General features: G+C 37.6%; 3 protein-coding genes across 6 annotated transcripts; all 3 read right to left on the bottom strand.

Annotated features, from left to right (window-relative positions):
• Positions 1–20940: 20940 nt before the first annotated feature.
• Positions 20941–41898, bottom strand: LOC113064004 (glutamine--fructose-6-phosphate aminotransferase [isomerizing] 2-like). The gene is made up of 19 exons (XM_026234487.1): positions 41753–41898; positions 40288–40395; positions 39906–40001; positions 39689–39814; positions 38495–38553; positions 36693–36827; positions 33409–33470; positions 29746–29825; positions 29138–29255; positions 28729–28892; positions 27275–27370; positions 26785–26882; positions 26323–26443; positions 25761–25918; positions 24669–24783; positions 24441–24568; positions 24181–24348; positions 23541–23702; positions 20941–21995 (listed from the first exon to the last, which is right to left on the bottom strand). Exons 1-19 carry the CDS (start codon positions 41757–41759, stop codon positions 21951–21953), a joined length of 2046 nt encoding a protein of 681 aa, XP_026090272.1. The 5' UTR covers positions 41760–41898; the 3' UTR covers positions 20941–21950.
• Positions 41899–47703: 5805 nt separating this feature from the next.
• Positions 47704–56145, bottom strand: kiaa1191 (KIAA1191 ortholog). 3 transcript variants are annotated; one of them, XM_026234484.1, is made up of 9 exons: positions 55951–56145; positions 55306–55438; positions 54571–54680; positions 54227–54420; positions 52644–52755; positions 52419–52543; positions 52198–52301; positions 51935–52116; positions 47704–48695 (listed from the first exon to the last, which is right to left on the bottom strand). In XM_026234484.1, the coding sequence occupies exons 3-9, from the start codon at positions 54596–54598 to the stop codon at positions 48484–48486; spliced, it is 957 nt and encodes a 318-aa protein (XP_026090269.1). In that variant the 5' UTR covers positions 54599–54680; positions 55306–55438; positions 55951–56145; the 3' UTR covers positions 47704–48483. The 3 variants fall into 3 exon arrangements, with proteins under 3 accessions (XP_026090269.1, XP_026090271.1, XP_026090270.1); XM_026234486.1 differs by having other exon boundaries at positions 51956–52116; XM_026234485.1 differs by having other exon boundaries at positions 56066–56128.
• Positions 56146–58606: 2461 nt separating this feature from the next.
• Positions 58607–63668, bottom strand: LOC113064001 (uncharacterized). 2 transcript variants are annotated; one of them, XM_026234482.1, is made up of 3 exons: positions 63437–63668; positions 62381–62504; positions 58607–59653 (listed from the first exon to the last, which is right to left on the bottom strand). In XM_026234482.1, exon 3 carries the CDS (start codon positions 59649–59651, stop codon positions 58830–58832), a length of 822 nt encoding a protein of 273 aa, XP_026090267.1. In that variant the 5' UTR covers positions 59652–59653; positions 62381–62504; positions 63437–63668; the 3' UTR covers positions 58607–58829. The 2 variants fall into 2 exon arrangements, with proteins under 2 accessions (XP_026090267.1, XP_026090268.1); XM_026234483.1 differs by lacking the exons at positions 62381–62504; positions 63437–63668 and adding an exon at positions 61713–61894.
• Positions 63669–70764: the final 7096 nt, after the last annotated feature.

The raw sequence follows: 70764 nt of genomic DNA, 5'->3' as shown, positions 1-70764 counted from the left end.
GATGGGTATAATGGAGAGGAATTACTATCCAACTGCAGTTCTGCCTAGCTGTACCTCCTTGGTTTTTACCACAGCCAGAGATAGAGTTTAGCCTCCTTGAATTGATGAGATATTAATATTATAAGAGGAAATTATTATGGTTATTTACATATTTATACCGATGGTTCTAAAGATCCTAAAACAGGTAGAACAGCAGCAGCAGTAGTAATCCCTGAGTTTAATGTTGAGTGTGGAAAGAGACTTACCGATGATATATCTGTATATGCATGTGAAATGATGGCCATGATTATTGCTTTGTAATAGGTAGAGGAGGTCAGGCCAGAGAGTGGTAATTGCATAAGATTCATGTGCAGCATTAATGAGTTTAAAATTTTGCAACTCCAGGAGTAGAGAGGACTTATTGTATGAAATACTACAATCGTTATTCAGAATTCACCAAATACATTTGTCTGTAAGGTTTGTTTGGGTCCCTGCACATGTTGGAATTGATGGGAATGACGAGGCAGATAAAGCAGCTAAATGTGCTTTGAAGAATGGAAATAAGCACATAAATATAAGCAATTCAGAAACTAAGGTGGGGACAGATCAAAAAGATGTGACAAAATCAATGGAACGAAGAAAGCAAAGGGAGATTTTTTTTTTTAAATAGTCCATTAGTTGGAAAGATGTGAACTGGAGGACAAAATAGAAAATGGGGAAGGTTATTACAAGAATAACGAATGGTCACACGGGTCTAAACAAGTCTCTATACATGATTGGGAAGCATAATAATGGAAGGTTTGAATATTGTGGAGAGGAAGAAACAGTAGAGTTTTATTGCATTGCCAGAAGTATGATTCAGTGAGAGAAATTTTAAAGAATACACTAGGAGAGAATGGAGTGCAAAATATAAACGATATTTGTAAAGAATCTGCAGATGATAAGGGTTGGAGTCTACTTCTAGAGTATTTACGATCAACGAGATTAATACATAGAATCTGAGAAATAGAAGTCTATTGATTTGATTTAAGTAGAGGTTTTATTATTTTGGTTTTCCCCTTTTGTTTGTGTGTGTGTGTGTGTGTGTGGTGATTTAGATCCTTAGTCCACACTACGAATCAGTGGGTGGCAGTTATGCACTCGAAAGTTGTTTGCCAGTCGCCAATAAAAACAAAAGAAGAAGAAGATGAAATTATCTAAATCACTTTACATAAAGCTCCTCCTAATTTGGCCATTTATGCTCAGTCACTGCACAGTCAGGCCTCAGCTTGTGTTGTAAGATGTTATTGTTCTGTTATGTTTTAATGTTAAACAGAGCAGTGCATTTTTTCCCTTAAAATATACACTTTCTGTTGGCATTGCTTTCTTCTCTTTAATCATTGACAATAATGTAGCTTTGAGCAGAGTCTAGAGTGTTGGAGAACATTTGTATGCATGAGTGCTATGAAAGTATTTTTGGTGCAAAACAACTGAGCGTCCGTGACAGTGGAATTTGTAGTTGTACAGAAGTAGTACGTGTAGTAGCCACATGTGTACCAGTAAATTTGAAGTCACAGACAAAAGTTGCAAAGTTGTAGATTTTTTTTCCTCTTCCACAAACACAACACAATAGTTACACCTTCTTGAACCCTTTACTGCAGGTGCACAAATCCTATTCTACAAATCACAAATCAAGAAACTCACTTTTGCTACTATTCCTGCAGTGAATAAGGTGCAAAACACATTCACACACCTAAAAAATGTGAAGTCATGGATGAATTTTGTACATCCGCAAATCAGTATGTGAATTCTTGCAATGAGATTTGCACACTTGTAGAATGTTGTCTTATATATATGTAGTTAATATATTAAACTAATTAATTTCAACATTTACTAATACATTATTAAGAACAAAAATTGTGCTTGTTGACATTATTTAATGGATCAGAGCTAACATGAACTAACAAAGAACAGTTTTTTTTAACAGTATCAAAGATGAATGCATATTGTAACAAATGTATTGCTCATTGTTATTTAATGTAAATTTCAACGTTTACTAATGTTAACTAATGATACCTTATTGTAAAGAGAGACCAAAACTTAAATAGCGTATACCTAACATACCTGACAATCTTCTTGGTTTTGATTACCAGCATTCTTCAAAGTATCTTCTTTTGAGATAAAAGTCAGAGGTTACATTTAGCAGCTGTAAAAGCAAGACAGAGATATTGCAGATGATCTCAGACATACTGATACATATATGACTGCAGTACATTCTCCTCATAAAAATAACTGAAACTAGCTTATGTATTTAGTTGTGGTTATACACACTTAAACAAATCTTCACTTCTACATACTTTAAGAAACATGGGAGACAAAAAAAACTATGTTTGCTTATTGCAACTACATTTACAAAAATAAGATTGTGAAAGAATATTATCAAGACAAATGCTAATGAGTTATTGTGATTATGTGGTTGGGGTTGTAAAAAAATATGGTTTACAGTGCTGTATTGCAATTATATTGTTTTATACAGGAAAAATACAAATACACAAAAACTGAACTGTACTAACACTGACAATACAGTAATAATACTTTAAATGAAAATACAATAATAATACATCGATCTACTGTAAAATTTACAGCAATCTCTACAATGCTACAGGTGAGTTTTATCAGGGTTGGAGCTAAACTCATTTAATATTTAAACTATAAACAAATGTACAGTATAATGGTGATATCAGAAAAAGATACTATCTGCTTTGGAAGATTCTAGCAGCTCACAAAGTGTTTTTTTTTTTTCTTTTATTTCTGCTGATAGGTGCCAAAACTAGCTCTTCTGATTGGCCAAAACTCTCTGGTCTCTGAACAGTGCCCACTGTTTCCCCTGCAGATGCACAAATCAAAAAAACTTGTCATTTGCAAGTGAAAAACAGCTTTGATGCTCGTAGCAGCTGATTCACACCGTTGTCGTTATGCACTTGAGTTTGTGCTAGAAAAAGCATCCAAGAAAAAAAATATACAAGTGCATCTCAATAAATTAGAATGTCATGGAAAAGTTCCTTTATTTCACTAATTCAACTCAAATTGTGAAACTTGTGTATTAAATAAAATTAGTGCACACAGACTGAAGTAGTTTAAGTCCTTGGTTCTTTTAATTGTGATGATTTTGGCTCTCATTTAACAAAAATAAATAAATAAAATAAAAACATTTAGTGAATTGTTGACCTTCTCGAAAGTATATATGTTCATTTACTTTACATTTACTCAGTACTTGGTATGGGCTCCTTTTGCTTCAATTACTTCCTCAATTCGGCATGGCATGGAGATTATCTGTTTTTAGCACTGCTGAGATGGTATGGAAGCCCAGGTTTCTTTGACAGTGGCCTTCAGCTCATCTGCATTGTTTCGTCTTTTGTTTCTCATTTTCCTCTCTATGGGGTTCAGGTCTGGTGAGTTTGCTGGCCAGTCAAGCACACCAACACTATGGCCATTTAACCTAATTTTGGTGCTTTTGACAGTGTGGGCAGGTGCCAAATCCTGCTGGAATATAAAATAAGCATATTCAAAAAGCTGGTCAGCTGAAGGAAGCATGAAGTGCTCCAAAATTTCTTGGTAAATGGGTGCAGTGACTCTGGTTTTAAAAAAACAGTGGACCAAAACCAGCAGATGACATTGCAGCCCAAATCATCACAGACTGTGTAAACTTCAAGCAACTATGAGCTTCTCCACCCTTTCTCCAGACTCTAGGACCTTGGATTCCAAATGAAATACAAAACTTGCTCTCATCTGAAAAGAGGACTTTGGAGCACTGGGCAACAGTCCAGTTCTTTTTCTCATTAGCCCAGGTAAGAGGCCTCTGACGTTGTCTGTGGTTCAGCAAATTCCTTGATACATCTGTGTGTGGTGGCTGTTGATGCCTTGACCCCAGCTTCAGTCCATTCCTTGTGAAGTTCACTCAAATTCTTGAATCGATTTTGCTTAACAATCTTCATAAAGCTGCGGTTCTCTTGGTTGGTTGTGCATCTTTTTCTTCCACACCTTTTCCTTCCACTAAACTTTATATTAACATGCTTGGATACAGCACTTTGTGAACAGCCAGCTTATTTGGCAATGGATGTTTGTGGCTTACCCTCCTTTTGAAGGGTGCCAATGATTGTCTTCTGGAAAACTGTCAGATCAGCAGTCTTCCCCATGATTGTGTAGCCTAGTGAACCAATCTGAGACCATTTTGAAGGCTCAGGAAACCTTTACAGGTGTTTTGAGTTGATTATCTGATTGGCATGTCACAATATTCTAATTTGTGTAGATAGTGAATTGGTGGGTTTTTTGTGCACTAAATTTATTTAATACACAAGTTTCACAATTTGAGTTGAATTACTGAAATAATTAAACTTTTCCATGACCTTCAAATTTATGGAGATGCACCCCTTTACATGTAAGAAAACATTCTACAAGTGTAAAAATCTCATGCAAGAAATCACATAGTGATTTTGCCGATGTACAAAATTTGTCCTTGACTTGTGAATGTGATGTGTGAATGTGTTTTGCCCCATATTCACTGCAGCAATAGTAGCAACACATGTGAGCATACAAGTTTCTTGATTTTGTGATTTGTAGAATAGGATTTGTGCACCTGCAGTAAAGGATTCAAGAAGATGTAACTATTGTGTTGTGTTTGTGGAAGAGGAAAAATAAAAATGACAAGTTTGCAACTTTTGTCGGTGACGTGTTGCTATTCTCTACAACTACAAATTCCACTGTCACAGACGCTCAGTTGTTTTGCACCAAAAAAACTTCATAGAGTCTGCTCTATCCCTGTTTCTGAGTAAAACATCTGTGTAAAATCAACAAAAACCTAAGTAGAGCTCTTTCCATTTGATAAAGAGAATGAAATATTGCTGAAAACATTGTGTAATAACTGTCATGGTGCATTCCATTAATACCATACACATTGACTTATTTGTTTCTTAACAATTTCGTAACATAGGGATATTTTTTCTATGATATTGCTCAATCTTATGAATTTTATCCTGATTTCAACCTAATCTTGATGTTCTTGACTGCATCTAGCATTAAAAATAAAACACTTTCTAAAAATGTTGTAATACTGTAATTAAAACAGATTATCGGAGTATTTTATCAAAAGTTTTTCAGTAATTCATTACTTGTTTCTTTATGTCCCTCGATCTCCCTGGGATATAAAGCTTGACAGCTTGACTTCACTTATAGCGCAAAAACGGAAAGAGAAAAAAATAATAAAAAAAATAAGTGAAAGAGGCAAAGGGTCGACAGTATGTTACCCAATATTTCACAAGAAAAGGTGGGTTTGTAATTAGGCCTAAATTTTTTAGTGGACCGCCCGTGACAATGATCGAAGCCTACGGCACTTTTCTGTGCGTAACTTACGCACGCTTTGTACATGAGGCCCTATGTCTCCACGGTAGCATTTTTCGATAAGCTAGCACGTTTCGATAGAGCAAGGTGCAGCGGGTGCACAGCTTTGCCTCTAGGGTGACCACCCGTACTGCGTAGCGTGTGCGCGCACAGCGTTTGAAGCCCAATTTATGCATCCCACATATTGAGACTGTGTCACGCATAATCAATGCTTGCTCAAAAAAAGTTGGTCGCTCTATATCGTCGCGCCCCAGGCAGCCAAACGAACATTACTTGACAGTTCAGCACGCTACTGTTGCCACACCCACCCCTCAGTTGAACTGCTGACTAGGTTGATGTGAACCTCTGGAGTTGTGAGTTTAGACTTTTTTTTTCTGTTCTTGTGGTATTGAGCAACTACAAATCATTTTAATCCTATAATTTTATATTATATTTTATTTAAAATGAATAAATTGTAATGAAAAATAAATCAAATTAAATAGCTAAATTAAATCGTAAGTGGAAGTGCATCTGTCAATTCTGTCATGAACATACATCAGCAATAACACGTTTAGGGGAATAGGGCATTATTAATATACCATGTAAGGTGGTATGTACTAGAAATGGGTAAACCACTATCAGTGAGTCTGCCCATGGGGTGGGGGCACCGCTGCGCAATGTGTCCCACATTGTCCCTCAGAAAAATACCCCTTGTCCCCCCAAGACTGCAAAGCCTTTCTTGAGACATTGTAGGCCTCAAGTAGTAATACAACTCCACATCATCTTCAAGAGATGCACTGAAACCTCACAAACCTGCAAGATCGAGCAATCTTGGCAATGTGGCCTTTGAAGGTCAGCTGGTCATCAAATATTACACCAAGATTGCAATGGGGTAATTTTAGAAGAACCTAGCTGGATGGTGAAATCATACTGTAGAGTTGGAGTGGCAGGGAAGACAAGAAGCTCATTCTTTGCCAGGTTGAACTGTAGGTGATACTTTTTCCATCCATGACGAGATGTCCGGCAGGCACCCTGAGATTTGTGCAGCTACCGTTGGATCATCTGGTTGAAATAAGTGATAGAGCTGTGCATCATCAGCATCGCAATGGTATGAGAAGCCATGTGCCTCTATGATGTAGTGTGTATGGAGAAGAGGAGGAGTCCAAGAACTGATCCCTGAGGAACCCCAGAGATTAGTTGATGTGCTTTGGAGGACAGCTCCTCCCCAGGCCACCCCGAAAGACCTACCAGTGAGATAGGATTCAAACCAGTGAAGTGGAATCCCTGTAATGTGTAGTGAAGACAGTACAGACAAGGGGATCTGATGATTGACAGTGTCAAAAGCAGCAGACAGATCCAGCAGAATAAGAACTGATGATTTGGAATCAGCTTTTGACATCTGCAAGGCTTCTGTGACTGGCCACTTCTGAAACCTAACTGGTTAGTGTCCAGTTTGTTGTTCTGTGAAAGAAACAATGATACCTGGTTAAAACAACGCATTCAAGAGTTTTCTCTTTGAATGGAAAGAAAGAGACAGGTCTGTATCTGTAAGTGAAGTGTGTAAATGTAGGTTTTTTGAGCAGTGGGGTTACCCGAGCCTGCTTGAATAAAGGTGGGGAAGTGCCTGTGAGGAGAGATGTGTTGAAGATATGTGTGATTGCTGGTGAGAGTGTAAGAGAGATTGTTTGGAGAAGGTGTGAGGGGATTGGGTCTAGAGGGCATGTTGAAGGACGGCTAGAGAGGAGAAGTTTTGATACTTCTGCCTCAGTGAGGGGGCAGAAGGAGAAAATGGGAGTTTTAGTTTAGTTGATGTGGTTGATTTGAAGTCCTATGTGTTTGGGGCTGAGAATTGACTACTAATTGTTCTAGTTTTGTCTGTGAATAATGTGGCAAAATCATCTGCTGTTATAAAAGTGGTGATAGGTGGTGAAGGGAGACATAGGAGAGAACTGAATGTTTTGAAGAAATTATTCTGGAGCGCTGTTGATCTTGTTTTTATGTAGTATGAAGATTTTGCAGTATGGACTTCAGCAGAGAAAGACTAAAGCAAAATCTGATGGATCTTTTGATTTGTGCCATTTTCTTTCTGATGCCCTGAGTTCAGTCCGATGCTCACAGAGAACATCAGATAACGTCTTGGTTACATATGGTAACCATCGTTCCCTGAAGAAGGGAACGGAGATGTCAAGTCAGTGACTGACGAAATTGTGATATCGCTTCGATAGACCGATCTACTTTGAGTGTAAACTAAATGAGCCAATGCACATTGGCATGCGATTATTGCATCCAGCTGCTGATGATCACAGCGATAAGGCAGCAGATGCAATGCATAACAGGTTTTCTCTGAGGAGCCGAGCTGGAGACCACTGGCTCAGCGGTGGTACAGCAACCGTGGTGACGGGACATAACGTCTCTGTTCCTTTCTTCAGGGAGCAAAGGTTACCATACATAACCGAGACATTCCCTTTCAGTTGGTCACTCTCGACGTCACGTTGGTGACCAATGAAATTGGGATCCCTACAAAGCACCATGGGTGCTGCCCCTTTTAGTGCCCTGTGCGAGCCACCTGCGCCCCTATTAGGTATAGTCCGGGGCTCGGAACAAGTAGTTCCACTCACCATTGTCAAAGCACTACCTCACTGGGTGAGACTGGATAACACTGGGAAAACGTTTCCCATTCCACTTTGAATAGGGACGCTACGGAGGCCCCATCCTTCCTGAAGGAGTTTCTGGGAGCAAATTCACATATAACATCCTTTTAGGTGTATATAGAGAAATTTGAGGTGATTAAAACACTCTTGGGAAGGCAGAAGTCTTCTGGGGAAACATGGGCTCTAAGGCTATACCGTGGACTATACACATATGACTACCGCTTAGGTCTCAATATGGAAGCCTTCCACAGTTCTCGCGGATTCATCATGAAGGCCTGGCACCGGACATTCCGCTGCATCCAGCTGCCTAGGGTGATGGAGGATCTCATCAAGGTCTACAGTACGGGCACTCTGGAGCAGTTTAAGCAAGCCAACACTAACCGGGGTATCTCAGTGCCACTACCCATTTGAGGTGTTAGGGATCGCCCAACCTGCAGCTCTACAAATATCTGTCAGTGAGGTGCCATGAGCCAGCACCCAGGAGGATGCAACACTTCTAGTTGAGTGAGCTTGCAACCTGAACAGGCAGGGCACACCCTGTGACTGATAAGCAAGGGTTATAGCACCCACAATCCAGTGGGCCATCCTCTGCTTAGAGACGGCATTCCCTTTCTGCCGGCCTCCGTAACAGACAAAGAGCTGGTCTGAGGTCCTGAAGCTTTGTGTCCAGTCTACGTAGCATCTCAATGTTCGGACAGGACAGAGCAAAGCCAGGACTGGATCTGCCTCCTCCAGGGGCAATGCTTGCAGGTTCACCATTTGGTCTTTGAAGGGTGTAGTGGGAACCTCCTCAGGATTACCTGGGAGTCAGCCGGCCCACACTCTAGACATGAATCGTCGACTGAAAATGCATGCAGGTCCCCTACTCTTTTAATGGAGGCCAGTGCAAGCAGGTGCAGAATTTTGAATGAAAGAAACTTTAGCTCAACTGAATGCAAAGGCTCAAATGGGCCCTGCTGTAGTGATTTAAGCACTAGAGTCAGGTCCCAAGAGGGTATAGAGGGGGGCCGGAAAGTATTTATCCTCCAGACCCCCCTAAGGAACCTAAACACTTCCCATTCACGGAGTCCTGGTACACAGCAATAGCGGCAACCTGGACTTTGAGGGTGGAGGGAGAAAGCCTTCGCTCCAGAACTTGCAGCAGAAAGGAAAGCATGACCGCACTCGGGCATCTTCGGGGGTCCTGTTGGTGAGAAGAACACCACTCGATGAACAGGTTCCACTTCAAGGCATTATCGTGACTCGTAGACGGTGCTCTTGCTGAAGTGATGTTATTCACTACCTCCCGGGGTAGGTCACCTAAAACCTCCATTTCCCACCCAGGGACCAGACATGGAGTTTTCAAAGGTCTGGACACGTCTGTTCCGAATCCAACTGAATCCAACTCATACCAAGAAAAGAGATCCTCTGCGTCGTTGAGAGTTTGCTCTTTTCTCAGATGACTCGAAGGCCTAACAGGCTGAGGTGCTGGAGCACCTAGTCCCTGTGCTCGCACAACTGATCCAGAGATTGTGGTAGTATCAGCCAATTGTATAGATAATTGAGAGTGCAAAAACCCTGCTCTCTGAGGGCAAGAAGAGCCGCCTCCGCGACTTTCGTGAAGAGACGGGGAGACAGGGTTAGCCTGAAGGGCTGGACCTTGTACTGATATGCCCGTCCTTGGAATGCAAACCGCAGAAAAGCTGGCCACCAGGGCAGGATGTGTCACCAATGAGGTCGGTCTAACTCGACGAATGCCTACAGGCCCGGGAAGGCAGTACTGGGTCTTCATGGCAGGAGGAGGCAGACTTAGGACACAATTGCATCGCTATCGCGCGCTCCACCGTCGAGATCACCAAATACCCTCTCTACACGCACCTGTGAAGTTGGGACAGAGGCATATTTACAACTGTGTCACATCAGCTTTCCTTTTAATTACAGTGTTTATTTGTATACAAACTGTTAAAGTTTTGCAAGCACATTTTTGTCCAGTCTCGCTTGATACAAAACTTCAGATGTCTGTGGAGTCTGTGATCGTTGTTGTCTGATTCTCCTTTTCATGACTGTTCATACATTTTCCATAGGAGACGGATCTGGACTGCAGGCAAGTCTAGTACATACCCTCTGTCTATGAAACCATCCTGTTATAGCACAAGAAGAATGAGAGCTGACATTGTCTTGATCTAATAACCATGGGCTTCCCATGAAAGACTTCATCTTGATAGCAGTATATGTCTCTGAACATCTCAATATATGCCTCCATGTCAATGATATCTTCTCAAATATTCCAGTCTCTCATGCCGTTTGCTCTGCTGCACCCCCATACCAAGACAGATTTGCTTTTGCATCTGTCTCTGATGAAATTCTGGATGGTCTTTGGTCTTTGGATTGAGAAATCGATATCAGTTTTTCTTAGAAAAAAGTTGAAATGCAGATTTATCTGACCACGGCACACATTTCCACAATCTTTTTTGACTATCTGAGATGATCTAGGGCCCAGAGAACCCAGCGGAATCACTGCATTGAATTGAGGTATAGCTTTCTCCTGCACAGACTGAGATTTCTCTGGATTCCCTGAATCTTTTCACAATATGTATAGTAGTTATAGTTGGTGATTTTGCATTGAGAAATGGAAGTTTTGATTTGTGTGACACTTCTCATGAATGTGGCACAAAGTGATGAGCCATAATCCAGCGTTGCTTGCAATGATGCTCCTTTTACACCCAAACATGATACCCTCACCCATTACCAATTCACCTGCTGTGAACTGTGAAGTAATCACTGAATCTACTTGTAAAAACAATTGTAAAAACGCTTGTAAAAACATGATTTTGGCAAATTTGTTGATTTTATCAGATTAGGCTCTGTTATGTGAACTTTCAGGTGGATGTGGTAGTTAAACTAAACATCTTAAATAAACCGAACTTAAGAACATTTAGTGCAATTAAATGTTACACTAAATTAAACAGTTAAAACAGTTTAATTTGGATATTCTATAATATATTAACTTTTATTTTTGCCTGTCTCAACTTTTTTGGAGTGTGTTACAGCTGTCAAAATCTATCTAATATTATATTAGTATTAGTATTAGTATTACAGTTCGCAATTTTTAGGTGTATTTTATGGTCTCCGAGTGCAAAAGGTGGAGATGCCAAATTACCTTTAATTGCTCTGTGACCTTCTGAATGACAATGAACACACTGTTGAATTGGATTTGTAAGTGGCTCTCTGTAGAGAGAGATAAGGGAGATTGGGGAGCTTAACCACCATCCCCAGTGCAGATTCCCTCTGGTAGTTGTAAAACTTTTAAATATACTGAGCTCTTCCAAGTGCTCTTGAATCATAATTGAAACAAGGGTAACTAAGAGAAATATCCATGTATTTGCATGTGCCTTATGTATAGGCTATCCATGTATCACTCTGATCACAAAAGTCTCAAAAGGCTGCAACAGTTTGTTGGATTTGAGACCTGACTGGAGATTTACTCCTCAGGAAAGTGAGAGATCCCACCACCACAACAGGTTAGAGTGAAGATGTTTGACAATTTTATGTTTCTCATGCCATCTAAAGACACTGAAATTAATCTTGCATCATGTAGAATACATCGTGCATTTATCTGATCAAAAATACTGTACAAACATAAAAATTCTGATATTGTCAGTCTCTGCTCCATGTTTTGTGTGTGTTTTGCTCCCTATGTGCTCTTTTACCCATTTTCTGTCTCTTTGTATTGAGTTCATTAGCCCCAGGTGTTTCCTATGTTTATTGTCTCATTAGTTACAGGTGTCAATCATCTTCCCCTCATCAAGTCCTGTGTATTTAAGTGATTTCTGTTTTTAGTTCTTTGTCAGCCTGATGTGGTGAGTCCTGTTATCCCCAGCCTTTGGTAATAAAACCAAAAAATGACTATTAAATGCACCAGTTCATTGCATAGCTTGTTTAGGGGATTCCCTTTGTTGTCATCATTACCAAAAATGGGGCTTCTCGAGGTTGCTGATTAGCTGGAAGTTAAGTAGTCGTTGAAGTGACATCTTGGGAAAAGCTAATGGTTGTACTTATGGCTGAAGATGCGGAGTTGTGGGCAGGTTGAAGTTTTAGACAGTCACTCAAGTCAAGTCACTTTTATTGTCACATCACCACAGCACATGTGCCTTGGTGAGTGAAATTCTTGGGAGCTTGCTCCAGAAATTGCAGAACAGTTAACATATAACCAACAGACTTCAACAGGTGAAAGTGTGCAATATGCCCATACTTATGGTCAGTACACACAGTGTACTATTAGACAAACTTACACTTAACACTATACATTATACACAATATGTATTTACATACAGTTAGCACTACAAATTAAACACTATACACGAAATGTACAATGTACACTACAAACAGAATGTACACATTCTGCATTCTGTAAACATATACACGCATAAAAATATGCTAAGGTGCAACAGAGTGTACGTGAACTGGATACAGAAATGTCATGGATGGTATCCAGTGGTAACGGGTAGGTTATTGTATTAAATGCAGGGTAGCACTTTATTTTACAGTCCTGTTCCTCATGTACATAATATGTACTTATTATAGTAATTACTATGTAATAACTAGGTACTAACCCTGAACCTACCCCTAAACCTGACCTTACGCCATGTAGTTACCTTGTATTACCAGAACTTTCTTAGATAAATACACTGGAAGTACACTATAAGTACATGTTAGTACACGTACTGTAAAATAAAGTGCAACCAAATGCAGTGTGTATGTATAGTCCAGTGTTGAGCTGTAAACGTTAAAGTGCAGTGTGTGGCATATTATATTGTGGGAGTATGCTGTAGGGTGCTGTAGGGTGTATTAGTTCTGACTTGAAGTCAGACTCAGAGACACAGCGATAGACAAACCTTAACTCAGGACATGAAACTCTCAATGGAAAAAAATAACTTAAGTAAAAGATTAAAAGTAAAGTTTGACGAGACTAGATGGCATTTATCCTCGTCACGCCTATAAGATATTAAATTTGTGCATGTCCACACATTTTAGGTATGTGTTTACATGCCTTTATTTATTCCATACATAAATATATTTACATCCAGTCTTTTCTAGTAGTTGAATCATCTTCCTGACTACAAACATGTCAAGTTTCAAAGCTCTCAGAGCTTGTGTGATTGATCTGCATTAGTTTATATGCCTTAACTCCCATACGGACTGGCTATATTTTAGTCCTTTATTGGTTTTGGGGTGTATAACAATATCAGTTAATTTAACAATCTTACCAGTAAAATATTTTTTGCCAAGAATCCATTTCATATATGGGAGACCTTAGAGATGAGGAAAAACATTGTTGGGTTTAGTCTAAAAAATTCAGGGGCATTGTCACTAGCCTATAAGTTGGAGTGGGCATGGAGACAGAAGAACGCTGGAACAGCACTAAAAAAATTCAAAAAGTAATGACAAAAAGCATGCCTAAAAGTGATGACTAAAAGCACGGCTACAAGCCATGACCATGAAGCTAAAGAACCAAAGGGAGCTAAAAGCAGACATGACTAAAAGCAAAAGCTAAAAGCGTGACTACAAGTCATGACCAAAAAGCTAAAGAGCTAAAAGACGAAAAGCTAAAAGCAAAATTTGATGGTGTCCTGAGTATTTAAACCGTGCTATGGGACACCTCCCAAATGGTGTCTTAACCAATTAGATATTGTCTTTGCTCAAGGCGTTGTAAATTTCTCCTCCCCATTCATAAATCAACTTGTGATCTTATTCTATATCGGCTTAGCAAGCTAAGACTGCTACGCTGAGGCTGCACACCGGTTTCACTTGGAGCCACCGCGACGAGGAAGCATCATCGCCAGCGCCGTGACAGAACACGTAAGCGGGGGAAGCGAGGAGGCCTTAGCATTAGGCTAAGGGCTAACCCCTGCAATCCGGCTGTTCCCTCGGTCCTGTTGGTGAATGTTCGTTCATTGGACACTAAAATGGATTACATCAGTCTTTGGAGATCATTACAACGTGGAGTACGGGATTGTTGCGTCTTTGTGTTTAAAGAAACGTGGCTGACGGACAAAATACCAGACTCCGGAATTGAGCTAGCGGGGTTAATACTCCATAGAGTGGATAGAGTGATGTCAATATCGGGTAAGCTCCGAGGAGGAGGCCTGGCAATTTACACAAACAATTTGTGGTGCTATGATGATAGGACGATTTTTAAATACTGTTCTCCTGATGTGGAGCTTATGACGGTGAAATGCAGACCTTTTTATTAACCACGTGAACTGGCAGCAATTTTTATTACTGCAGTGCATGTTCGTCCAAATGCAGATGTAAACCAGGCTATGGAAGAACTTTACAAAACACTGAGTCAGCTATACAGAAAAACCAATCCAGATGCATTTTTCATCGTTGCTGGGGATTTTAACAAGGCTAATCTGAAGTCTGTTTTACCTTATTTATGTGCAAAAAGAGGAAAAAATACACTTGATCATCTATACACAAACATCAATAATGCATATGTTGCAGCACCATTACCTCATATTGGCAGCTCTGATCATTTGACTATTCTGTTGAAACCTGAATACAGACCTAGAGTGAGACAGGAGCCACCATTGGTCAAGGAAATTAGAGTGTGGCCACAGGAGGCTTTCTCATCCTTACAGGGCTGCTTTGAGTGTACACAATGGAACATTTTTAAGGAAGCAGCAACATCGGAGGACTGTACAAACCTAGAGGAATATAGAGAGACTGTGTTGGGATTTATTAGCAAATGCATTGATGACGTGATGTTACAAAAACTGTCAAGCTGCGTCCAAATGATAAGTCTTGGCTTACATCAAAGGTTCGAACATTGCTAAGGCTTCTGGGTGCTGCATTTAGATCCGGTGATACTGAAGCGTACAATTTAGTGAGAAATGATCTAAAGAGACCAATTCAAGAGGCTAAAAGAGAGTATGGAAAAAAGTTGTCAAGTAATTTTAATGATTCCAGGAAAACAAGGCGGTTATGGCAGGGATTTCAGACAGCTATAGGCTATACGCCTACTGTCCGGACAACAGAAAATGATCCCTCTCTACCAGATAATCGTAACACCTTTTTCTCTATGTTTAAGATTACAGATGATAAACTTGCACAAAGGTAGGTGCTGCCTCCCATCAACCAGGCATTCCAGCTGACGTCAGACAGCGGGAAGAGGGTTTTCTCAAAAATTAACCCTCGAAAGGTGTGCTGAAGAAATGTGCAGAACAGCTGAAGGATGTCTTCACAGACATATTTAACATCTCCCTCAGCCAAGCCAGAGTGCCCATCTGTTTCAAGAGTGCAACTATAATACCTCTGCCCAAGACGCCAAATCCAGCCACCATGAATGATTATCGTCCTGTAGCCCTGACCCCAATACACTGTTAGAAATGTCTGTAAATTTAACAGTATTTAACTGTAAAATGAACTGTATTTTACTGTAGGACAGTTATACAGCATATTACTGTATTTTAAAGTAACATTTTGGGGAATACCCTCTTGGCAACACTAAATTACAGTATTTTTAATTTACTGTAAATTTAAATACAGTAAAGAAAAAATGAGCGCGAAACCTGACCAATCACAGATCAAGTTTTATATCCCACTTGGAGAAAGAAGAAAACAAGACACACAGATGCGAAAAGAACCAGTCAGATGCAAAGGTGGGTACAAATATTACTTCTTTTACTTTAAATATATTATATCTTTGGTTTAACTAAAACAAAAATATAAATAAAAAAAACGCTGCTACTGTATGGCGCGCAGTCACCTCACATTTATGCTGTGAAGAGAGCTAGAGAGAGTTGTGGTGACACTGTGCAAACATTCATATTTCTTTCCTTTCTTTCCCTTTTCTGAACGTTTCACCGTCAAAATATGGACATTAACGGGTCTCTGTCTTGGGTTTGACCACTCCAGGAGCTGGTGAGTGTTAATGTGAACTGTTAGCCGAACAACAAAGCTTTCGTGGATTTAGCTTAAAGTCAGTCGGATTTTTTCCCGCTATTATCGCTTGCTGTTAACTGATTACCCCATATAAATGCACGTCATGCTTGTAGTGCTAGAGTAAAACCCGCAATGTTCGTGTCGTGTGCAAACACTGGCGTCTCTGTGGAGACATTATACGCCTTTATTAATCATGCCAAAGGGCATAAAAACACGGCGAACTTAAGGTTTTCGTGTGCAGGTCCTGAATGCTCATACACTTTCCAAAGGCTCTCCGCCCCTCAGTCTCACATTTAACGTTACCGCAAACACATAAAGTTAAGGAAACTAAACAACCAAGAGAAAAATATGTCTACTTCAAATGTAACATTTGTTCTGTACATCAGCATCGGGAGAATAACATAATCTCGTTCGCGAAAATGCGCAGCAAATGGCACAGAACACAATGGAAATGTTTTCAGGGGACCCCAGTAAGTGACGAACCCGACTGTGTACATCCAATGCGCGATCAACGGCTGTCCGAATTCACTCACTCGTTTTCATTCACAGCTTCAAATGAACCGTATTAGTGGACTAATGTAGAAATGAGTGAATGAGTGTTAAGGGGGCGATTTCGGATTTAGCCAACGTAATTTCCTCATTATTTTAACCTGGGATGTTCTCGTGACAAAGCAGCATGGTGTCTATCAGCTTAATAGCTGTACTTAGGACATAAATGTCTTATTATTGCTGTTAACATAACTGTTGCAAATAAATACATTTTAAACAAAAAAAGTTTTCGTAATATGCTTTATTTATCTGTGTGTGTCTCAACTTTAAAATGAGCTGTTTCATCTTTGGACCCTACATTACCTTACATTTCTTACCTATGAAACTTATTTAAACATAACATTAAATTTTTTTTTACAATGTTACTAATGTATAGATTAATATCTCACCCTCATGTTCTTTTTACATTTTTTATATTGTATATAAAGTTGTATGTCATAAATATGTAATCTCTGTATTTTTTGCAAGAAAACAAAAGTAGACATTGAGTACTAAACATGCTCCATCCGGGTTCGTCACATATTGGGTCCCCTGGAAATATTTCCTTTGTGTGCTGTGCCATTTGCAGTGCATTTCTGTATTTGGTTGTGTTGTGAGTATTTGGTTGTTTTGTTAGACATTTTTCACATCAAATGATCTAACTTTTTTTTCTGTTATGTAAAGGTTAAATGATAACCCTGACAACAGCAAGTGCTCCTCAAAGTTCCACGTCATCAGAAGAAGTGGGAAGATGGTGCAAAGGAAGAACTCTGGTCTGAACCCTCATGTATCCTCCTTCATTAAAGGGATAGTTCACCCAAAAAATTAATTCACCCATTAATAACTCACCCTCATGTCGTTCCAAACCCGTGAGACCTCCATTTATCTCCTCTGTCTCTCCAATGAAGCTGTGTGTTCGGTCTGCTGTCCATGTCCAGAAAGGTAAGAAAAACATCATCAAAGCAGTCCATGTGACATCAGAGGGTCAGTTAGAATTTTTTGAAGCATCGAAAATACGTTTTGGTCCAAAAATAGCAAAAACTACGACTTTATTCAGCATTGTCTTCTCTTCCGTGTCTGTTGTGAGAGAGAGTTCAAAACAAAGCAGTTCGTGATATCCGGTTCGCGAACAAATCACTCCATGTAATTGGATCCTTTTGAACCAGTTCACCAAATCGAACTGAATCATTTTAAACGGTTTGCATCTCCAATACGCATTAATCCACAAATTACTTAACGTTAACTTTTTTTAATGTGGCTGACACTTCTGAGTTCAAACAAACCAGTATCCCGGTGAACTCCTGTGAGGAGAGAGCTGAAGATGAACACCGAGCTGAGCCAGATAACGAACAAAATACTGACTAGTTCACGAGTCAGCCACATTAAAAAAAGTTAACAGCTTAAGTAATTTGTGAATTAATGCGTATTGGAGACGCGAACAGTATAAAACGATTCAGTTTGATTTGGTGAACTGGTTCAAAAAGATCCGGTTACATCGAATGATTCATGAACCGGATATCACAAACTGCTTTGATTTGAACTCTCTCACAACAGACCCGGAAGAGAAGACAATGCTGAATAAAGTCGTAGTTTTTGCTATTTTTGGACCAAAATGTATTTTCGACGCTTCAAAAAATTCTAACCGACCCTCTGATGTCACATGGACTACTTTGATGATGTTTTTCTTACGTTTCTGGACATGGGCAGTATACCACACACACAGCTTCAATGGAGGGACTGAGAGCTCTCGGACTAAATCTAAAATATCTTAAACTGTGTTCTGAAGATGAACGGAAGTCTCACGGGTTTGGAACGACATGAGGGTAAGTTATTAATGACCTAATTCAGATTTTTGGGTGAACTATCCCTTTAAGGAGTTTGTGGATTTCAGCTGGCAAAACTATTAAGCTACTAAGAGCAAATACATTCTACACAGGAGTTTTCTGAATTAGTAAATTTTTAAGATTGTTCTTATGACTGAATCTGTTCATGTCTGTTGTTTTAAAATGCTCTTAATATGAAACTTTTATGTATAAATGAAATGTATTCAAGTTTTTGGAAAACTGAAAGTACAATCTGCAAGAATATTAAAATGTTATTTCAAGTATTACAATTTAACTATTAAACCAATAAAAGAAGTTAAACAGTCTTTTGTTTCTTTTTATAGTTTTTACTACTGAGACATGAGACCTGTTGAAATACAATAATTTGTAAAGTTTTACAATACATAATAAAAGTGAACCAATTACAGTAAATTTCACAGTGTAAAGTAATATTTTATTGTATTAAAATATATAAAAGGAGAAAAAAACATAATTGTGTTTTACAGTAAAAAAATATATTACTGCAAATACATTTACAGCAAGTTAAATGGTACTGTAAATATGAATACAGTATTTTTACTGTAAGTTTAATTTACAGTAAGTTACTGGCAAACTGCTGGCAGTAAGTTACTGTAATTTCTACAGGAAATTTTTTACAGTGTAGTTATGAAATGCTTTGAGCAGCTTGTTATGAACCACATCAAATCATGTCTCCCAACCAGTTTGGACCCATTGCAGTTCGCATATAGAGCAAACCGATCAACTGAGGATGCTCTATCTACCCTGCTTCACCTCAGTTTGACACATTTGGAAAACAGGAACACTTACGCAATCATTTTATTTATTGATTTTAGCTCCGCTTTTAATACAATTCTGCCACAACAACTTATTAAAAGTTGCTATTGTTGGGAGTGGATCTTGGCATCTCTAGGTGGATTTTTGACTTTTTGACGGCGATGCGGCAGACAGTCAGAATAGGTAACAAAATATCAAAATATCTATATCAATTACAATGAGCACGGGATCACCAAAAGGGTGTGTACTTAGCCCTTTTACTGTTTACTTTGTTGACACATGACTGTTCTGCTAGTTTTAGCAGAAATCATATTTCACCACAGTTCTTGGCCTCATCACTGACAATGATGAGTCGGCTTACAGAGAGGAGGTGGAAAAGTTGACAGCATGGTGTAAAACACACAATCTTGTCTTTAACACCAATAAAACCAAGGAGGTGGTTGTCGACTTCAGGGGGACTAGTCGTCGGCACCATCTCCCACTGACCATCAGCGGTTCTGAGGTGGATATAGTACACAGTGCAAAGTTCTTGGGTGTCCATCTGACCAATGAGCTAACCTCCAGTGACAACACAACAGCTATAATCAAGAGGGCCCAACAGCGTCTTCATTCTCTCTGTTGACTGAAGAAGGTGGATCTCCCTATTCCAGCCTTGACCATGTTCTATAGAGGCACTATTGAGAGCATTCTCACATATTGCACCTCTTGCTGGTTTGGAAACAGTACGGCAGAGGAGAGACATAAACTGAACAGAATTGTGAGAACTGCTGAAAAAATCATTGGTGCTTCACTGCCACGTATTCAGGACATCTACACAGAGGGCTGTGTGCATAGAGCAAATAGTATTATGAAGGAGTTTACTCATTTCTCACGTGACATGTTCATACTCCTTCAGTCTGGTAAAAGATACAGAAGTATAAGAACTAGCTACTAAACAGCTTTTTCCCCACAGCTGTTAGACTGTTTAACCAGAGAACATGATTTGAACTTTATTATTTATTATTTAAATTTATTTTTGATTTTTTTAAGTGTATTTTAGTATATTTATATTTGAACTGTGCTCTTTTGATTAGTTACTATTGCACTGAATTACTGAGTAGTGGATGTGTGAAACACAATTTCGTTTTTGTGTACACCATGCAAATGGCAAATAAAGGACTCTGTCAGATCAATCTCTATTAAATCACATGGTCCAAATTTTCCCGCTTTTGCAGAGTTTTGGCCATGATTCCTGTAACAAGAATATAATACATTTGACAAAGGATTGATTGGCAGAAACGTATCAAGCAAGAAGATTCAAACACACACATACTAAACATGAATATGAACCCTTAATCTATTCATTAGATTATGATTTTGGCACTCATAATTCTATCATAGAAATGATACAGCACTTCTAACACACCTCATATGTGTAGTTTACATTTATTCAAACTGAACACTATATAAAATTACATCCTGAATGTTATTTGTGCATCTATTTAATTATTATTTTCAGTTAATTAACTGATAAATTATTGCTGATTTGGTCCTTCACTGCCAAATTAAATACACATTGGCAAATGAATTTTAAGTATTAATGTAAGCCAAAAACAAAGGTGTGCAAATCAGTGGCCTGTTCAAAACAGACAACCAATCCGTAATGTTTCTGTCATTGCAAGTGCCTACAGTATATGCCGTCTATACAACAGCTGTGAAAAATATGCTTGTTCTGGCTTTTATCGGTTTAATTCCATACTTTTTTGTGTGTTTACAAATCTTTCAAGGCCACTGCAGATATATGATCAAAATCATAAAACTACAATAACAATAGGGAAATGAATGGATAAATACATAAATGACAATAAAATCATATGGAATGAATAAAGTTACTGACACTGTTGTTGGTTGCATTGCTTTTTATTTACTAGCAATTATTAAGAAATATAAAGCATCTTTTTAGATTTATAGCTGCTCTTTATGGTATAACCCTCAACCCATAACTTTTAAAAAGTATGATTTTAAAACTGATTTTAAAGGATGTATATGACAACTATACCAGGGAAATACGTACCAGGGAAATTATGTTTTAAACCAACCAGGAAAAGTCACAAAGAATTTTGTCCCAGTAAGAAAGAAAAAAAAAGTTATGATGAGGGTTTGAAATCTTATTTCAGCACAAACTATATAGATTACAAAAATTCATCACTAAAATAATTCATTAAAAAAAAAAATTAAATACATGTCCAATAACACGATTTTTCCTACAACAAGTGCTTCACAGTTGAAGTAAACTAACAGTACGGTAAAATTTCCAGTGGAACCCAGTTATTTATATTATAGTTATGCTAAGATAACTGAATGCTAAGTTCATGTGATTTAACACTTGTTTGCTCCAGCTGAATTTTTGGCATAATTTTCTGTAGTACAGAGAAATATGTGCAATGTAATAATAATGACAATTTACAAATAGTGTTTCCTAGCAAACAATGGGTAATAAGACTTCATTTTAAAACCAATTCACTCTTGCACATCCATGTGCTTCCACATCTACACATCACTTCCTTACCCACTTAACATAACTATGATCTTTGGTCCCTATGATTGGTGGCAAGTTTCTTGGACACACAGATTAATGTATTGTACTTTGGTTTTGTCAGAGGTAAACATTTGACTTAGTTGTTATTCTTCAGGATTGTTTAAGAGCTGAGAGAAAAGGGTGTAAGACACAGTTTAGGGTTCCCTTCATTTGCACTTGGATGTTGAGGCACTTGGACTTCAGGGATTTGATCATAATTCATAAATACCCACACTCCCACATTCATACAGACGTAAACACACACACTAGTAATTGCACTTTGGTGGTCAGAATTCTCCTCTTCTACTTTGATTAGTTCACATTTCCTGGGAAGAGTCACTCTACGGTCACAGATTTGGCCAGGTTTCTTGGGCAGTCCACCTGATGAGAATAATAAAAAAAAATTATGATATGTAATAAAAATGAACATGAAAGATTCTGCAAAAAGCTAATCTTTTTTGTATTGATTGTTTATTTAAAATGGTTCTAAAAAAAGTGACAAATGAATATATATATATATATATATATATATATATATATATATATATATATATATATATATATATATATATTACAATAAAATACATAATAAAAATATAATTCATCCAAAATAAATGTTTTTATAATATATTTGATATAGTAATATAAAAGTGTATATATATATATATATATATATATATATATATATATATATATATATATATATATATATAAAATATGAGTATATAATTTGGATGCGATTGACAGCACTAAAAAAAATACAATGTTTTATTTCAAAATTATTCTAATTACAAAAGAATTAGCAAAATACTATTTGAAAAGGTTTATATTTAAGGACTAACTACATTTACTGTCTGAACCTTTATTCTGACGGCACCCATTCACTAAAGCGGATCCATTAGTGAGCAAGTCATGTAATACTACATTTTTCCGGTAACATTTTACAATAAGGTTCCATTAGTTAATGATAGTTAATGTAACTAACATGAACAAACAATGAAAAATACATTACAGTGTTTATTATTCTTTGTTAATGGTAATTAATGAAAATACGGTAGTTCATGTTAGCTCAGTGCATTAACTAATGCTAACAAGCACTACTTTTGATTTTAATAATAAATTAGTAAATGTTGAAATAACAGTAAATGAACAATGTACTTCTCCGTGTGACTTGCATCAAAGTTTAACTGTCAGCAAAAGTCCACTGAATGATAGCTGGATCCGAAATCCCCCCCCCACACATAACTTTACATAAGGCACTATTCAAGTGAACTCATTCAATCCCACAATGCACCGCAAAAACGAGTGTGCAACTGGTGCATGCTCAATGGCTAGAGAATACCCATAATGCACTGTGGGAGTCACGTGCCGAATGAATTTCCGTGTTTCGCCAGAAGATGGCTCCCGAAGCTGAATAATCAATCCGTCCGTATTACAAAGTGCTCAATAAATGGCTTACAGCATAATACAACACAGGTAAAAAAAAATATTGTAAATTGATTCTTCAATTGTTTAATTAGGACTTATACATAATTTCTGTGGCAGAGTTCAAGATAAATCCTTTAATCTAAAAACTACTTGAGCCTCTAGTTTCAAATGATTAATAAACAGCCACGCACAAACTATGCAAAAGCGGGAGTTCTTTCTGTGCACTCAAAAGCGGCTCTTCAATGTGAGGACATCTCACCTTCAAGGACTCGACAGATTAAATGAACCCAGAGAAGAGTTCTGTGTGAAAGAAGGCGGAGCCTCAGCTCAAAAACCTCTTATGATGTAATCATCACGGACATGTTCTAAATTACATCACATCAGTTCGTTTTTCGATTTCGCTTGAAGTACATCAAGGCCCTTAGTGGGACATCACCTTAAGCAGGTTTTTAGATATATAAATCTTTTAATAAATGAATAATGGAAAGGTAAACGTACATCATATCCTCTGAGAACAGCCAGATGGAAGGATATGAGCTGCAGTGGAATGACACTGAGGATGCCCTGCAGACAGTCCACTGTGTGAGGCAGTTCAATGGTCTTGTATGCCATTTTACTGATCTCTGGGTCGTCCTGGCAGCAAAGGATGATGGGGCGGCCCTAAAAGATGAAGTGTTGAATGATTGGACATATTTCCAGACAGGAAATTGATAATTCTATTCAGCAAGAATGCATTAAATCTATCAAAAGTGACAGTAAAGACATAATGCTACAAAAAAAATTATTTCAAATTTCACTTTCTATTCATCAAACAGATAAGAAACCTAAATCACAATTTCCACAGTTTTAAAAATGTAATATATAAGAAATTTTTTTTTTTTTTTTAGCATCAAATCAGAATATTATAGTAAATTGTAAAATATCATGTGACACTGAAGTAAGACTGACGCAATGATGCTGAAAATTCAGCTTTGCCCTCACAGGAATAAATGACTTTTTAAAATATATTAAAATAGAGAACAGCTTCCGATTAAATAAATGCCTTGAGGAATATAAAACACTTCAAAACCATTCAAAAATCTCTTTTATCGGTAGCATGGTTTACTGGTGGACTGCTTTATCACATTATGATTGTTACCTGTCTGGCAGTGACCTGCTGCAAGGCGTTATGGCACTTTTGGTAGCAAGCATCTCTCATGATGATCATGATGACAGGCATATGCTTGTCAATCAACGCCAATGGGCCGTGCTTCAACTCTCCAGCCATAATGCCCTCTGAGTGCATGTAAGTGATCTCTTTTATTTTCTACAGGGCATAAAGACCAAGAAAATGTGATTGACTAAACAACACTTCTCTTTACATGATTATTTACAAGTTATATCCTGCATCATACTCACCAGAGCCCCCTCTAGGCAGGTGGAGTAGTTGTAGCCTCGACCCATGACTAGTAGAGACCTCTGATGGTGGAGCTCATCTGCAATGCTTTTGATTTTGTCATCAAGAGCCAGAACTTCCTTGATCAGCTCTGAATGGAAGGCGATGGCAAGGTTAATCTTATCTCAAAGCACATTTGAACTGCTGCGTAAAATACACAGGTCATTAAGGCAATTATGTCAAATACCCACCTGGCAGTTTCTTGAGGCCATTGATGATCTCCAGTCTTCTCTGCTGCATTGAAAGCCTGTCTTCACTCATCATCAGGGCAAACATGATCAGAGACACAAACTGACTAGTGTAGGCCTGCACATAATCAGAAGACACAATTAATATGGAATTAGTAGCACACAAACACATAAAAAGGACGGGGGAGAAACCAACAATGTACAATATAATATAAGATAATTTTTTTTTTTAATTAATAGCATTATTTAACAAGGATACATTAAACTGACCAAACACGAGTTAAGTCTTTTATATTGTACAAAGGATTTCAATTTCAAATAAATGCTGTTCTTTTGAATTTTTCTTACTAACCAGTGAATCCTGAAAAACTTTATCAGTTTTTTTTTTTTTTTTTTTACTTTACCTGTTTTTGATAATATAATAAGACATTATAACTTAATCATAACTTGGAGCACTAAATCAGCAAATGCAGCATTGCCATCACACAAATAAGATTTAATATAGAAAATATTCATTATAAACTGTAATAATAGTTCACAATATGACTGTTTTTAGACATTACCAACCCTAGCCCAAACTTTTAAACAATAATATAATATAATATAATATAATATAATATAATATAATATAATATAATATAATATAATATAATATAATATAATATATAATTAGTGCTGTTAAATGATTCATCGCGATTAATTGAATCCAAAATAAAAGTTTTTCTTCACATAATAGATGTGTGTGTACTGTGTATATTTATTATGCATATATAAATACAAACAGATGCATGTATATATTTAAGAAAAATATGTAATGTTTATATATTCAATATATTTATATATAACATATAAATTATATGAATAAAATATATATTCTAAATATATACTGTATGCGTGTGTCTTTATACATGCATAATAAATATACACAGTACAAACATATATTGAGTAAACAAAAACTTTTTTTATCTGAATGCAATTAATCTTTTGACAGCACTAAATAAAATAAATATAAAAAAATATGTTTATATATTAATACTTTATTGATATTTGTAATTTTTGGGCCAAAATGTTCATTTTCATTGGGCTCTATAGTACCTTAGTGCTGGCAACTCCAACCTCGGGGCCAGCATTGATGTGAACTCCACAGTCGGTCTCCCTGCAGATGGAGCTGCCAACAGTGTTGGTGACTCCCACAGTCAGTGCCCCGCGCTGCTTACAGTAGCGTAATGCCATCAGAGTGTCTGCCGTCTCACCTGATTGAAAGAAATTATCAATATAAGCAAAGCAAACCACTTTTTCAGCATCACTGATATGCATGAGTGAGTGTCATCAACCAAAAAACCCTGCTGCATCAGTAACAGTATTTTACTCTAATCAATAAAATCAAGTGTTAGGAGTCCTCAAAAAATGTAAGCATTGATATTCAAGTCTGACTTTTAAGCGCAGAATTTGACATCCTGAAAATTTGGAGCGAAGTTTTCTTGAGAAACAACTTGAGATTTTTTTTTTCCTGTCTTGTTGCCATCTAGGTACATGTATCTGGAGATTATATCACCTCATGCACTTACAGTTGTGTAATTCAGTGCCATATCAGTTCAAAGGTTATTATTATCAATGCTTTAATTGCTGAATAAAAGTCATGAGAGCTGCACTTTACCCGACTGGCTGATGAAGAAACAGACATCATCTCTGAAAACGGGTGTGATGCGGTCTAGGAAATCACTGGCCAACTCGACCATAACAGGAAGCTCAGTCAACTCTTCAAGGATCTGACGTGTCTGTGCAGAAAATAATGCTGAAATCATGTGCTCAAGTTAGGAAAAACGTACAGCCAGCTGGTCAGCGATGTCCTTCAATATACGAAATCGGTGTGTTGCCATGGATGACAATCAAATATACAGCTTACCAGTCAATTTACAGTACAAAAAAAAAAAAAAATACAAAAATGACTGTTCAATGTAACACTCCATATATAATGTTTTCAAAGAGCCTTGCAATGTAAATGGATAACACATAGCAAACACACATGCAAAAAAACATTTAATTTTTACATAATTTTCATCTTTAAAGCAAACAATTGTTCTCTGTTATGTTCCAGACAAAAAATGCTAAAACCTACTGCCACTGCTGCATGGTAACTGGTTCCACAGCCAATCAAGATCAAGCGTCTGCATCTCTTGATCTCCTTCAGATGCTCAGACAGGCCACCAAGAATAACTGTGCACACAAATGAAATTAGCCTCAAATGATCTGGTTATAAGATTCTTTTTTACAAATAATGTTCATTTTCTTGCATAGACTGATTGTTTCTCTTCATAAAATGCTAATATATTGTCAGGAGCCATGAGTATTAATTTTGTGTTGACTCTCAAAGTTACGATATCCATGCACTTTTTTTTATCACAAAGGACCATAGTTTAAGTAAACAATCTTCTTTAATGGTTTAATGAAGAAATAAAAGTAATCTAGTAAATTAACCGCAAATGTTCATTTTTGGGGGAGCTATCCCTTTAAGAATGGCTCTAATTTTGCTGCACTTTCAGGGTTTCAGGTTTAATCTAATTTAATTTCACTTGGATGTTCTGGCAAAGTGGAAGGTCATGTTGTACCTGTGTTGGTGTCAAAAAAGATTCTGCCTCTCATGGTGTTGACAACAGATTCAGGCTGCTCAAAGATCTCCTTCTGCATGAAAGCCTTGAAGTTACCTAAAGGTATAAAACAGTGTGAGCACTAAAACAAAACCTACTGAACTACTGTACCAAAGTCAAGGTGACATTTGGCATCAAAAGTCATTACTATCAAACCAAAGAGCTGATGGAGAGATGCCAATATGAACGGAACTTCTCCAAAATTGGCTTTTTGTGTTCCACTGCCAAACTAACAGCAAATGGGTTTGGTGCATTACTTAGTACACAGTGTCAGAATTAATTTTTATCTGAACAAAAAACAATCTGTCAAAACAGTTAAGAAACGTAGTGCATAATGCCTGCAACACCAAGGTCATGGGTTTGATTCCAAGGAAATGCAAAGATTGATATGTACATACTTTAAATGGAATATTTTTTATTGATTTTTTTATTGTATTTTATACTTTATCTAATTCTTCATTTTTCACTTTTTATTATTTACTAATAAAATCTCAGTGGTCAGGTGTTTTTTTTTAAACGGACTGTTCACCAAAAAATTCTGTCATCATTTACTCACCCCCAAGCTGTTTCAAAAGACATTTTGAAGTATGTTTGTAACCAAACAGTTGCTGACAAACATTAATCTCCATAGTATGAATAATAATAAAAAATAATACTAATAAAATTGTATATATATGAGCAACTGTAGCTATTAAAGGGTTACTTCACCCCAAAAAGAAAATAAAAATTTGTCATTAATCTGGGTTATATGAAGCAATGGGAAAACTTTTTGTAAGTGAAGTAAACAAAAATAACAAATGTATTCAATAAATCAGTGTCACTCCATATCACCGTGCTGGGTGTGCTCTTCTGTGTCCTCCGCGCCACAAGGATGCGCTGTTTTATTTCAAATCAAAGCTAAATACATGTAGAAACAGGTGATATGGTGTTATGGAGTGACACAGAGGAGACTGTTGACAAATGAATTATTGAAGAAAGTTGTTATTTTAGTTTTCTTCACTTACAAAAAGTTTTCCCGTTGCTTCATATAACCAAGATTGCACGTCTGATGCCAGATGACAGAGTATTCTGACGATGACTTTTTGGACATTTTATGGACCTTGACACTGTCATTTACTTGGCAGTCTATGGTACCGTCTCAAGCCTCCAGGTTTTAATCCGAAATATCTTTAATTGCGTTCCGAAGATGAACGGAGCTTTTACATGTTTGGAACGACATGGGGGTAAGTGATTAATGACACAATTTTCATTTTGGGGTGGAGTAACCCTTTAACTAACATTCTTCAAAATATCTTTATCTGTGTTCAACAGAAGAAAGAAATTCATACAGGTTTGGAACAACATGAGGGTGAGTAAATGAAATGTTCAATTTTGGGAGAACTGTCCCTTTGGATGTTGTTAGTGTTATCTGGGACCTTTCATGATCTGCTGGAGCTCCATCTGTAGGGTCTGAATGACTCGGACGGAGTCTTCGCCTGCTTTACGCTTAATACGGTGCACATACAACTTCCCCTCATTCACCACAGCGACATCATCATCCTCCAGATAAATCACCTTGTTGGTATGCTCAATGATAGCACTGAGAGAGAAAAATACAAGTAAACACATATTTTAGTTGTACTATCACAATCACGAGTGTAATGAGGCTATGTGGCCAGCAGGGTGCATTGCTGATCTGACATATTTATTCAGTTTCATCTCCATTTCAGTTCCAAAAATTTTCAATTTCATCTCCAAAAATTTTATAATCTGTTTAACCTGGACATCTGCAATCAATAATGTTAATATTACACTGTCGAACGCTCAATGTAATATGTGTGTTACCTAGCATCAGACGCTAAGTAAAACTCCACCGCCAGTTTGTCATCGATTGAGTGCAAGGCATTGGTACTCCCCCTTCGGTTCTGTTCGTTTTTCTCCTGTTCATTTGTCCTGGAATCACCTTGAGGGGAGAGGAAATAAATCCACACTTCTTAAAAAAAAAATACAATAAAATTGGTGAAATATTAACAGAGAATCGTTGCTTAAAGCAGGAAACAAACTCAGGTGATTTAATATTATTCAGTTTAGCATACAGTCAAAGTCTTCATTTCATTTTTTTATTTCATAAAAAAAAAACATCTTTAAATGTTTTAAAAACCAAATATTCACAATGCAACAGGATATTTTATACTTCCACTTTATAATCATCCTTTTATTATTTTATGTCATGATTAAAAAAAAAAAAAACCATACTGACTCCAAATCTAGGGAGGTCCTACTCACTAATGATGCAAATGCGAATGAAATGTTCAGCAAACAAATACACTATGGCTGTGGTTTTTGGGTGTTCATTTACTTCTTGGCAGCACAGTGTGAGATGAAAAACTCATTTCTAATGAGCAGAACTGGTTTGGGGAGATGAGATGAGACAGGTGGATGAGAAGACTTACCACAGTTGTACTGGACAGGGATCTGCTCTGTGGAAAGCTCATACTGACTGCGCACACCGATGAGCAGTGGACTGCCCCTCCTGTTTGAAAAAAAGATGAGATAGACAGATACATTTTCTGCTGACTATGTATGCAAAGCATGCTCTGTGTGTGTAAAAACGGACAAAGACAACAGATCAAATCTTAAAAAAAAAAAAAAACATGTTGCATAATTTTTTTTTCTTTTGTTGTTTTTATGGAACAACAGCACACCTGCTGGACTTTGCCCTAGTTTCAATGTGCAGTGCCTCTGCTCTTCCATTGGGTGAATGGTGTTAGCTTAGCACTGCTGTAAACAAGACACCTGTGTTAAGGAGTTAAGGAGAGGTTTTTCACTCTCTATTTAATATCCTTGTTAAGGTCCGCCCCACCTCCCCTCTGTTTGAGGAAATACTTCAGACCTGTCCTTTGCATGCACCACCTATCTTGCTCGGCGCAGCCCCACAGTCCCTTATGCTGACGTGCCAAATGGGTTCACACTAGAGCACTTTCTCAGTGCTTACTTTGTTTGAACTGGTTGGGCTGTTGCATTTCAGTGTGCGTAGCAAACGAAATGTTCACCGTCCCATGAACTGTATTTGGGATTTTAAATCTGGACCAGCTGGTCAGAACAGAAATGTTGATAGTCAACACCCAACAGCAAACCTTTTGAGATGGTTTTGCTTTGGGGGTCATGTGTAGTCAAATGACAGTCAAATGAAGGTGAGACAGGAAGTAAGAGAAAATGGAAGCGATGTGCTAATGTTATTGTGTTCTTTGGGATGGATTCTTCAAAAGAGCATATGGAAAATAAACACAAACTTGGAATCTAGGATTTAAGACGGACTCCATTTTAACAGTTTTAAGACCGACTCCATTTTTACAGTAACAGTTTTTTTTTTTTTTTTTTTTTTTTTTTATTAATTATATACAATGAAAGTATTTATTGTAGAATTGGCTAATGTAGAATTTTCGTAGAATTATCTTTATTTTTATATTTCAGTATTTTTAATGTTTATCAGTTTTCATTTTATTTTTTATTTTGTTATGTGCTTTTTGTCCTGTTTATATTTTATATTTCGATTTAGCTCTAATGTATTTTTATTTCAGTTTTAGTTTCAGTTTTGATTTTTTCAGTTAGTTACCAAGAGAGCATTTATATAATTTTTCATCTAATATTCATATATTTTATATTAATTAATGAACAATTGCACAGATTTTAGTAGTATTATTATTATTATTATTTATTTTTTTTAGTTTGCGCTTTAGTTTACAATAATAACAATAATTGACTGATATGAGTGGTGCTTGTAAAAGTTACCGCTATGACTCAAAGGTGTTGTGGAAGCATTTATCATGCTGCTACTACTACTGTTGGTGGTTGCTAGGGTGCTCTGGATGGTTGCTAGGGTGTACTACTGAGTGAATTTATTTTAGGGCTATAAAAGTTAGTGTTAATTTAAAGCTTATCTAAAATGAGAATTCTGTTATCGTTTATTTACCCTCATAACTTATGTGTAACATAAAAAGATGCATCTTTGTGAAATGCTTCTGTGTGTTTTATTGCACACAATAAAAGTCACTGGGATTTGTATGGACAAAAAGATCCTTTAATATATCTTCTTGTTCTATAGAAAAAAAAACACCTTTTAGGTTTGGATGACATGAAAGAATATAATTTCGATGATATTTTAGTCATTTGTTTTAGAAAAAAATCTAAATGAAAACATACTGAATTTATTATATTACCCTAAATCCCTCATCATATTTGGGGGTTCTTGGCTTCAAAGCATTTCAAAAGCCCTTAGCATAAGTGAGCATATTCAAAGAAATGGTGTAAAAAAAACAACAAAAGCATTTTTTTCTTGCAACATGTCTTGCAACATGGCCTGTCCTAAAATGTTCCCTTCACAGTAGGACAGAATTGACCAAAACCAACAATACATTTGTTCATAATCAGAGACAGGAAGATGGGAATAATTAACTACAGGCTTCAAAATTATATATAGAGGGTCAGTGTACCAACCAAGCATGGTGAAATAACCCTTCATAAACACCTTTGTTAAACCCTGACATTGGACAACTCCAGGAGGCACTGCTCTCTGAGAATCTTAGTTCCTTGTCTTTAAATGTGCACATTGTAGCTTAACATAATAAATCTTATCTGCCAACAGCGGATTGTAACCCTCTGGCTCCGGTACACATTAGTAAAGTTCAAGTATATTTTTTAAGTATACTTTATGTAGCAAGTATACAAATTTCAGTGTTCTAGTAGTATAGGGTGGATTAGTGTAATGTGGGACACTGACTAATGTGGGACACCTAAGCTTCATTGCATTTATCTCTTCTTTTACAACATTAAAGTGAACATGATTGGTGTTGAATTCAAGCAGAGGTGTCAAGTTATTGAAATCACTTGACTTTCTGGAAATTATGCCAGAAATGTGGCCAAGAAAATCAACAAACCGGAAGTACCTCTTGTAAAGTTCACTGAAATGACAGTGACATAGGATTTAGACTAAATTAATGTTAAGGATATAAATCTGTTCTAAATAAAACAATGTTCTAAATTGTTATCAAAACATATTTGTGATGAATTTATACATCAAATTTTGCAATCATATTCTTAAAATGTGTTGAGAAAATTTTCTATTTTAAGAAATCTTTGTTGTCCCACTTTAGAAAATTGTTTATTGTTCATTATAATTATAAATTATTATAATTAATAATTTAAAATTATTATTATTGTTGTAAATAATAAATTACACAAACACAAAAAATTACAAATTCTTAAACAATTTGGCACAAGGAGTACTAATATATGTGCCATTTCCCCTTAAATTACAATATCTGAGGTATTTCTACTGATTTAGATAGGGAACATCTTGGGGATTTCATAATGATAGAGCATTTTGATGTATCATTTTGGCTTCATATGGAAATATGATGCACAGGTCAAAATGGCTAAAGGTATACCACATTACCCTAATCCACCCTACTTGTAAGTGTACTGTTTCAAAACTCCTTGGGACTAAATTGGCCCAATTTCTAGTATATAAAGTATACTTTTAAGTATACTTTAAGTATAAAAGTAGCAAACTTTGAGTATACAATTAGTTTAACTCTATGTTTGTAGTTTGTACTGCAATTATACTAAAAGTGAAATAACATTTTGAATAAAAAGCTGAAAAAAGACTATGAATGATGATCAAAATGTATATGGAGTCGATCAACCTCCCAACGCTTGACTGTAATTATTACCTCTTCATTTTATTCCATAAATGTAAAGTTTTAAAGCTGTTTCATGTCAGATGATCGTGTTAGATTACATGTGTTAGTATGTGTTGTTTCTTTTTTCTTCTTCACTTGTGTTTTTTTGGACATTCTGTGCAGAAGATGTGTACTAGCGCCCTCTATAGTATAATTATGAAAACACGGATTCTAGGAATATTTTAAATATATTTTGAATTTTTGTAAGTATAAGTCAAATATACTAATAGCACACTTGAATAAACTTATTTTTCGTAAAGGCTGGCATGTAGAGAAATGATGGGAAAAGATTAATCTCAGAAGATGGATAAAGCAAGAATGGAAGAAGGAAACTTGAGTGTGTTACAGTTCAGAGAAACCATAGCTCTCACTGACCTGGTGGCAACTGCCTCTCCTGGGAAATGAATGCTTTTGAAAACCAGAGCAAATGCCCCTTCCTGAGGAAAGATAGAGAAAAAAAACGGTGAATGAGACAAATGTTCGTCGGTGAAGCACAGGAATAGCTGAGATACGGATCTAAATAGAAACATCATTATTCTATTGAAAAGGCAAAGGTAGGGTCTCGCGTTTCTTTGGTAGTCCCCCCCTGTAGAGCAGCTCGGGATAAGGCCTGGAGGCCCAGAGAGGTGGAGAGAGCACGGGGAGCTGAGAGGAACAGAGCTCCACAGTGAGGGTTGAACTGAAGGGAATAGGGACCCACTGTGCTGAAAGAAATCATATTTGCCCCTACCTCCTCACTGAGCCTCTCCTGATTCGCTGCCCAGAGGAAAGTACACAGACACCAGTTCACACATATTTAATCCAAAAACAATGATACGGGACTCACTGTGTAGACATGCTTTTAATTGCTCTATCTATCTATCAACACACGCACACAAACACACACACACACACACACACAGAGTATGTGTACACTACCATGCGGAAGTTTCTGAAAAAGAAATTGCTCAATAAGGTTGAATTCATTTGCATAAAAATGCACTGAAAACAGACAAGTATAAAATATTATTACTTTTACTATATATATATATATATATATATATATATATATATATATATATATACATATATATATATATATATATATATATATAATGTTATTCAATTGATAAGAGGTGGATTAAGAAGGTTAAATGCCACACATGTAATTTTGTCTATTTTGGGACTTATAATGCAGCAATATTATTTGTTTTAAGATCCAGATTCACAATTTAGCACCTAGAGGACAATGGGATCTTGGACCTTGATGAGTCCATGACTGCCCGGGACAGCTTATTTCTGTTATTAAGGTATTTTTACTATTACAATATGATTAACACAAGCTTTCAAAAAAAAAAAAAAAAAAATATTTAATATATTTTCAAAAATTGTTTATTTAATTAATTTGCTATCTTTATTAAGTTAAATATATAATCCAAAAACAATGATACGGGACTCACTGTGTAGACATGTTTTTAATTGCTCTATCTATCTATCTATCAACACACGCACATAAACACACACACACACACACACACACACAGAGTATGTGTACACTACCATGCGGAAGTTTCTGAAAAAGAAATTGCTCAACAAGGCTGAATTTATTTGCATAAAAATGCACTGAAAACATAGACAAGTATAAAATATTATTACTTTTACTATATATATATATATATATATATATATATATATATATATATATATATAATTTTATGATGCAAAACTGAAGTTTTAGTAGCCATTATTCCTGTCTTCAGTGTCACATGATCCTTCAGAAATCATTCTAATATGCTGATTTGGTGATCACAGGCATTTTTTGCTGTTATCAATTTTATGATATTTAGTTTTAATATTTTACATTAGAAAGTTTATCTGCCGAAAGCGGATTGTAACCTTCTGGCTGGTCCTGATGTATGAAAATATATATGAAACATATTAATTTAAATCATTTCTAATTATTTTGCATTACAATAATGATACTTTTGGAGGAAATGTACTTAACCGTCATAAAAATAACAAACAAATATGCTTTAATTTACTACAGAAAGCAAATCATTTATTATTTATTGCTAATTCTGAAGTGAAATATGACATGAAAAGCTACCTTGAGATTCACCACCATGTACTTCAGATCAGTGTATTTAATGCTGATAATAAAACTTAATTACAAAAACAGAAACAGAAACCTTTATTTTTAATGTGTGCGTGTCTTTTCTTGATTAAATACCCAAGTGCCAGAGCCTGTTTTAATTAGTCTCAGTGAGACTAGTTTTTCCTCTCTCCTCCCTTTCAAAGCAAGGAAGTTAATTAATGTTCCTTAGAAACCTGTAGCCACCGCATAAGAAAAAACTGCACACCTTAAAAGTTATCATCCTTTTATCTCACAGCGTTCCATTAGTAAGACTGCTGCCAAAGCAGGTTAGATAGCGAGCAATTAAAATTTTGTGTAATCAATTTACAGAAGCCATAAAACATGGAGAGTTCCATAGAGATGGTGAACAATGTGAATGTCACAGAGCCATGACGCTGATAGGAAGGTAGGGTCTTTTATAAACCCATGATAAAGACTAGATTCGTATGAAGAATATCTCAAAGGGCATTTCCCTCGCTCATACAACATCACTGAACAATGTTTGGATAGAGATGAACTTCCCCGCAGAGAATATATTATGGCATTGAGAGTAGTCCAAAGGTGCTGGCAATGTATCATAAAACAAGCTCCAGCTATCTACATTTTAAAATCACAGTAAAATCAGTCACCTGGAGACGAGGAAGAGCCGTTCACCACACTATTAAGTGCTAATAAATGTTGCTATTGGTTATATAACTGACAATGAGGAAGACCAAAATCAATTTGTCAAAGACAAAGAGGCTTACGAGAAAAATGTATTAAAATGCAGTTAGCTCTTAGCTAACTTAACTAGAGAAGAGATAAATGCAGAAAAAGTGTTTGCTAATAAGCTTTTGTAAAGTTTTTATGTTTTACTTAGTGCTGCCGAACGATTAATCGCGATGAATCGCATCCAAAAGAAATGTTTTTTGTTTACATAATATATATGTGTGTGTGTGTACGAAGTATATGTATTATGTATATATAAATACACACGTGTAACGATTTGCCTACTGTGGCGGAGATGAGGAGATGAAAGAAACCAAATGGATTAATATCAAAGGGATTTATTTCCGAACACGGGCAGGATAACAAACGTAGACTCATGGATTGACAACCAATACCGGAGAAGGTAAAATCAGAAACAAAGGGTTTATATTAAGGGACTAATTATGGAAATCAATGGGACAGAGCTGGGATCAAATAAACACAATCAGGGCAGGAACAGGAAGACCAAAAAAAAAAAAAAAACGGCATGGAAACATATGGGGAGCAAAACACCTGTATATTATATAAACAAAAACTTTTATTTTGTATGCGATTAATCGTTTGACAGCACTAGTCTTATTTTGTTTATCTGTGAGAACTTAACTATCATGGCCAAAAACGAGTAACTAACTACCCCTCAAACAAAGTACGTCTGAACTTCTTTTCCTGAAAACGAGCAAGAACTGGCCTTTAACTTTCACAATCCGAGCAAAGGGTTCCCAGAGGCATGTGAGTAAGACCACCCCCTCATCCCAAACACACACACACTCCCACACACGTACACACTCGTGATGCTTACCAGCTGCTTGATGACGCGCTCCACTAGGGTGGAGAAGGACACATTCTCATTCTCGCGGTTGTCATAGAGATACTTGATCAACTTCGGGATGACCTCTGTGTCTGTGTCCGACTCGAACTCATAGCCTTTAGAAACCTTCAATGGGTCAGGATGGAAAAGCCATGGTTACAGACACAAGGACAAAAACAAAACATGGAAAAGAAATCAGAGATAAATGAAACTGAAAGAGAGAGAAAGTGAAATACTGAACATAATAGCTTTGAACATTTCCTCGTTTCTTATGAATTTCGAATTTCTCAAGTTGATCACACAGATATCCCAACTCTACATCTACGACGAACAGACAGCTCCTTGGTTTGAAAGTGACTTCTGTGTGAGCACCGCACAAACATCGCTACACCCCTGACAAGGGCCCTTTTTTGCCTGTGAATTCTGACCAGAATTTTGCTAATACAATCACACCCTTACAATCATGATGACATCAAAACTGACTAAATTCCACTCTAACTCTATGTGGTTTAATGTTTCTGTTTGTTATTTCATATGATTATAAATTTGACTATATTTAAGATTTTAATACATTGTTCTTTGACAACGACCGACGATTGAAATGACTTTTCTTTTCCGCGTTAATGTCAATAAGGCTGTTTAGGCTACTAGATAATGTTAACCAGTAGCCAAACAGATCTTTAAGGCATTGTTTTAGCAAACTCGCATTTGTTCTGGTTCCATTCTGGTACAGTGGCTAGAGAAAAGAATCACATTTTGTTGCTTTTCAGCCTGAAATGAAGACGGACACAGCTTTTGTTTTATCCAACTGTATTTACTCAGTGCAACTTATAATTTAAGTTTATATTTTTTTATATAATTTAAATTTATAATAAATCACCCAGTGAAAGACATAACACCTACATGTTAGAAAAAATTCAAATAAAATAAAAACAGAATCACTGAGTTGGAAAAAGTATCACCTCATCTTAAAAATGTCATTTCGATTAGCTCAGCATAAAAAGAGCTTTCCTTGAGCATTTCAGCCCATGGTACTGAAGCAAACAAACAACTATGGATTGCAAGGCACTGTCAAAAGATTTTCAGGATAAAGTTGTGGACAGGCACAAGTCTGGTGATGGATAAAAAAAAAATTCAAAGGCTTTATCAATGCCTAAATGTACATTGAAGTCTATTATTAAGAAGTGGAAGGTTTGGTACAACACAGACCCTCCCTGGATCAGGACGTTGCTCTAAACTGGATGAAAGAGTCTGGTCCGAGTTGCGACAAAGAGGCCTAAAGCAGCTCTGAAGCAGTTACAGGAATTAATGACTGAGTGGTTATTGTGTGAATGTGACAACGATATCACAAATTCTCCACAAATGTGGCTTGTATGGGAGAGTTGCAAAAAAAAAGCCACTCCAAGAAAGGCCATATGCGGTCAACAATTTGCCTGGCGGAAATACAATACAGTTCACTCTGCAAACAACAGCATTCCTTCAGTAAAGCATGGAGGTGGTAAGATCCTGTAATGTGGGTGTTTTTCTGCAGAAGAGACTAGACACTTGTTAGGATAGAAGGAAAAACGGATGGGCAAAATAATATCAAATTCTTGAGGAAAATCTGCTGCCCTCTGTCAGAAAGTTGTCAATGGGAAGAAGGTTTACCTTCCAACATGACAATGACCCAAAGCACACCGCAAAACTGATTCTTTTTTATACCCACTGTATGTAGCACCTGCTTTCCACAGTCTAAAGTAAAATGGATGGCATGGCAAGGGCTCTAGTAAAGAGGTCATTAAAATACTGCTTACCAGGAACTTCTTCAGCTCCTTGTAATTTGTGATGATGCCGTTGTGGATGACAACAAATTCTGGAGAGAAACATAAGAAACAGAGGGAATATATTCAAAATTATTTCATTCATTTCAAGGGGAATGAGAACTTGGGTGAAAACACGGAAGTAAAAATACTAATTATACAAGGGTCTCGAATCCCATCCCTAGAGGGATACCTTCCTGAAATGGAATGAAGCTCTAACCTGTGTCAAGTTCAACCTGATAATCCTGAAGACCTTGATTAGCTGGTTTAGGTGTGTTTGATTGTAATGAAAAAAAAAATTAATTGTAACTGAAACTATGTGAGATGAGACTCAGACGCAGGAATGTCATCCACTCAAATGTATCCAACATCTATTAAAGTTCATACATTAATTAACTTTTACAAGCCGCTCACGGATGTAGGCCTACATGCCTTCTGTTTCAAAGTGAAACCAACTTGAACAATGTCTGTTTTACAAACTGTTCATGATCTTCGCACGGTGTAGTAATTTTATATAGATGCTATTGTTCAAAACTATTTGTCCTCATTGAAAGCACAACACTGGTAAAATATAAAAACAAAACAAACAAAAACAAATTCTTTAGACGCACCCATAGTTTTCTCTTGATCTTAAAGACCTAAAGGCTTATAAGTTTAATGTGACACAAAAGTGTACTCCTATAAAGTACAAAATAAAATGTATTTGTTTAATGCTGCTTTGTACAGATGTTCTTTGGATTATTCTCAAATCCATCTAGATAACATAAGCATAAGGTAAAATAAAATATAAATGAAAAATAAAACTTTCGAACCACACTGAATTTTGCCTGTAATATTGTTTCTATCTAGTGTCGAGCTGATCTGGAATCAGTAGCACAGCAAACTGTATGGCGAGGGGAACCTCCTGCTTCTTTACTTCTACCCTCTACTTTAGGTGTTTATTTTCTGAGGCAAACCTCACATCTGAACCCTCATTTTACAGCATTATGGCCTTTGCTCGTCTTTCATTTACAAGCACAATCTAATGGCTTTAAAGCCTGTGTTGGCTACCCAGCCCTATCTTTCCTGGATAAAGAGTTCACGAACTGACGGCAACCTCAGCTTCTTTACTAATGACCCGATATAAAGCAGATGGCCTTCATAAGGTCAGCTGATTTGTGTTGTTTCCCATCTCGCTTTATGTTTTACCATTGTTCTTGTCAGATCGTTGTGGGTGGCTGTTGAGTGAACTGGGCTCTCCGTGCGTGGCCCAGCGAGTGTGTGCGATGCCAAAGTGTGTGTCCAGTTCTGCCTCGAAATCGATGGAGTTGTTCTCTGATAATACAAACAGTGAATAATCTGAGTGAATAAATCATTAAACCAAACACTTTAAAGACAAAACTGATGATAAAGCGGGATTACATACTGTGGATGTCTTCATCAAGAGCTTTCACCTTCCCTGTCTTCTTATAGAGGCTGATACTAACAGCATGATCTTTCCCTGAGCCGTCTACTGCAACACCTGACCAAAAACATAGACAGTTTTCATCAACGAGCAACACCACTCACTCTATGTCTATTTCGAATTCTTAATAAATAGGAGGCTGAGCATGCAAAAAAACACGATTAAGAGCACAATAATCCCCTTCACACAAGTTTCGACTGACTGCTTCAGCTACATCAGTGGAAGAACTGACGCTCCAGGTCCTCTGTGCTGCCAAGATCCAAGAAACGAGGCCACTGTTCACGTCTTCAAGCCGTATCTGTTACCTGCAGAACACAGTGACATTACCGTCACGGAGTCTTACCTGCAGAGTCATAACCCCTGTATTCCAGTCTTTGAAGTCCCTTTATTAGGGTCTGTAAGATATCCCTCCTCGTCCGTGGCACTCTGTAATTCAGGTAGGCGAAAATTCCTGCCGGGTACAAGGGAACAAGGCTTGGAGAGTGTAGAATAGCTTACTCGTCACATGCTATGACATTTTAAAGCATCCCAGCCTACCAGTTAACATCCCAAAAACATGGTTTTATAGACTGCATGACAAAATGACAAAATTGATTGGTTAAAGTGTATTGCTGAATATTGACAAGCATTTGTGATAAACTAACATATACTTTGTCATTTCTAATGAAACTTTTATATTTAAAAAAAAAAAAAATATATATATATATATATATATATATATATATATATATATATATATATATATAAAAAACATGACATACATGTTTTCTTAGTAATTACACATATTTAATGATGATGTTGAAAATGTACAACTTTTAAAATAAATTCATTTTTAATGCAGAACAACGCTACGGTTCAATTTAACATTTGAATTACATTTTAAGTGCACCGAATAAAATTGAGCGCGCTTCTTTTTCACAAGGTCAGACGGAAAAACAGACAGACAGACAGACAGACAGACAGACAGACAGACAGACAGACAGACAGACAGATAGACAGATAGATAGATAGATAGATAGATAGATAGATAGATAGATGGACATATTGTATTCAGAAGCAACTACTTTACAGAAGAGCTTATTTATTATTAATAGTAATACAATAACAGTAAATATTGTGGTAATGTGCTCTTCAAAACAACTTACAAATCAGTTTTTTATAAGACAGTGGTTTCTGTGCAAACCTCTGTCTCTACTCATCACCACAGTTGTCTCCCCAATACAATCAGAGAATAGGCCTACTAAATTACTTTGAGGCAAGGAGCTTATTAAAACTCCCTGAGTGCCAGACAAAGTGATAAAAGTTTACTTGACAAACTTTTAATCAGCCACGTCGCCGACTGAAAGTTGTGGATCCAGATTGTGTCTGGATGCGTCTTAAAACGCAGTGTTTGCTGCTTCCTAGACAGCATTCGAGTGTGTCACAAGCACATCAAGCCCAAAGCTAGATATCAGGCAGCATATTTAAACTCTGTAGCTTCGCTGGCGCCTATGGTGTTCAGTCACGCTGTCTGCGTAGGGAGCTCCGCAGGTTTTGAGACACCTCTGTCGCACTACAAACCGGATCTGTCACTTCAGCTGTCACAACTCCGGTGAAGGATGGCCAGACCAATCAAATATTTACGCTGCCATGGCATCTCAATATTGATTCACGTTCACACACACACAGGCACGGATAAATAAAAACAGGCGATAACGATCTGAAGTAGGATTGTTATGACAGCATGAGAATACATTTATCTAATCACAGCCATTAATTTACAGTATTACTATTGCAGTAAAGTAATAATAATAAGAAGCTGAACTTACCGCACATCGTTCAAGTGTATTTTATTCTAATGTAAGGTAGTCTAGAGGGTCTGGTGGTGAAGTGGAGCGGAGAGAGTGGGAATATGATCCAAAGACTTCGAGGAGGAACTACGAACAGACGCCTGGCTTATACCTCAGAACCTGCTCCACCTCTGCTAACAGGAGAAAGTCAGCCACGCCCACCGCTCACTGATTGGAAGGACTGTGAGCTTCATTCTTGCTCGATACTCAAGATTCCTCTATTTGATCATGTTTTATGTTTAGAAACCTTATTCCATATATGATATTACAGACTACTGACTGTGTAAACACGCCCTACACAGGCTGTGTGCTGTGTCACATATTGGACATTTGCTTATCCAAATGTATGGAGGATTGTATTGTAAATTATGGTGAAGCAAAGAAGAAATGTAAAAAGGGCTGTTTTAATAGTTACAAACCGTAAGTAGGTTTATAACATATGTATAAATGACTGAAAAATAGATGAGAACACACAGTCACACTCTTGTATATATGAGGACAAACCACATTTCTATTGCTTTTGAATAGAGCTGAAAAACCTACCATATCCTATAAGAAGAACTTTCCAGTGTGCCAACTAGTCTTAGTTGCCCACACATACGCTATATAGTAAAAAGGTTTGTGGCCACCACATCTATATATGGGTTTTCTGAACACTCAAATTCAGAAAATTGAGCACTCAAAACTGACGAATTTCTCCTTAAGAGTTTATGTGAAGAACTGACACCGTGTGAACATGCAGGTATTCACTATAATACAGACTTTAAGAGCATCAGTGAGGTTTCTTGGTAATAATTGTACGGAATGGAAAAAGGAAATATATTTCTGTGTGTGTGTGTGTGTGTGTGCATGTTTATGTGGTTTATGAGGACATATATTTGTATAATGACCAAAGACTATAGAATACTATTAAAAGGTCTTTGGTATGACATAGGTATTATAATTGGAAGATGAGGACACTTCCTGTGTTCCCATAAATTACAAGGCTTAAAACAACATACTAAATGGTGCTTTTTTTCTGTGAGGGGTAGGTTTAGTTGTAGGGCGTTAGAAAATAGTTTGTACAGTATAAAAACCATTACACCTATGGTGAGTCCCCATAAACCACATATACCAGAATATGTGTGCGGTGTGTGTGTGTGTTCCAAAGAAGAAAGAGGTTTGAGACAGATGACAGTAGCCCTATAGACACTCTTCATTTCAGTTAGGGTTAGGGTTAGGGTTATTGCTTCCAATGTTTAAGCAGCGGTCCTGTTGCAGCTACAATACTGTGAAGTTTCTCTTCTCAAGGCATCTGTGTCTAGTTAAGCAGAATAAGACGCAGGCCCTGTGCGGTCTCCATGTGGGGGCTATTGTGAAGATCTGTGGATCCTCCCCACCACAGTGACTCCTAAAGAATCTCAAAAGGAATTTAATCAAGGCATAGAAGGTGAGACAAATAAGGTGAAATGATACTGTGTCTACATAGATGCTGAATGAATCATAGAGTTAAATATTTTGGTTTAAGGCCAGATATGATTCAGGTGTTACAGTGATTGAAAAGATCAGGTAAACTGATACCCCTTTGAAATAGTTGGTTTGGACTATCAACTTAATTCCAGTGAAAACAAATCTTAATGCTATATACAATCGAATTCTAGGGAATTATGTGCTTCTGACTTCAGATCGTCCAGAACAATTCCAGAACAATAATGTCCCTGTGCCAAAAACAAGATCCATATAGAAATAATCTTTTTTTATTGTATTTTTTTGTGGATTAATTGACCTTACTGATCTTCACATCCATGTTCTAACATTCAGAGGAAGAGGACAAACCAACTCATATTTGTGCTTATTTAAATATACATATTTTAGAATATATGCAGTATCATTCAAGATGATCTCACAGTAAAATGAGTCATAAATTGAAGGACTGTTTTGAAATAGTTGTAAATTACAAACAGATGGTTTTATGTAACAACAGATATGCCTCTCTCACTTAATTAACTTAATTACAAAAAAGGTTCAAATCACAGTTTTGAGCTGCACAAGAATCCTGCAATTTATCAAATCAACACATACAAAAAAGAAATAAAAGAAAAACCTTGCTATTAATATTTTATTATGTGGTGTGAATTACAGTAAGTGTTTTCAGAGCTGTCCAGTGTCATGAGTTGGCAGTCAGTGACCACTAAAGGGTGGTACGGGCAACAAACAGTCACACCCTCAAATCATTATTTAACAGAGCCAAAGTGCAGCTCGAGTCGCTGTGATGAAATTGCTTTTATATTGTTTTTTTCTAATCTCACTATCTTATTTTATGCTTGCTTATATTATCTCATATAGCCTAGTGGCACCAGTTCAGTAAGACAAAAGAGCATATTAAATGGGCAATAATTTATAAAAACATTCATAAACTTTAAATAATGTTTAACAGATCAGTAGTTATCGGACATTCATGTGAGAAAATAAATGCAGTGGTGAGATTAATAAAAGCTTTATTTGAGAGAGAGAAAAAAGGGAAAAAAACTAAGCTTAAGCTTTATAATGTTTGCTACTTAGACTACTTAGTGAAAAACTTCATGAATTTTATTATGCAGCTTTACCATTAAATAACCAAAAGTCCTAAAATCCAAAATCATTTTTTGAAGGAATTTCAAGAAATTTTTTTCATGGCACATTCAGATCCTGGGGGAGTTAGCTTTGAGGTTGAACTTTCTAGTTCAGACAAAAAAAATACATAACATAACATATAACATAACATATAACATAACATATAACATAACATAACATAACATATAACATATAACATATAACATATAACATATATAACATAACATAACATAACATATAACACATAACATAACATATAACATATAACATAACATAACATAACATAACATAACATAACATATAACACATAACATAACATAACATAACATATAACACATAACATAACATATAACATATAACATATAACATATAACATAACATAACATAACATAGCATAACATAACATAACATAACATAACATAACATATAACATATAACATAACATAATATAAACAAATATTTATTTTTAAAGAAAAGTCAAACACAAACACAAGAACATTTTGATCAGTTGACTTACCTTGGATCCTGCGCATTAATAATATAAAAATTGTTTTCCAGGAATATGAGAAGTCCCTGAGACATGTGTATGATTAATTATTATTAAACATGCTAAATAAATATGTTATTTATATGTTATTAATAAATAAATATTCTGCATAAAAAATAACTCGCAGGAAATACACACTTTATGTTTATAAAGCACTTGAACTTTAATGTTGGAATACATACTGTAGAAGAAGTATGCGTAAAATTAAACTATTTTATAAATTTATGACTTTTTCTGCACTCTATGCCTAGAAAAATTATCATAATACACAAACAGAAAAAAATAATAATTAAAGCACAGTATTATTCATTTATAGCTAGATTGTAATGTCATTCAATGGAGATTTTCCCCACTCTATGTATTTCCTGAACACAAGACCATGGATTTAATAGTTCACTGCTCACAAACTTGGATGGGCATCATTTTTTCATTTGGAAACGATTGAATCAAGAGCTGTGATACTGGATAACTGGTTTAGGATTTGACTTTTCTTGTTCATTACCAATCAGACTGATAGGCTCGATACTGAGAGCGTCTGCCATGTGACAATGGAATGTACATCAAGTGATTCAACTTCACAAGATCCTCTCATTAATGCATATTATGATTTCACCATTCTGCTGAAAGTCACCTCCAATTATAGCTCACACTGAGCCCTCATTAATGGAAATGACTATTAGTCCCATTCTTCCGCAAGCCGATCAGGTTGCTTATCAAAGGGAGTGCTCACCAACACAAACTGTAGAAAACATTTGGAAAACTAGACAATCAGGCTGTATAAGGAACTCATAAATAGTCTAATAAAAAGTCACTTCCTTGTGCAAACGTACAAACTTGTAAGCAGAAAAACAGCTTACAAAACACAATTAGCATAGAAACCCAAACCCAAAACCTCCAGCTTTTGTTTTCATTGTTCAAATATGAACTGAATGCAGTGAGGCATTGAATCTCAAATTATTCCCAGCTAAGTTAACACATGTATTTTACTTTTTGGGCACAGTAAAACTATCTGCATTTTTAAAAAGGTAAGTGAAATGTGTGTTTAATTTAATAAATAAAGCTAGAATATTCCAATAAAAATTATTTTGTGTGTGTGTGTGTATATATATAATATCATTAAGTTTTGTAGAGGCAATTGTGGAGGATAGTCCAAGATTAAATGCATTTTACTTTTAGACACATATTTTATCATTTAAATTAATATACTTTAAAAATATATATATATTCAAATGACTTTCATACACTGACATGTCTTATATATATATATATATATATATATATATATATATATATATTAAGATCTGTATTATGATGTTTTATGTGCTTCCTTGTTGGAGTTTGGACACAGACTTCATCTTGTAAAGTAAATGTATAAATTACGTACATTTACATACATGTGCATGAACATATTTTAATACATTTTAATAGTCAAATTTGACTTTTTTTTTTAAAGTTCATTAAAAAAAAAGAATGAATGACTGAATAAGGAGAAGAAACTAAAATAAATTACTATAGGTTCATAAATAATATGAATAGGTTGATATTATCAGCATTTTTCTGCTATATATGTTTATTAGCATTCTAAAAAATATATATAATGATAAAATGAAATATACCTTCACTGGTATGAATAATAATGAACCAATTCAAAGGCTTACTGATATCATTTATGTAATCCTAATCATGATTGTGTTCATGAACCACTGCCTTGCAGACAGTGGGTGTTTTATTAGTAATATCGGCAATGCAATTAATCTTTATAGGAACATGATACAACTGTGCGTTATCCATGAGCTCTGAACCCACATCCACATGTTGTCAGGCTGTGGTCTCAGTGTCTCACAAACAACAGAGAGCCTCACACTCTGAGCTGGGTGGACCATGAGTCAACATATTAAATCCAGACATCCCAGTGGAGACTGCCAGATGTAGGAAATAACCTGTGATATGTCAGTGTGTAAAAGTACAACGTCACAGAGGGATTGGAAATGGGCTCTGGGAGGAGGTGAGCGTATGTGTGTGTGTGTGTGTGTGTGTGAGAGAGAGAGAGAGTGCTGTTGGGTGGAGGTGGTGGGGGCTGGACTTCCAGGAAAGCGTGTTTACCATGGCAGCATAAGATGTGAGGAGACTGCCAATGGAGCAGCATCTGAGCCAGAGAAACACAGGGAAGACACTGGGAAGGCTGAAACATGTTTGATATTAGTTTCTGGCTTGATGCGAAAAGGATCATGTAAAGGATCTACTGCCATAAAAAAGCTTTGATCACTTAGGTTGGAATATGTCTTTACGGCAAAGAAAACCGTCATTTCAGTTTCGTTTCTATTTCAGTTTACCCTGTGAAAGTTTCTATGATGGAATAGCTGACATGAGTTTCTACACCAAACGACAACACTTTTAGGAGGCCATTGTCTCCTAGTGGCAGATAAATGTATTGCAAGAGGGAGGGAAGATGTCACCTGACCTGTAGAGCTCTCAAGAAAATACACACACCTATCTAAAAGGGCACATTGCACAGACATCTACAATTTTAGTTTAAGTTGGTTAAATAATATTACCTAACCCTAACAGAAAAATAATCTGTGTCACAACTATTCAGACATCATCTTAAAAAAGAAAAAAAAAAAGAAAAATAATAATAATAATATATAACGCATAATTGTTCTTTTTACACAGTTAAGTGCATTTAATAGCTTGCAATGCATGTGCCCATATAAGATTAGTTTGAACCTTATCATTGCCATTACTAAAACTGTGAAGAGTGAATTGCAGGAAAGACATTCAAGAGCCAAAATGGCGATTATGTCCATTTATTTATTCATGTATTAAAAGACCAAACAAGACCAAAGTAAATACATTCAGCCTTTTGAGAAATTGAAACAATTTTAAACATGTAACAAAAATATAAGACATCCTCTCTCCAGAGCTGTTCCATTAAATAAAATGTCAGCCAAAGTTTTTTTTTTTAACCTTCAGTCAAATTAGTGCCCTCGTCATTGGTCACACCATCCTCGACATAACCGTATCACAACGATGCTTTAAAAGGCATAATACACAACAGCAAAGACTTAAAGAATTAAGTTATCACTGAACCCATTGTGTATTGACGATGTTACACAGGAAATCACATCATTTCTCATTATATGACAATAAGCTCTAGGCAGTTTTCTAACCTGCTATGTGATGGAACGAAAAAAACCCAACACATAAAAACACTGCTTTGGTTCACAGTTAAGCCATGAATAATTACACCACAGTACATCCAAAAACATCAAGGAATACACATTCACACACACACTAGCTTAAGGTCACACTAAAGGAAAAATTAAAAAGGCAAATCAAGGAAGAGGCCAACAAAAGAAAACGGCACCAACATTAAGGCTGCTACGCACTCACACAGCATCTTTTGAGGATGAACATTTATTTAGATGCTAGCCAAAGGATGAGGCTGTGATAGGGAAAAGCAATTATTACTGCAGTTACCCAGCAGCAAGAGAGCACAAGGGAGTAAGAGAGAGGGTAGACCAGCTACAGTTCACTATGTGTACAGCTGAGGTGGATGTAAGGAGTTCACTTAGAATCCAGAGGGTGTCAGGACGTTCATGTCCCGGCGTTTGAGTTTGTGAGGTCGGGTCATCTGTCTCTTCCCCTCCATGGTGGGGATCTCCATCTTTGGGGGAGCTTGGAAGTTGGTGGGATCTTCGGCCAAGCGGGTGGCCTGGGCTTTCATCACTTCCATAGGGGTGGGTTTCTGAGCTCCTTTATAGGATTGCAGGGCAAATCCCCCTGTGAACATACAAGAATGACATTGGCTGTGTTAACACTGATGAGAGAGGGAAGGCCAAAGAACTTCTAACATCTGGAGCAATGCATGTGTAAAAAGCTCTCTGTGGACATTTAAAACACTTTATACAACAGTAAGTTCTGCTCCTCTAATGTGATCTGCAGGGGTTAGTACATACAGCTTAAAGACCTAAGATAAACAAGAGAAGCTGGCTGGTTTAAATGAAGTAAAGTGGGTTTAAAAGAAGTTTTAAATAATGTAATAAAATGGACAGAATTTGAAATCCGAATCTTTGTTTCACATCAATAGTAACGCATCACAAAGCTTATTGCAATTTATTTGGATGGGAGGCGCGCTACAAATGTTCCGTTCATTATTTGACAGGCTACACTAATAGATTCATGAATCGATATAATTTCATAAAAATGGGAATCAATTATAATCTAATTAGTTTTTTACCCAGCCTTAACTTTTTTAATGGAACTTAACGGGGACCAGCAACTGTTTGGTTGTCCAAAATATCTTATTTTGAGTTCAGCAAAAAGAGAGAAATTAATACAGCTTTGGGACAACATTACAGTGAGTAAGTGACGACAAAATTAGAATTTTTGGGTGAACTATCCCTTTAATGACAAGCGGCAGCATGTTTACTACAAGTCTGTCGCTTTCAGAGCTGCACCCATTTACTGTGTACAGACCAGGGTTTCCGTTGTCCGGTAATTGCCGGACATTGGCCGAAAAAAAAAAGAAATGTCCGACAAAATTAAATCTCTCCGGTCAAATTGTCCGATTAAAATTGCCTAACAATCCCACCCCCCTAACACAATCTGAATTTGAGAATAAGCCTAAAATGTATAAAGCAAAAATACACCAAACTTTGGCTATGTTATAAAGGAACAGGCTTGTTTGAAAGTTATTAAACGTTATTACATGGCTTGGTTGAATATTATTTCTTGATATCAGACCACTGTGAAGCACTAGCGGCGCCAGGATTTTGATTGTAGGTGGGCCTCCAGAGAACTGGATGGGCCAGTTAAAATAAGCCAAAAATTAAAAATAAAAACGGGTTTCCCTTCATCTCCGTTTCAGCGCTTTTCTGGGCACGGAGGACAGCGACTCAGTAGCCTACCTGATTTTAATGTGCAATTAGCATAGGTTAAAAAAAAATCGTTTTAAATTGTTAAAAAGACATTTCAAGCTTTCTTAAGATATATTTCATGTCTGTGAGGCCTACGTTGAGTTTCGTTAAATTAGGATGAGATGTGCTCCAGTTCATGAGCAATGCAAGTGGCCCCGAGGGCGCCTGCATGATTAGGCCTATCGTATGCTATATTTGCTTCTTATGTATTAAATCCAGGCAATTGGTTGATAAAAAAAAATATTAATATTAAGATACAATTTATACAAAACGAAATTCACTTAAAAAAAGTCTTTCTACAAAACAAAACTTAAGTGGTCAAAATCATGTCTGACCTGCTCCATGTCTCTCGATATTGCGCATCCCATCTTACTCGTGCGGTTCACTTTTCATAATCAACAAAAATAAATAAAAATAACATTATAATATTTTAACAAATATTAAACTAAATAAGCTTATTTAATGGCTACAACACGTATAGCAGACCTAGAATCTCTATTTGTATGAATTGCTGCACATTCATTTCATTCTGAATTTTGCACACATAAGTTGAAAGGCATTTGTTTGTGCATGCATGTAAAACATATCTGCAATAGAGCTTAATATCATTGCCCGAGCCCGATGGGACTCGATGGGACGGTCGGGTTCAGGCTTAATTTATAGCATCTTACGCGGGCTCGGGTCGTGCTCGGGCTTGCGCACCGGTTTACTCGGTAAATGAGCGGTCATGTGATGTGTTTCGATTAGCACGAGAAAATGTATGCGGATTAGATGTAACAGAGGCTTGCCTATGGCGATTACGTTTTGGTTGCACCAGCAACTAAAGCAAAGTCTGAGGTTTGGAAAAGTTGACCATGTTTATAATGTGAATAATGAGTCAATAATGACGCACTATCAGTGAGTGCAGGAACGCGCTGAAGACATCTACAGTGGATTCATTCATTTTCCAAAAACATGTAGGCTTAGTGCTAGTGGCGAAGCAAATCCGGAGCCTTTATCTTAATTTCGTTATTGCCAAATACCCATTTTAATTTAATTTATTAAAAAAAGACTCGTTTTTATTTGTGCGTTGGTCTATTTATGCCTATGCCTATTTATAGTGCTGAGATGTTTAGATGTCACAGAGGACTTATTCTTTATTCCAACTTCCAAGTGGTGTAGTCTACGTTAGTTATCAATAAATTATGTAAACAAATGAATAAATTAGTCATTTTTGACAAAGGCAAAAGAGCTGTGTGCGTGCGTACATTTAAATAATGTCGGGCTGTAAACGGGTCTAACTTTTAATGCCCGATTACAGCTCTAATCTGCAACTTTTATCAAGTTCACTGATAATTATGCGTGCATTTATTAATTATTATCTTAATCTATAATGAAACAAGGACGATGCATATAAACTGATTTGTTTTTTTTAGAATGGAATGGATCGCAAATAGATCCGTATGAAGAAATGAACCATAGTAGAAAAAGGTTTTTTTCCGTCTATTTGAAAGTTAGGCTAATAAACATGTTGCATTCGGCGGCCTGATTATGTCATTTTTTACGTTACATAGCCTGCCTCCAGTTTTCTTCATCTTGACTAATTAAGAGGCGATACTTGACCGGCATATCATCAAAATGTCCGGAAAACGAAAATGACCGGCACCATTTTTTTCTAGCGGAAACTCTGGTACAGACACGTTTCCTTTTTTCTCTCAACTGTTTACTTTCACTTTAGACATTACCAACTGTGTTTATATGTAAACCTTCTGTGTTTTGACACACGATCAGATGCTAGTTAACTTATGCTGACGTTTCCCATTCATGTGTTGAGCACCACCTCGAGGAGCCATTAAGTAACAATGCTGGGAGCAGGGAAATGTACTGTATTTAGAGCGCCTTATTTTATTCATTAAAATATTGATATTAGGCACAAGCGTATCGATTCTCGTTTCACACAGAGAAGGACGATATGATATGAGCGTTACATTAAATTCAATTGAGTGTTACACTAACTGTTGAAAAGGTTTATTTAACACACCCGGGGGTCATTAGGCTATTTTCCAATTTAAAGAGAATATGGAGAAAGGATTGTCGATGTTTAAAGTGCATCGTTTGGTTTACCTGTTATTGCTGGATCTGTACCTGGATCAGTTGTAGACTTGCTGACTTGAGGACGTGGTCCAAAAGCACCCCAGCGCTCTACAGGTCCATCACCCGAAGCCAGATCTATACTGGAGCTGGAACTTGTGCTCATCTCAGAGCCTGTGAGAGAAGCAGTGGAGCCTTGACTGCTGAACCATCCCCTGCCAAACACACACAACATTTTCAGTACAAACATGATTAATGCAAAAGAACGGATGTAAAGCTGTTGACTATTTCAGCACCTGCGTCTTTGCTTTGGTGATGACTGAGGGGTCCCAGCAGGCGTTGAATGACCAGATGATGGCTGTTTCTCCTCTATGGCTTCTGTGCTTTGCATTTGAAGCTTCTACAACATCCAAAATATAATTTATGCTTAAAAAAAAAAAAAGACTCGTTTTGGAGATATCAGATCACAATCTATGCTGTGACATTTGAGCCTGCTGAACTGAGGATCTCTGCCTACATGCATTGACTCTGCCAGACAGTGGTAGCGGGTCTCCTCTGCATTCAGGCCTTTGTGTGGAGTGTAGACTGCATCAGTCAGTCCTGCTTGTTTCTCAAACTTGTGCATGCTCTCCTGAGTCTGCTCTGTAATGCAACATAACAGGTCAACGTTGAGGCCACGGTTTTACACCAATTAACACTTTGAAATCTGATGCATGAGGCAGTGATATCATAACATTCTTACTGATGATGAGCGAGTTCATGACAGACGAGGCTTTGGCTTTCACCACAGGGACTGGAGGTTTAGTGAATTCAAAGGTAGCAGTTTGTTTTACCCCTCCTTCTGACTCATCCTCCTAAACACATACAGGACATTAGCCTTACCATTAGAAAACAACAGCAGTTCTTAAACTGTGGTGTGGATGGCCCCTAGGTGAATAAAATACTTAAAAATTAGAATGTTTAAAAAAATAAATATATATTTATGCTAATACACATTTTCATACTTTATAATTATCCGATTTCAAATGTATTATATTTATTATTTAATATATTTATTAAGTCCACATTTTTACAACAAACTTGCAGATACTGTATGTTCCCTTTAAGTGGCACACTTAAAATGGTCAGTTTTAAATTTTTGCATCATGCATGTTGTTAGAAAATCATTTATAAGTTACAATTTAAGAGGAAATGTTTATTTCTTTTTAAAATCCTGAACAATATAGTTTTTTTAGTAAACAAAAAAACATGTCTAATGCTTCTTCAAAAGCAACAGCGAAAAACTAAAAATATGAATCATAATAAAAACACACACACACACACAAATTGCGACTGGAAACACTGACCTACAACATCAAACTAGTGATTTTGTACCACGGCTGGGCGATACATCGTGTTAGTACGTCAATATCAATATATTTTTATAAGCGATATGATGAGGCAATACTCAAAATATATCAATATACAGTAGTTTTTACAGTAGAGGACATCGCTGCTGAGGAGAAAGTGCATAATCAAATTTTTCCTAAACATGAGACATGCTCTGTATTAAGGGCTTTAAAATTACTCGTAAGATATAGTTAACACGTATGATTTAAAGCGGCTCAATCCAGTCCGATGATCTGACAGAGATGCTACTTACGATGTTTAATGCGTTCGAGATGTATGGTTTTGCACAATTCATATCTAAAATTTCACAGGTATATTCTCCATCTGTATATGTTGGAAAGTCAATGAAATATTAGGCTAAGTGTACGTTATGATAACAGTAAAGCATAAAGAGACCATTGTAATGGGGTAATCAAAATATAACTCAATTAATCTGTGCTTTTGTTTTTATTCATTTCTATCCAGTTTTAGTTTAGTGAATTTTTTTGCTTTAAATAGCATTGCTTTTGTCTTTAGATTGTAATGTTAACATGTTAGTATGTAATGTGATTTTAGACCATTTTTTTGCACATAATATATGGAATGGCCTACATGGTTACTTTCACTACATTTGTTTTCATTGCCCTTAAACATTGTTTGATTGGACAACATTGGGTAGAATAAAAAAAAAAAAAAAGGTTATTAAATATATGTTTGAATCCAAATAGAATGTAGAAAACACAGAGATATATACTGTATATCACAATTCAGCTAAAAAATACAGCCCTACTTTGTATTGAATTGCACTAGACCATTTCTCAATCATAGAAGGGCAGGGTAAAATTGAAACTGATAACAAGCATTCTTCAACCAAACTGGTTTATGGTGACATTAGTTTCATTCAGTTTGTATGTTGCTGTGGGCAAATTGGTCACCGATTAAGCAATGCACACGCACCTCAGCAAGTCGGGCAAACTTCCTCTCAGGTATAACAGGTCGCCTCCACAGGTTGCTAATATTAATGTCAGTTGGAGGTGGAGACATAGGGCGCTCAAGATTATCATCATAGCTGAGAGCTCGACGGGTCATCCCGACAGGGATGGACATCCCTCCGAGGAGTCCCTCTGATGAACCTGGACCTGCTTCCAGGGCTGACGCAAAAAAAACAAAGTACTCCGTCAATAACTTCTGAACAAACAGCTACTTCAAAGAGCCACAGTTTAATGCATTTAAAAGGGAGGAACTGTTGTCATATCGTGATGCCATCTGCACTATAAAATAAACAGGCCTCTCTCCTTTACCTGGAAGGTCTCCAGGTCTGGACACCATGGCTACTGAATGAAGCCTTTCTGTTGGACCAAAAAGAGAAGAGAAGCCTGGACAAACCCAGTCAGATGGGACTGGATCAAATCTATAGAAGGAACAAGTAAAATATTAACCAAGCAATATTTGAGTTTAAAGAAAGAACCACCCAACAGCCTCAGATTAATCATTAAAGAGACAGTTCTGCAATCCTCTGGTATGACGTCCAACTGACCCTCTGCATCACCACCAATGATAGAAAGGCTGAAAAAATGGCTGAGATGCAAAGATGCCTGATAGTGGAAAAACATATTCACACCTGGGGCTCTGTGATAAATAAACATCATTGTTTATCAGAAGTAATAAATGCACAATATCGATAATGATCCAATATTCCTTATCTAGACTAGTACCTCAGTCTAAACAACCAGGTGCATGATGCTTTAATGTCTTCTGGGTCAAGGAGCATGACAGTTACATCTACTGCACATACTCAAGCACAAGTTATGGCATATGACAAATAAGATTGCCTTTGCATAAATCAGTCTTCTAAATTAATAAACATAGATCATGTGGAGGCACTTTAAAGTAACCATGTAAATATATCTTAAACGTTATGCTCTTTAAGCAATCTTTTTTTAAACATTAATAAACATTAATTCCGAGCTGCATGTATTTAACTACACATATGACACAAGCGTGTTTTAGTAAATAAAAAGTGACCATCAACTTACCAGTGAAGGGCGGTCAAAGCACCACTGCTAAAGCACAGGTTGGTCTTGTTGACAAGCTGAGGTTTGCTTAGACAGCATTGTGGGACACCAGAAAGACTATGTGGTGTGGGAGGCCAGTAAAAGACAAAGAGTGCTGGCGAAGAACCAAAACAGCCATTAAAACACGAGGAAGTTTTGACCGACTGCAAAACAAACCAGTTGCCATTCAAACTACAAATGAATCTAAACACGGTCTACAATAACCATAAAGTGTCATTTAAGTAATAGCAAGAGTGAGCATTAAAGTCGTGAGAATCAATGCATGCTGGGAATGGGATTACGCCAGTGATGTTATGTAATGCAGCTCACTTCCAGTTAACGTTACTGATCGGCTGCGCTAACGTTACGTCAAATGCTAACGCGCCTAGCTTTAAACACAACAGCTCGCTTTTGTTATCAAAAATAATTTCACTTAGATTTTAAGTAGAAAACGAACAATTAATATTTTACTGAATACAACCACATATTTGAACAAACACTTGATCATTTCTAAATTATATTAAATGAGCGGACTAGCTGTGCCCAATCCAGTTTTGGCGACCTGAAACCGGTTTGAGGGAGGCAATCGCTTGCGAGTTAAAGAGCACGCGAATCAATTGTTTTTACCTGCTGCAGTGTTTCCGCGCCTCCTCTACAGCAGCTAACGGTCCGGCAGAGGTACTTAGGGCACTTGCAACCAACTAGATAAATTACAAATCGCAGATGTTTGAGAAAAATTAACCTTTTTATGTGCCATCACTTCCCCTTTTATTTAGATCTCTGACATACAGACGACACTGATGGTGGGGCTAGAGTCCCCGCTCAGTCTCGCGATACTTTGGTTCTCAGCCGCTGCAGTACTTCAACTAACCACACGCGGCAGTAAAAGACCTATTAAGACCTCAGCTATGCACGATAGTTCACCCAAAACATTTTTTATTTAGAATTAGTTATAATTTACTCAGACATGAAATTTCAGTAATGGCACCAAACTCCACACAACTGGCGCGTGATTGCAGTTTATTATGGCGCTTTCCCACTGCATGGTACTGATAACTTTTGGGTGTTTTTCTCTGGGTACAGTACCTGGTACTTTTTTTTAGTACCACCTCGGTTGAGGCTTTTAGCTTTTGTCTAATTTAAACACATTTATGTGTTTATATTTATGTGTTTAAATCAAGAAAACAACACAACGATCATACAGTTTTATTTATTGCATTGTTGAATATCTCCCCCCATGCACCCATCCATCCCTATTCTAGTGAGGCCCTAGTGCTTACTTTCGGCATCAGGTGGTCCTGTGCAGGGTGCATCATGTGAAGCCAGGTGCCAAATAAACACAACACATTTATTTTAAAGAAAACATTGCCCTTTGGCAAGATACAATTATTATTATTATTTTTTTTTACAATTTTACTTTGAGCACCACATTTTTATAACAACCTAGGAACCATCCAGAAAACTCTATAAACCTTATGTAGCCCCTTTTCACACTGCGCTCATTGTCTTCTACCTGCTGGTTTGTATTTCCACAGCATGAAGGTAAGGTTGTATGAATGACTCGTTTTAAAATCTTCCTGGTTTGCTGACATCTGTTATGACATCTGCCTCGAACATTACAATGCTCATAACTTTCTTTAAGTCTATAAGTGCATTTATATCATTTATATCCCCAGCTTTACTCTTTAATAGCAATGCGCGCAGTACTGCAAAAACGGAAGTTCAAAGACAAAATTCTAAAGATGGCTGCACACTTGTTTTTCTGATGCATAAGGTCTACTAACTGCATATGAACCTCATATAATACACTAGCAACCACCTAGTAACCATCCAGAGCACCATAGCTATCTATCTATCATCCGTCTGTCTGTATTTTTACCTGATAGACATATACATAATCTTAAAGGGATACTCCAACCTAAAATGAAAGTGTTGCCATTGATCACTTACCCCCAAGTCGTTCCTAACCCATAAAAGCTTTGTTTGTCTTCGGAACACAATTTAAGATATTTTGTATTAAAACCGAGTGGCTTTTTACTGTCCCATAAACTGCCAAGTAAGTTACACTGTCAAAGTCTAGAAAAGTATTAAAGACCCTAATATCCATTAGCTTTTTTCCATGGATCAATATAATTGATTTAAATATAATACATTCTACTGTAAAAGTCATCAGGTTAACGGTCTGTGTCAGATGAATAATTGTAATTTCTAATATACTTGAAGGAACGGGGATAAAACACACAGAATTCATACATAAAACGCAGACATTTTATTAATTTAAAAAAGTGGGGGGAAAAAGTACAAGGTTGCTGAAAATTTACAAACAAATTTCCTTTTCTCATATAGTGTAATATACAGTTTCTCTTAAATCATTACATACATTATAATAATTTAAAGAAATTTCATATGCATAATATAAAATTTACAAATTCACATGCAAACATACTAATTAATCTTTTATCTGTAAGACAATCTTAAAATACAGAAACACCAAATCAAAGCAGAGAAAACAGGGTTTTCTGGGTGTGCAGTCTAACAGTGCAGCTCTACTTTGGCCTTTTGCCATAGTTCTGAAGATCAAAATGTTGTAGGTCAGATTTTTTTTTTTTTTATTGTATGGTCTGTTGTTAAACAACAGTGATTCCTAACCAGGACATTCAATCTATCCTCCAACAGGACTATCCAGTTCACTCTAAAGCCAGTTCACTCTATTGTGCTTGCAAGCTATAATAACATGCTCCAATTGCAAAACAAGTGCCAAAAAAAAAAAACAAAAAAAAAAACATGATAGCAATTTTCAAAATGACAAATTTTGTCTTTGTTGTCAAAAGGTGGCAGTAAATTATCATAGCTTGCTTCCTGAGCCATTCTGTTGCGAAATATCAATCTATTAATGTGATCAAAGAAGCACTTGCTTGAGACATTATATAGTAATAACAGTTGGACATAATATCTCAGCACATATTCCTGATGGAAATGCATCCTAATCCTAGTCAGATTGTTTGCTGAACCTGTTTTGGAAATGTCATAAAATGTTTGATAATATTTCAAGGAAGCATGGCAAATTCATTCTGCATCACTAGCTGCCTAATATGCAAATTTGATAAAACCTGGGACTTCCAAGCCAAATATAGCTGTGGACACATGCAATGAGATTCTTATCTGTGAATATTTTGCATTGCTGTATCCTTTAAACTAGATTGAATTTTGTGTATTAGAACTGCAATTTTAATGTTGCTTCTTATTTTTAAAAGCCTCACCAAACAATGTTAAAGGCATCCAACAATCAATACATTTATTGATCACAACTGGACATTACAGGACGGACTCATTCATCATTGACATTTGGTATTGACACAGCACCATCTATAGGGTCACAAGTTTAAAGATACATCAAAAAAATTATATGCATATAAACCTGAAGTGCAAAGTCATAATTTCACAATAATCCATGTTACTCTATGTGATATTCAACCTCTCTGGAAAGAGATTTTCGCAGCTGTAGATTACTTCTCAGCAATGGCGGGCAGCATGCATGCGCGAATGCGGGCTTCCTTCCATGCGCTGCGGCACTCTGAGATCCAGTGGGACACTATAGTCTGTTTGTCCATGCAACGACTGCTCTTTCCCCTCCAACCAGCAGGGGTGCCATCAAGCTTGTTGGGAGTCCCACTCCGTGCAGCCAGGTTGCCTTCATCCAGCTTCTTCCTGCTGAGTGGAGACCGCTGCAGGACCATCGCCGCAGGGACCATTTCAGGCAGACAAAGCTCTGGACAGCTGCTTTTCCTCTGGACATCAGGCGCAGAGGAACAGCATGGGAAGGTGTCACTGCGTGGCCTGCGTGGGGGAATGCTGCCCCTTCTGCTGGGGAGCGCTAGCGCACCTCTGTGGCTGTAGAGGTACTCCAGAGGATCAGCGGGGCCTGGGATGTCACCTCTGCATCCGTTGTCCTCGGGGGCAGCCTGGGCCTGCAGCGGTTCTGACGGAGAAAACCTGGTGGTCTCTTTCTCTTTATGGGGTTGTTCAACTGTTTTGTCACTGCTTGTGGAGGTGTGGGACTGCGGGGGCTGCGGAGACTGCAGATGCTGACGCAGGCGTAGGAGTCGTAGGCAGGGCTTTGGAGAATCCAAAGGGCCGATGGAGAGGATGTCACAATCCGGCTCATGCAGAGGAAAGGTGGGCCGGGCCAGATGGCAGATAGAAAGTAAGTAGTCCTGTGTGGTGGTGTGCTGGCTGTTGGTCTGGTTCAGGTCCTGCACCAGTTCCTCATAGCCCTCCCTGATGGTGGGAAGGCCGCGTTTAGCCTGTAATCTGGACCTGGGACGCATGACTGTAAAAGGGGAAATATTGTTTCATTAAATAGATATATAAATGATGGGAAAAGAAAATTCACACTTAAGGTTTCTTGATAGTTCTTAACAATAAGTTCCCATTAGTTAACATTAACTATAAAATGAGCACTACATTTTCTAAAGTATTAATTAATCCTTGTTAACATTAGTTAGAAAAAATTGTTAGTCCATATTAGCTCAAGTCCATTAAATTGTATTAACAGATATGACTTTTGCCTTAATGTATATACGAAAATGTTGAAATTAACATGAACTAAGATTAATAAATGTATTGTAATAAAAAGTATTGTTAGGTCATGTTAAAGGGATATTCCTCCCCAAAATGAAAATTTTGTCATTAATCCTTTAAAAAAAAAAAAAGCTTTGTTCCTCTTCGGGAACACACTTTAAGATATTTTGGCTGAAAACCGGGAGGCTTGGGGCTGTCCCATTAACTGGCACGTAAAATACACTGTCAAGGTCAAGAAAAGTATGAACGACATCGTCAGAATAGTCCATCTGCCATCAGTTGTTGTTATGTTCAACCATAATGTTATTAAGCAACAAGAATATTTTTTGTACGGTGAAAAAAATAAATAAAATAAATAACGACTTTATTCAACTTTGTCTCCTCTGTCTCTCTCCACATCACCGTAATGCCATTTGTGTGAATATAAGCTGAACGCAGGCAGCATACGCTCCTCTGTGTCAGCCATGACACAAGGATATGTATGCTACATGTATTTACACCTTAATTTGAAATAAAACAAAAATAGCGCAAGTTGCTTGCGTTCAGCGGATATTCTCAAAAATGGTGCTACGGTGATGCGGAGAGACACAGAGGAGACAGATTGTTGAATAAAGTAGTTATTTTGTTTTCTTCGCATACAAAAAGTATTCTCGTCACTTTAAAACATTGCGGTTGAACCACTGATGGCAGATGGACTATTCTGACAATGTCTTTCATACTTTTCTGGACCTTGACAGTGTCATTTTCTTGACAGTTAATGGGACAGCCACAAACCTCCCGGTTTTCATCAAAAATATCTTAAATTGTGTTCCGAAGACTTACAAAGCTTTTACAGGTTTTGAACGGCATGGGGTTAAGTGATTAATGAAAAAAAGTTTAATTTTGGGGTAGAGTATCCTTTTAACTAATGTAGATAACTAATATTAGCAAATTAAACCTTATTGCAGTGTTACTGATTCTTAAATATCTACATAATAAATAAAATTAAATGAAATAAAATTAAAATTAAACAAAGAATAAAATGGAGAGTTGTTTTAAAAGTGTCTTGAAATATGACCTCATGTTAAGTCTCTTGATTATCAGACCATTCTCCCTAGAAACAGAAAGAATTTGTCCTTTTCATCCTCTGCCCCTTAAATATTTTATTCTTTCATCAAAACAGTTGCAGACCAGTCATAAGCAGCATACGCACACAGAAGCAATGTTCAGCACGGAGCGCTGCCTCCACATATTGTGTCGTGACCATTTTCATCTCTCTGAAAACTGTTGCATTGAAATCGCAAATACAATTCCACAAATACTGTTTCTCTTCAGGCATTTTAGTCGATTTATGAAACCTAACTGAAACTCCATTAATTCTCCTGATCTAGGGAAGCGCAACCTCCAAAACAAAACCGTTTTCTCCAGGGATCTGTAACACACATATCTGTAATTCGCATACCAGCATACAAAATTATTTGGTAACACTTTACCCATTAGTTAACACTAGTTAATGCATTCACTAACAATGAGCAGTTACAGTATTTGTCTTTTTAAACATTATATGATGTACCATTGAAATTAATATGATCTTAAATTAATACATGCTTCAAAACTGTTTTTCATTGTTAGCTTATGTTAACTAATGTTAACAAATTGTAATGTTATCCTACTTATAAAGTGTTAACAATCCTTTCTTACAGACACCAGAATACATACACTTTCACTCACAGACCTCTAATCTATCTTTTGTTGGCCTTGACATTAATGACCCACATTATTGCTCCATTCATAATTAAACAGCATAATTTTTCATAAGTTGTTATTACCTGCCCGATCATTCCTTATTGATGCTCTGTACTGTAAATGCCCAAAATCAATGTATATAATGGGAGGGATTGGTTACAGGAATACATGCAAGCCCAGTCTCCATGGCAACGCCTCTTCCCATCACATCCCAGGCTGTGCTCAGATTTCATAGCAATCGGAAAGTACATACACAGACACACATAAACACCCCCACACCACCCCACCATGAAACAGCTCCTCCCTACGCCCTACATAAACACCACCCCATGCCCAAATCATCTGAACACCCCTCTTTATTGTGGCAGACCAATGTAAACAACCCAGCATCGATTCCCAGCCTTCCATATATTTAACTGATTCTTGCTGCCTAAACCTGTTTGGACTTTCCCAGCCCTTGAATGCTCGTATGCAAATCTCTAAAGGGAAAAAACTAAATATACTTCAAGATCAAAGCAGGGCTTTCTTACACAACCCATTACGATGGACATCTGGCGTGGATAGCCCTTTCTGACAACAATTGATGAAATTCAAAGAATCTCTGGCTTTAATCTTCATTAATCAGAGCCTAAATGGGTTCATAATCTATTCTGAAAATATAATTGGAACAGTGTTATATGTGAAGACCTGACATGTGATGTAATCATTGTTCTAGTTTCTATTGAGGCCAGCGGTTTGTGTTGTGTCCCACCTGAGCGGGGTCTCTCCGTCTGCCTGGCTTTGCTGTTGCTCTCTTCTTCCTTCACTCTTCTTGTCTCGTCTCCTCTTCTTTGCTGCTTCCTCCGCTCCCTGCCTCAGCTCAGAGCCTCCAACTGCTGTTACACACAAAAAAAATAATGATTTTCTCCACCGTCTCCCTCCCTCACTCTTTCACTCTTGCCTGTTTGCTTGCTCGCCCTCTCCAGTGCACTTCACTCTCTCTCCTCCCTTGGTCAGCTCTAAAAATAGCCCCTTCATTCCCGTCCCTGTTGCTGCAAAGGAGCATTTGCAAAATGGATTTGACTGATGTGGTGGGGAGAAAAAAAAAGGAAGGGGAAGAAGTTGGTATGGCAGTGCAAGGAAAAAGAGACAAGAGAACCCCCCCCCCCACCTTCGAGATCTTTTATCATATTCTGTGATTGATAGATACAAAAACAGAGTGAGATTGACACCCTGATTAAAAGAGACCCAAAGGAAAAAAAAAAAAAAAAGAGTACCCGATGGATATTGTTATTAAAAAATACATTTGTTAGCATTCTGTGGGAAACACAATTTCATCAGCAGTTTTATTTTTCACATATTATTTTTCCCATAACCTGCATTGCTCTCTCATGGTTTTATCTATTTATTTTAAAAAATAAGAAAATAAATAAGTCAATCATAAATTTTTGAGATATGACTTTTTTTTTACCTTGAGTTACTGAATAGTGTTCTTATCTTGAGTGAAGAGAATTGTTTGTTCAGCTATATATAGCTCCATCTGCAGGTATACTGAGCCCTCAAAGACCTTTTATCATGGTCACGTTGCGATCATGATTTGGAAAGGGCAGTAAACTTGTGAGTGTCAAAATAACAAACAAAACAGCAATGCAGTGTCGATCCTCCACATGTAGTGCCTCAAATGTTTACAAGTGCATATAGACTGTATAAACATACTCCATAGTAGTCTTTCTAAAGGCAAACTGACTGTATTTTCATTTATCTGCCTGTGAACCTACTGGATACACAGCTTGAAATGTCATTAATTTAAATGTGCCAAGTCCTTTACCTGTAGATTGTTGTTCTGTATATTCCTCCTCCGTTGGGTGAACTGTTGCAGTTATCGGATGATGCTGTCAACATAGACTTCATAAGAGGCAGACTGTCGTGTTTAAGCCACAAACATCATGTTCACTCTTAGAAATGTTTTCTGAGAAGGAAGGGTGTGAGGAAAAGAGAGAGGGAGTGAAAGGGAGGGACATGTCAAGAGGGAGGAGGTTGTTTTGAAGATGGAACAGTTTAGAAATCAGCACATTTACAGACCAGCCTTGTTAAACACAATATAATCCATTCAATTTATCTGATTTCTGGTCAGAGGTCATATGAGAAGCTTTTCAGTCTGCTTGAATAAATTCATGGCATATTATATTTTCAGTTTTCATTTCATATTCAGGTAAAGTTTTAGTCATTTTGTTGTGTGGTTTTGTAGTTTGTATTTATTTATTTGTTAACTATAATAACCCCTGCCTCAAGGATGTAAATGTAAATGTTGCTATGCAGGAAAGATCTCTTTGAATGCATGCAATGTCCTCTTAAAGGGATACTCAAAAATGAAAATTCTCTACTCACCCTCATACCATCCTAGATGTATATGACTTTCTTTCTTCAGATGAACACAAGGAAAGACTTTTAGAATAATTATCCACCTTTGAGTCCATATATGCAAGACCCCCAAAGTTGATGGTTAAAAAACCACACAACCACACATTAAATTAACTTATACATCCCCAGCTGATGAATCCTCTAAAGGAAAATTGTGCAAAAATACTATTATTTAAAACTGTTTTAACTAAGGCCATCACCTCAGGCCAAATACTAATATTTTCACAAAAATACTTTGTGTTCATTTGAACAAAGAAAATCATATAAATCTGGGACGTGTTACGATCGGGAACATGCGAAGACAGGAGACGAGAGATCCAAAAGCGTGTGTGTTTTTAATGGGTAATCCAAAATCAGAATCCAACAAGCAGGGGGTCAAAACCAAAAATTTATCCAAATCAAACAAACAGGGACAGGAACAGGAACGCGAGGAAAATGGGTGATGGAAAGTAAGGACTCCATGAAACCAAACAGAAGGTATTTCTCAATGTCAAGGAAGGATCCTCGGAAGCCAGTATTTCGAGGATGATACGTCATCGACATCCATCGAAGGACTGTTCCAATGTCGAGGATCCTCGGAATTTCAACCAAGGACTGAGTCCTTAGTTTGAAGAATATCCCAAACACAGGAAAGGATGCATATGTGTATCCTTCGCGCTCTCAAATCACCCACAATCCTATGTGCGCAGCTTTGCTATCTAACGTTAGTTCAAAAATGTTGAACGTTAACGTAGTCGGAGCGTTAACGGTTTTTATTTACGTTACCAAACATTTGTTATAACTGTAGTAAATATAAGTAAAGTTTGACGTTTGAATGCCAGTACAAATTACTACTGTATTGATATTGTAAATTATACAAATGGTTAACTGAACCGGACCATTTAACAATTGGTTGTGTCATCACTTCATTCACACATCATTCACAGCGTTATTCAAACGGACCTTTTCACTGACGTAATGACGCAATTACGTGCACTTGCTAGCCTGTTCCATTTACGTGTTCTCTGTATGTTAAAGAGGAGTCTCACCTAGCCTCTGAAGGAAGTGACTTGGAAGGATCAGTCCTACTAAGGAAGTATCCTTGACATTGAGAAACGCCTAGAAACAGACCGGTTAATATAGGCAGGGTAATGGCTATCAAGTGAAGACACCTGAATGCAATTAACAAGAGTGCAATTACTGTGATGAAGGGACAAGGCTTTGTGGGAATTGTAATGCCTGCGGTGAGGTGCCTATGGGGAAGTGAGACCACTAATGGAGACCCAGGGAAACAGAGACCAGACACCGTGACCTTACCCCCTCATCCACGGAACAGCTACCAGATGCTCCACCCGAACACAAGAACAGACAAAGGAACACAGAGTCCAGGAGGGAGGTGGACTGGCGGAGGACCAGGGGGAGGAACGGAGGGTCAGGTAATATAGGGAAACAGAGACAAGAAGTGCAAAAACAAAAACAAGGAGACCAGGAGGGAGGTGGACCGGTGGAGGACCAGAGGGCCAGGTCCATGGAGGGAAACAGAGAAAAAAAAAAAAATTCTAAAAAAAAAAAAACAACAACAACAAAACACAAGTCCAGGAGAGAATAGAAAGTTCAGTGGCCCAGGGCCAAACCGACAGGGCAGGCAGGAAACCAGGGTGGAGCAAGTTGGAACTGGAGCCATGCGATTGAGACAGAAACCCACCAGGGTGGCGCAGAAGACCACCACATCCGTGCGGTCCAGACAGAAGACCACCAGGGTGGCGCAGAAGACCACCACATCCATGCGGTCGAGACAGAAGCCCACCAGGGCGGCGCAGAAGACCACCACATCCATGCAGTCGAGACAGAAGCCCACCCGGGCTGTGCAGAAGACCACCACAGTGGGATCGGTGACACAGGAAACCAAGTCTGGTTAGGCAAGTCTGAAAGAGAGAACATGAACAAGTTAAGGGTGGCATCTGTGGCCACGACAGGATCAGTCGAGCGCTCAGAGAGTTCGGCTGAGACGTGACGAGGCTCTTGAAGTTCCGCAGAGATGCGGAGAGGCTCTGGCAATTTAGCAGAGACGTGGAGAGGCTCTGGTAGTTCAGCAGAGGCATGGAGAGACTCTGGTAGTTCAGCAGAGATGTGGAGAGACTCTGGTAGTTCCATGGTGTTTAGACTGGATTCAGGAAGATCAATGGTGATTTGACTCTGCTCATTAAGATCATTGGTGACTTGACTCTGCTCATGAAGATAATTGGTGACCTGACTCTGCTCATGAAGATCAATTGTGACTTGCATTTGCTCATGAAGATCAATGGTGACTTGCCTTTGCCCATGAAGATAGTCAGTGACTTGACTTTGCCCATGAAGAACACTGGGGACTTGACTTTGCCCATGAAGATCATGCCCATGTATCAAGGACTGTAAAAAGATGGACTAATGAAGCAGAGCAGGATTTACAATCTTATTTTGACCTCACTGATTGGAGTGTTTTTGAAGCTGCTGCCACCGATCTGGATGAATTCACAGAGACCGTAACATCCTATATCAGTTTCTGTGAGGATATGTGTATTCCTACAAAGACTCAACTAATTTACAATAATGACAAACCGTGGTTCACTGCAAAACTCAGACAGCTCCGTCAGGCCAAAGAAGATGCTTACGTGAAGGGGGACAATTTCTTGTATAAACAGGCTAAATACACACTGGAAAAAGAGATCAAAGTGGCATAGAGGAATTATTCTGAAAAAATAAGGACTCAGTTCACTTCCAACGACTCCGCATCAGTGTGGAAAAGTCTAAAGAAGATCAACAATTACAAGACACCACCCCCCAGCACTGTAGAGAATCAATGACTGGCAGACGATCTGAACGAGTTTTACTGCAGGTTTGAAAGAACACCCATCACCTGCCCTGAATACCTCCCCACAAAACCATTCACACCATTCACAACTCCTGCAACCAGCCCCGAATGCCTCTCCAAACAACCGTTCACACCATTAACAGCTCCTGCAACCCATCCTGAACACCTCTCCAATCAAGCACTCTCACCATTCACACCTCCTGCATCCCCCCTCTCCCCCACACCTGCAATTCAGATCAGCGATGATGCGGTGCGCCAGGTCTTCCGGAAGCAGAAAAGGAAAAAAAGCACCAGGCCCAGATTGTGTTACACCAGCCTGTCTGAAATCCTGTGCTGACCAGCTGGCCCCCATCTTCACACAGATCTTCAACAGATCGCTGGAGCTGTGTGAAGTCCCTTCATGCTTCAAACGCTCCACCATCATCCCCATCCCTAAGAAACCCAAAATTACAGGACTAAATGACTACAGGCCTGTGGCTCTAACGTTTGTAGTCATGAAGTCATTTGAAAAACTGGTGCTGGCCCACCTGAAGGACATCACTGGGCCCTTGCTGGATCCTCTTCAGTTTGCCTACAGAGCAAACAGGTCTGTGGACGATGCAGTAAACATTGGACTGCATTATGTTCTGAAACACCTAGACAGACCGGGGACTTATGTGAGGATCCTGTTTGTGGACTTCAGCTCGGCCTTTAACACGATCATCCCAAACCTTCTCCTGCCCAAACTAAATCAGCTCTCTGTACCCACCTCCATCTGTCAGTGGATCAACAGCTTCCTGACAGACAGGCAGCAGCTAGTGAGGCTGGGAAAATACACATCCAGCACCCGTACAATCAGCACCGGAGCTCCCCAGGGCTGTGTTCTCTCCCCACTTCTCTTCTCCCTGTACACCAACGATTGCACATCTAAGGACCCCTCTGTCAAGCTCCTGAAGTTTGCAGACGACACCACACTCATCGGCCTCATTCAGGACGGTGACGAGTCTGCTTACAGACACGAGGTAAAAAAGCTGGCTGTCTGGTGCACTCTCAACAACCTGGAGCTTAACACGCTCAAAACAGTGGAGATGATCGTGGACTTCAGGAGAGACCCCCCTGCACTCCCCCCACTCACCATCATGAACAGCCCTGTGACTGCAGTGGAGTCATTCAGATCCTGGGCACCACTATCTCTCAGGACCTGAAGTGGGACATTCACATTGACTCCATCATAAAAAAGGCCCAGCAGAGGTTGTACTTCCTTCGCCAGCTGAAGAAATTTAAGATGCCACAGGAGCTGCTGAAACAGCTCTACTCCACCATCATCGAATCCATCCTCTGCACTTCAGTAACTGTCTGGTTCAGCTCAGCTTCTAAATCTGACCTCAGAAGACTACAGAGGGTAGTCCGGACTGCTGAGAGAATCATTGGTACAACACTCCCTTCTATTCAAGAACTGTACTTATCCAGAGTGAGAAAAAGGGCTGTCAAAATCACTTTGGACCCCTCACATCCAGCACACTCCCTCTTTGAACTGTTGCCATCTGGTCGACGCTACAGAGCACTGAGCACTAGAACGACCAGACACAGGACCAGTTTCTTCCCTCCGGCAATCCATCTTATGAACAGCTGATAATAACGGCGAACACACTACACTTTATATTTATATACACATACACTTTATTTATCTAACACACATACTTAGTATACACTTAAATTTTGCACATAATTTACATGTACATACATAACTGCATTTGGTAATATACCTGCCTAAAATTGTCATTTGTATATTGTCATTCACTATCTACTTATTTGTATTTTTTTTATTCTTTTATTATGTGTTTTATGTTCTGTCTCTGTCATTCTGTTGTACTGCGGAGCTTCTGTCACGAAAACAAATTCCTTGTATGTGTAAACATACCTGGCAATAAAGCTCATTCTGATTCTGATTCTGAAGATCATTGGTGACTTGCCTTTGCCCTTGAAGAACACTGGTGACTTGACCTTGCCCATGAAGAACACTGGTGACTAGACCTTCCCCATGAAGAACCCCGGTGACTTGACTTTGTCCTTGAAGATCACCGGTGACTTGACTTGACTCCTGAGGTCTAACTGTGGTAGTGCTTAACTCATGAGTGTCAACGGTGACCTGACCTGACTCTGGAGGGTCAACGGTGACTTAACTCGACTCTGGAGGACCAACGGGAACCTGGCTCGACTCTGGAGGACCAACGGGAACCTGACTCGACTCTGGAGGACCAACGGGAACCTGACTCGACTCTGGAGGACCAACGGGAACCTGACTCGACTCTGGAGGACCAACGGGAACCTGACTCGACTCTGGAGGACCAACGGGAACAGGTGTGGCTGGAGTATCCCACGGAGGCCTATGTTGTAGGTAGAAAACGAATTCCCTGAAATCAAACGTGTCCAACTGATCCATTTCCGTTCTTGTCACCGGGTAATCCAGACCGGTGTTGAAAATGTCTTTTAGGACCGCATCATTATATCCCATACCATCCACCAGGGTCCAGAACACTTGTGCCATACCACCCACCTCATTCCCCTCTTGGCAGAGGGTGGTTTATTTGATGAATTTCGCCCTCTGCTCCACCATACTGGCTGGTAAACAGGTATGAAGTCCCACACCGCTGGATCTCAACATGGAGTCCTTCTGTTACGATCGGGAACACAGGAACACAGGAGACAAGAGATCCAAAAGCAGTGTGAGTTTTTAATCGGTAATCCAAAATCAGGATCTAACAAGCAGGGGGTCAAAACCAAAAATCAATCCAAAACAAACAAACAGGGATAGGAACAGGAACAGGAACTGGAACTGGAAACTAGAAACTAGAAACGCGAGGAAAATGGGTGACGGAAAATAAGGACTCCATGAAACCAAACATAAGCAAACCGGTTAATATAGGCAGGGTAATGACTATCAAGTAAAGACACCTGAGTGCAATTAACAGGAGTGCAATTACTGTGATGAAGAGACGAGGCTTTGTGGGAATTGTAGTGCCTGCGGTGAGGTGCCTATGGGGAAGTGAGACCACTAGTGGAGACCCAGGCAAACAGAGACCAGACACTGTGACAGGATGGTGAAAGTGAGTAAATGATGAGTGATTTTTCATTTTTTAGGTGGATTATCCCTTTAACTGCCTCCAATTTCAATTAATGTCATTAATAAAGAAGCAGTGTCTAAATGGACTGCTTTTGTAAAAACAGAAAATGAAAACTTCATTGAAAATCGATGCCACTGGAAATCAGGGCCTCAAATAATTCATCCACCAACAGACCAAAAGTTTTAGAGGAAAGTGAGCAAAATATAGATGAAAAGTCACATGAGTGGAGGCAGTGCTTTAATTGGCTGATCAATGCAATAACTCATACCTGTAATGTAAGCAACTGCTCACAAATATGGTCTAATTGGTCAGACTGTTACATTAGAGTTAAAAATTTACCCCGTTTGGAAATCACTACACTCTGTCATGTCTAGATCAAAATTAACTTGAAATGACTTGGAATAATGATCTGTGAGTGACTAAGGCATTTTTTTTTAATGAACAATCAGGTCACTTAAATTAAAACCACACCTTTGTGCCTTTGACCATTTGTAAGGTTTTATGTGTGAGTGTATCCAGAGGCTTAAATGAAAATGAAAGGCAAAAAGAGGATGAGAGAAAGAGAATCAGAAAAAGATCAACTCCATTAACAAGAATAATAATCAGAGTCTTCTTGATAGGTAGGTCGACATGAGTCAAATGAAAAAAAGGACATAATGAATGGCAAGAATACAGGATAAATATGGAGCTTTCTCCACCTTATTTTCCCCGTAAAAGTGGTCGTGGCCATTTGTACATTTTATGACAGTCACATTCGCTTCCAGCTGTTTTTTAGCTGTACAAAACATCTCATTTTGCTTT

This window comes from Carassius auratus, chromosome 46 (assembly GCF_003368295.1).
Source record: "Carassius auratus strain Wakin chromosome 46, ASM336829v1, whole genome shotgun sequence".
Classification (NCBI taxonomy): domain Eukaryota; kingdom Metazoa; phylum Chordata; class Actinopteri; order Cypriniformes; family Cyprinidae; genus Carassius; species Carassius auratus.
This window is presented reverse-complemented; position numbering and strand designations above follow the sequence as displayed.

What these genes read in the sequence shown, in the direction of transcription:
- LOC113064004 (XM_026234487.1), bottom strand. An exon ending in CAGGGGTTATGACTCTGCAG is followed by an intron (nt 40,002 to 40,287) that starts GTAAGACTCCGT and finishes GTTTTTGGTCAG; the next exon opens with GTGTTGCAGTAGACGGCTCA. An exon ending in CTTTTTTGACACCAACACAG is followed by an intron (nt 26,883 to 27,274) that starts GTACAACATGAC and finishes TTGTGTGCACAG; the next exon opens with TTATTCTTGGTGGCCTGTCT.
- kiaa1191 (XM_026234484.1), bottom strand. Translation starts at nt 54,598, where the DNA reads ATGGTGTCCAGACCTGGAGACCTTCCAG. An exon ending in CAGACCTGGAGACCTTCCAG is followed by an intron (nt 54,421 to 54,570) that starts GTAAAGGAGAGA and finishes TTTTTGCGTCAG; the next exon opens with CCCTGGAAGCAGGTCCAGGT. An exon ending in GTCTGGCAGAGTCAATGCAT is followed by an intron (nt 52,302 to 52,418) that starts GTAGGCAGAGAT and finishes TGGATGTTGTAG; the next exon opens with AAGCTTCAAATGCAAAGCAC.
- LOC113064001 (XM_026234482.1), bottom strand. Translation starts at nt 59,651, where the DNA reads ATGCGTCCCAGGTCCAGATTACAGGCTAAACGCGGCCTTCCCACCATC.